Genomic DNA, 60,948 nt, shown 5'->3' with positions numbered 1-60,948 from the left:
ATCCAGATTTATTTTGCCCGTTCCCCAATGCTCCTATCAAAGCATTGGGCATGACTGAGTCATTAGTTCACACCCGTCCTCTTAGGTACGGGGTGAGGGTGCCAAACCTAGACAGCGCTACCAACTAATACTCCGTTACCTCTCAGGTAACAAACAAGATGGGACCTAAAGGTGATAGGATGAGTATATTATCCAACATTCCCGATTTTACCCACAAGACGTATTCCTCTCAGGAATACCCAATTGATTTACCCAAAAACCTATCCCTCTCAGGGATACCCAATGACTGTCCCACCCACCGGGACGCATGCTCAAGAAGAATGAACTCACCTTTGATTTGCTCGGTATGTTAAATTACCCGTCCAAGTTGGTCAACCCAAACCCTACCGTGGTTACCAAACAATATCAGTTTCACAATCAATCAAGTCACATATTTGCACACAGTAAGTCACGTATTGGTTCACAGATTGCTTTTATCATAAAAATCATTGTATGGCATGTATCACTACCCAATTCTCATGCAAGACCATATCCAATGTGATTATCACAACTCAACACATCATCAGATGAATGTTCTAACCATTCCAGGCAAGTCAGATTTGTCCATACTTGGTCAGTATTGTTTTCATACTACAATTAACATTTGTAAACACAAACATCCAACATTACACACATCATATCTTTCTACTGTTCCATCCATAACCCTTACAGCGGAATATACTAGCGACGAAGGATCAACCTTCGTCGATATGGGAGGTGACGAACTATGCATTCTTCGTCGGGACTAACAGTGATGAAACATATTTCGTCGTGACCAACAGTAACGAAACATACATTTTTCGTCGTGACTAATAGTGACAAAACATACATTTTTCGTCGTGACTACTAGTGACGAAACATACATTTTTCGCCGGGTTACTTATGACAAAACATCATCAATGTTTCATCGAAGTCAGTTAACAGATCCTTGGCCATATAACATCAGTTACACATATTCAACAAAATCAAAGGATCAAACAACGGTTACATTATGATGTTCATATCAATCTTAATCACTGTTCATCATTTTCATCGGTTTAATCATGTACACATTCAACATTCAATCAATAACAATTAATCTACTCGATCAACAACCCTAAACATCCTAATCAGATCATCAATATAATGATTTCAATCATTAGTATGCAACCCTAATCATCACTAAATTACCAATCATCACTTAACAGCATTTAATCGTAAATTCATGTTGTTCATTTATCGTTATCATCTAATCATCAGTACCCAAGATTCATACGATTCTAGTTATCAAAATCAACATTTTCTAACATACAAAATTTACAGAATTCTTTATGCCACTAAATCATAAACAATATCTCATGCTCTAATAATCAAACACAACCACATGAAATCAGAGGAAATCAAATCAACCCGAATCGAAACTATGGATAACATACTAACCAGTCGGTGTAAAGTGAGAGAGTTATGCTTGGACGATAGGGTAGAGCTTCGCATGAGAGGGGGAAGGAGGCTGCCGTCGGTTATGAGGGCTAGGGTTTGCAAATGATTCAGAAAAAGAATGTATACACATTCTTATAAGTGGCACATATAAAAGTATTAATGGGTTGGGCCAAGAAGGAGAACTGGGCCAAAGCCCTTTTCCGACGAAAAACCCTCTTCGACGAAGAATCCCGTTCTTCGTCGGGGTTGGTGATGGCGAAGGATCCCATTTTTCGTCGAGGCTACATGTGACGAAGAATTTTATATTAAATCTTAATTAAACTATGTTTAATTATATTAAACACCACACATATAACCACCAAACAAACACAAGAATCAAATTGTAAAACAGGGTTAAGAAATCAGTGATGTGTATGGAAAGGACCTTGAATTCTCGGATTGTCACACATAGCCAACGGTATCATATTACAATACTTTCTATTGTCATTCTTTTTCCTTAGTACCGAACAACTCGTTTAGAAACGGTTCGGCACAATACCATTCTTTGACATTCCCATTCCCTTCTAAGTAACCCATTCATAATGGGTTATCATGAAACCTTATCTTACACATTCTCAATCAAATCCCAATTGACCCGTTCGACAAGAATCAATACGGAACCTTACTTTCGCTTTCTCATTCAAAATACAAAATGTCTTCTATTAAATGACTAGTATACAAAGGAACATACTCTAACAATATTCATAGTTTTGATGATACTAATTTACAACTACCAATATTAAATAAACTTGTAAGTAATGAACTTACCTCGTTCTTGAGCCTTTTGTTGTATCCCAGAACTTGCTCCTTCTTCTTTCGATCCTACACATAATCCGTTCTTATTTAGATTATGTCATTTGTTCACATAACACTTACATTCACGTACCATTCGTATTTAATATCACGATTGACAATATATCAATTTCCGTAATTTCCTTATGCAAAACATTAGTTCATATTTCATTCAATACTACTTAGTTCGTCATTAAGGCATTTCATCAAACACATAGTGTGCGTACAACATTTTATGCATTATGTACATGTGTCCTATGCACAATTTCACTAGTAAACTTCACAATTCATTCAATCAATTATCTTTGCATAATTCATCCATCCTTCTACATAATAAACTATCAATATTCTAGTACACATACATTTGTTCATAAAAATTTCTCTAATTATTCATCTACATAATCATCATACTACTATGACAAATGGGTTTCTACTTAAACCTACAATCCAATCAATTTTAAGCATAAAACATCTTCTATTTGATGATTCTAACTCATAAACAAGTCAAATTTCATATAATTTCACGGATTGATTAAAACCCACTTTATCAAAATGCATCAAGATATAAAATTTAACTTACCTTATGTTCAAATCACTTAGTTTACGGAGTAACTAAGCTCATGCATTCAATTTTGTGTTTAAAACCATCACCAATTGCTGAATTCTTGAGTTCAATTGAAGGAGAAGAGTTTTCTCCTTTCTCTGCCCTCTGCTCGCGACGCACACACCCACCAAACACTACTGGGTTTTTATTTTTCTAATGCTTATTATCATATTTTACATGTTCAGCCCCTCAAGTTGCTTATGTTGTCATTTTTGTATATTTTTTAACTTTTTAAACTTTCTTTATTTATTTATAACTTAACTAATCATATAAAACATTTAAACATTCAAATAATCAATTATGAAATTTTGGGGTGTTACAGAAACGAAGACAAAAAAACACGTCGCATGTATTCGGAACTTTATAAAGCATTACAGTATATTATTAGAATAATGAAAATGGTAACATCAATTTATATATAAAAAACTTAATGTGAGTTAGCCTTGATAACATGTACGTTTGTACTTCGATTACTTATGTTTTGCCACTCACAACTCAATTTCGAAAAAAAAAATTGTATCGAGATAGAGATAAATATAGGCAAGTTATAACAAGATACTCAAAATTATATAAATTATCGTATCTTAATAGTTATAAAAGGAAAAAAAATGCAAAATCTCTATGAAAAACTAATGTGAGTTAGCTTTGATAACAGTTACGTTTGTATTTCGGATTACTTATGCTTTACCACTCACAACTCGATTTCAAAAAAAAAATGTATTGAAACAAAGATAAATATTGGCACATCACAACAACATACTCAAAATTATATAAAGATAAGTATCTTAATAGTTATAAAAGGGAAAAAACATACCAAATTAAAAAACAAATATGTTAATAAAATAGTGAAAGTTCAAAAAACAAACAATATTAAAAAAATATTAAAACTCTATTTATGGGGACTTTGTATTGATATTATAATAATAATAATAATAATAATAATAATAATAATAATAATAATAATAATAATAATAATAATAATATATAATAATAACTAGGTTATAACCCCGTGTATTACACAGGTCGAATAAATGAATTTTATATACTAAATAATAAAACAATGTATCTTTAAAAACCTCCTTTATTACACGGGTTGAATAAATATAATTTTATATATTAAATAATAAAAAGTTATATCTATAAGAACCATATTGTACGGGTTGAATAAATATAAATTTATATACCAAATAAAAAAGGTATATCTTTAAAACCATGTGTATTACACGAGTTGAATAAATGTAATATTGTTTACCAAATAATAAAATAATACATCTTTAAAAACCTCATTTATTACACGGGTTGAATAAATGTAATTTTATATACCAAATAACAAAAAAGCTACATCTTTAGAAATATGTGTATTACATGGTTGAATAAATGTAATTTTCTATACTAAATAATAAAAAATATATATCCTTAAAAAACCCCGTGTATTGTACGAATTGAATAAATCTAATTTTATATATCAAATAATAAAAAGTTATATCTTAAAAAGTCTCACGTATTACACGGGCCGAATAAATGTAATTTTGTATAGTAAATAATAAAAGAAGGTATATCTTTAAAAAACTATGTGTATTACACGGGTTTAATAAATCTAATTTTATATACCAATAATTGAAAAGTCATATCTTTCAATATACTAATGGATAATACTCGATACGATTTTTTAACATCTGAGCCTTCAACGTCTTTTTTCTAATCCTTTTGGCCCCAAACACTAACCTCATCCATTTACTTATAGGGGCTAAAAGGGTTAGAAAAAATAACATTGGGGTCCAAAAGGGTTAGAAAAAAAGACGTTGAGGGCTCAAATGTTAAAAAATTCCTTTTTGGGCTAAAAGGGTAAAAGTGATATAACCACAGGGACCAAAATCGTGATTTACTCTAATATCAAATTAGATAACTAAGTTTGAATTTGAAGTAAATAGATAAATATAAAACTAATAACTAAACTAAATAATATTTAGTAGGAAGATTATCTATAATTAATTAGAAGAGATTAAACTAAAATAATAATTATCCATAAGACATAACCTAATATGATGACAAGTGTCCAAAAAATGGTCTCTTTTATTATACTAGTGGGGAACCCGCGCGTTGCAGCGGTGTCGACAATACACGGCCGCAAATCCCATTCCAGTCATACATATAGTGCCCTCAGTTATTAAATCCAAGTTATTTAGTGCCCTAAGTTATTAAATCCAAGTTATTTAGTGCCCTTAGTTCCAAACGGGTCGCTTCTAGCCTATCAAGTTACTTAAGTAGAACTCCACAGCAAAAATGCACCGATAGCATCGATTGAACATTAACATGCACCAGCGTACATAAATTAACGTTGACAACAAACACATAAATAATAGCCGATAATGAAAATCATAATTTAACATAGCCCGAAAGCACCGATCATGATAAACAAGTGTAAGAGTGAAATATATAATGATGATAACCGAGTAGAGAACTCAAAAGTATTGATCACTTTGTCATGACTGAACTTGAAGTTAAAGGCTTAGATCTCAAGTCGAATTTCAAGTTTAACCTGAGTTTGGCAATGTTCAACCATGAATTCTAATTTATCATTTCCCTTAAAGAATAACCAATCTCAACAAAACACCATCTGTATATAACATCCATCACAAAACGCATAAGTAGTACATATTGTCCATTCTAGAAATAAAACTGCTGTACCAAATTTGTAGCACGACCAAAAAAAAAACATAATTTAGCAGTGTACCGAATAATCAATACTCTAAATGGCTCCATCTTTACCAAACCTTAAATCTATGAGCCTAACACACATGATACAACCACGGTATAGTCCGAGAGCGCGATCTAACTTCAAGAATTCCCGTAAAGTTTTGCATAGACTCTCTTAGTCCTATACACCACAATCATACTCAAGACAAATGCTATGAGACAAAGAACTGACAAGATTCCGCAAGTGATGGAGTAGCATATGGTTCCATAGCACGTCAATGCTTCGCCATCTGTGAGCGTGTTAAGGTTTGTAGCACTTTGAATCTTGGCTTCATAGTCATAAATGGCGTTAGCAATGACACCGGAGAAGATTAGTGAACCAGCCGGGCTAGCAAGTGTAAGAAAGTTATACAACGCACCAAAACTCTTTAGCCCGAATAGTTCTGACACAGCACAATGGCCAAATGGGCACCGTAACACGATCCCATCACAACTGAGACAATGTATATCACCCCTGGTGCATTAACGACATAGTAGAGAAGTGAACACAACATCACTACTTGAACCGCAGCCATTGCCACTTATTATGTTTAAGTGAACAGGTCAGGGCAGGTTCGGGTCAGCTGAGTTCAGAAAAGAATAGGCGATTTGAAAATTATTAGTTTGGTTTGGATCGGGCCAGGACGGGTTTGAGTCAGAATGGGGACTTTAAAAAATATTATTGTGGTTCGGGTAAGAACGGGCCGGCTTAAATAAAGATTATTTTGGTTCGGGTAAGGACGGGCCGATTAAAAAGTTATTATTTTGGGTACCAAACAGTCAAACGCGGTTCACAGTGGCAACAACCACACAGCGAACACAAATTAGATGAAGCCTAAACTAAATTAAGCACAACAGAAACGTAAACTTTAGCCATTAATTTTATGAATTCTGGACAGACGTGTGTGTGTGTGTGGGGGGGGGGGGTTCTATGTTGCATACCTTTAGTTCATTGCCATTTTGACTGAAGACAACCCCATCCAAGACCAATGGAGAAGCGGCACCTGTCAACACGACAAACAAATGAAATAATCAGTTGTTTTGAGTTTTTGATAAATAATAATTAAAAATATTCTCGGTTACTAAATTGTGTTTGTACCTACCCACGTTTGAAACTTTTACCAAGTTTGACCCACGAACCAAGTCAAATGGAACATTCTGCAAAAAAAGGTATGTCTTGAGGGTATTTTTGGGATTTTACCTGACCAAACTCGAGCAAGCTGTGACTGTAAAGATTGTAACTGACGTTTCCAAATTTAACCGCTTGTGAATAGTAAAGTGGTAGGTAGACTCATTTGAGAAAAAGGTTACTTGAGATTTTTGATGCAATGATTCTTAGCCACAAGTAATTCATACACTTACACCTTTTTTAATTACAATACATTCGTGGATGAAAAAGCTTAATAGCAGATGAATCAACAGTTATTCTATATGTTCTTTCACAATGTACTACAACATCCTTGGTTTTAAAATGCGCGATGTGCTCCGATGCATTTTGATCTCAAAAGCCGCGCATCACGTTTGTGAGGCGTTTGTTATTTAAAAAATTATTATTTATAGACATGATTTTAACTTGTTAACTTTAAACACTAAAGATTTTGAGATTAAAATAAATAAATACAAAAAATAGCCCTAATACCATCAAAGAAGTTCAATCTGTGTACAAGTAGTCTATGCAAAAGGTACAAGTAATCTAGATAGGAACTCACTTAACAACTTCATCAGCTCATTGTACAAGCTTATTAAGCACTTTAAACAAGCTCCTTGTACAATATTTTACTCTACAATGTACAGTGGTCGATTTCAGAAGCGCATTATGCGATTTAAAGCGCATCATCCTAGCATCATGTAATCGCAGAGCATCAGCGAACCATGCGCATCACACGTTATGCGCGCATTTTAAAACCAAGACAACATCATAAAAAAATCATGAACAAGAGTTACATAGTCACAACAAAAATAAAGTATGATTTCAAATATAAACATAACAGAAGAAGAAAAACCTGAGCAAAAGAACCACCAAGTTCAATTATCCAGGTTGTTTCATGAGGATCGCCTCCAAGAGTTCCGAGAGCATAATTAGCCACAATCCACGCGTATACACCCTCATCAGACCCTACAAAAAAGGAAAGAAAAATCAAACTCATTTGATATTACCTTGTTCGTCGGGATCTTGTCACCAAAAAATTGATCCGAACTCAGCGACCCTAGATCCGGCCAGAAACAGCACATGCAGCGCATATCTTAAGCCATGGCACTTGCTGGAGTTATCGAAACCCACCAGAACCTATATTCAGTTGCGAAATTACAATCATATAATTAGCCATCATTACTTTTACCGTGGAACCTAGCGCCTACGTATCAATCAATAAAACAAAAATGTGGAAGTCATAGTAACTTGTGTTGATTTCACATGATACAGAACCACATTGAAGATATGAAAGCAGCAAACATGTAAACCTAAAAAACTCAAGAGTAATTCAACCTAATTGAGTGCATGAAAGAATTAAAAAAAAAACAAACCCAGTTAGGTGTTAATATGCAAATGATGTTAAGAGAATCTGGCCTACTTGAACTCAAGATCATTGCAGTACCAAATTGGGTCTCCCGAATGAGCATTGGTGACATAAAAAAGAGGGGATTTGAAACTGAATTCAAGATCATCGTAGTACCAAATTGGGTCTCCCGAATGAGCATTGGTGACATAAAAAGGAGGGGATTTGAAACTGATCGGACATTCGATTGGAGATTTCAATGGCCGGTAACTACTGAGAATTACACCAGATGGTTTCATAAATCGAATGAACAAAACTCAATTGATCAAACTCGATTAAGTCTTCAAAAGCTTGAAGATTATGATGAGAAGCTTATATTGATCGTGAGAGAGATAGAGAGTTTTCGTGAGAGAGAGAGAGAGAAAGGAAAAAAGCTTATATTGATCGAATTACGAGAATACGAGAGGATTAACAGAGATGGTAGGCGAGACAGCTGAATGCAATCTGAAACTGGCATTTAATCTGGCCTACTTGAACTCAATAGACGTCTTCAATTTACACTTTCATCAATTCGTGTCTTCAATGTACACCGACTGTTGGATGGATGAATAGTTAATTGTCCAAGAATCATATAGGCTACATACATTGAATTGAGGGAAATTATAGAAAAATGCATGACTATTGGGCTGCCATCTTAAAATTTGGGGAGGAAATTACATCTTAGTCCTAGGGAAATGCTTTATATAGTTATATATATATAGATAGTACTAGCGGTAAGACCCGTGTGCAAACACGGGTCGTTTCTTAGAAAACCATGCATAACAAATATAAATGATGAGTATAGTTATATTTATATAGACTTATAAATAAAATAAATAAGTCAGTCGGTAAATACTTAAAGTTTAGAGTATAAAAACTTAAAGTTTAGATTGTGCTGAGTCTTGATTTTCTTCAATAAGTGTCTGAAGAACCATTTTGATTATGTATTCTTCTTGAGCCATGTCTTCTTTTGTTAATTCATCCATCTGCTTTTCTTTCCTTCTTTGATAAAGGATGGTAGCATGTGGAGCAGTGGGTCTCCTGATTGGCAACTTTTGTTGTTTGACTGGAACCACTGCTTCCAGATAATCAGGCTTTTTAGGAGCAGTGGGATCTCTCTTCCTTAACTCTTCCAACCTTTTGTAGGTAGCTAACACCTTTTCTTCTGTCCACCTTGTAACCTGGTTCCTTGACCCATAATCAGCAGTTATCAGCTCTTCTTTCATTCTTTTCAGTTTCAAGGTCCTTTCTAGTACATTTTTCTTGTAATTGGCCCAAACTGGAGGAGTTTGCTTTACCTTGTCTTGAATCATCTTTTGAATTCTGCCTGTCTCCTCTTGCAGTTCACTGATGGTCCATTCTTTGTATTGATACTTTTCTGCCATGTACTTCTTGTATGCCATGATGTATTCAAGATAGTCATTTCTCATGCTTTCATCATCTTTTTATGATAATTTCTGACAAAGGACTTTTGAGAACTGCTATAAAGTTCTAACTTTGGTGAGCAGGTATTGATAATTTCTTTGAATCTCTTTGTCAGACTTTTCCCCCTGTGTCTCTTTTAGATATATCCTCTGCTTGTTAGGCCATTTTTTGAGATATTCTTATATATTTCTTGGCAAAGGATAACCTTGAACAGATGGGAGTTTCCTCTTTTCAGGATCATCTTCAGAGTAGACGGATTTGATTTCCTCCCTGACTGCTGGAAGATCTAGAGGATATTGTACTCCTGCAGGGACAATGGCAGTGTTTTGATTGAAGGATTGAACTGAAGATAATGGAACAGGGTTTGGAATGGTGACAATGGACAGTGGTTGTGTAGATGTTAGAGTTGGGGAAGTGTCATCTTCCAGTACAATGTTTGTTATCCTTTTCCTTTTGTGCTTTGGAGAAGTTGGTGGTGTATTTATGGGTTGAGTGGCAGTGATTGAAGTAGTGGGTATCTGACTAACAGCTGTTGAAACAACTGGCGTTTCAACCAATGTTGTCACTACAGTTGATGTGTCAACTGTTTTTTTCTGCTTTTTGGCAGGTAGTTTTTGTGGTGGTGATATTGTTTTTGGTATGGCAGCGGATTGAGTGTGGGTTGATGTAGTAGTGATGCAGTTGTTGAGATAACATCGGTTGAAACAACTGAAGTACCAACAACTGTTGATACAACAGGTGTTTTAACATCTGTTGGTTTGGAGGTTTGATGAGAGGAACTTTTAGGGATTTGAGGAGTTTGTTTGGTGGTTTTGGAAGGTGTGGTTTTGGGTTGGCTTACTTTTCTGGTAGGCTATCTTCTTTTAGGTTTAGAAGTACCCTGGTCTTCTTTTTCCATCAAAACTTTCTTCTCCTCCTCAAACCTTTTAGACCCTTTTATTTCCATTGACTCTTTCATGTTTGCCTTTAATGCAACACATGTATTTTGAGTCTCATCAACCTTTTTGGAACCATCTGGCCTTGGGATTTCTACCACAAGTTTGGACATTCGTTCTGGTGGCATGTATAAACCATCTTCTTTTCCCTTCTTCCCATTAGTTTTCTCCCCCTTTTTGACATCATCAGGATTTTCAACATAGATGATTGAAGGAGGAGCAGTGCCAGTAGTTTGAACCAGATGAGCTTTAATGGCTTTGATATATGCTTCAGTATCTTTGTACCTAGCTTCCATGACATTTCTGACCATTTGAAGTTGAACTTCATGCTGTTGATTTGCATATTGTCTTTGTTCGTGAAGCAGAGGTTGAAACGGATGCCATAGCTCAGCAGCGAATGGAGCAGATGTTGCAGATGGTGTAGCAGTGGGTGTAGCATTTTGAGCTTGTAACAACTGTTGCAGCATAGTTTTGATTTCTGTAACAGATGTGTCAAGTTTATCAACCCTCTCCGTCAATTATTTGTATTTTAAACCATCACCCAAGTTAATGGGATCATCTGATTTCCCAACAGTGGTGGTTGTATGAGTGGTTGACTTAGGAAAAGTTTCCCAAAAATCATCCACTGATGCCCCTTGTTCTCGGTACTGGGGACTTCTTTCTTCAGCAGAGCTTACCATTTTAAGGTCACCAGTGTATAATGGAAACACACCAGTGGACACTATGGTTCCCAAAGAAGAAATTGCCCTCAAGGGAGTCTCACTAATGAAACTACTGTCCAGGTGTAAACCAGTGGGTTTAACACCTGTAGTAGCTGCTCCACTTGAACTACTGACAGGAATTACTTGTAATTCCTGCAGTGTTGCCTCCTCAACTGTTGGTGGGTTAGCAGAGATAGAGACACCAGACTCAGTCACTTGTTGTGGTATATTCTCATTGAGAGGTGATTGAGAAGAACTGATTTTTATCTAGGCTATATCAAGTGCATCCAACAGAGGTATTATTGATAGTGGGCGTTGTGCAGTGAAGATAGGGTAGAAAGAGAATTTGCTCCGAGAACTGGCCTGTCGAAGATAGATTCAAGTGAATCCATTCCTTCATATTGTGGTGTCCCTGTTGATACAACCTGATCCTTTTGAGAGGATGCAGGAGGAGTTTTAGGCTCAGGTTGAGATCTTTCTTCCATCTGCTGTGAGGAAGTAGCAGCAGTGGTTTCAGGTGACTTTTGTGTTGTCACAGGTGTTACCTCTGGGATCTCATCTTCCAGAGTCACCTTTTTGGTGGGTTTGGGGGGCTTTTGGATAGTTTTCTTTTGGTCTTTTTGGTGATTTTTGGTGTGGGTTTCACACCAGGGGTTGTGCTTCTGTGATCACCAGAAGCAGTTGTTGCTGCTAAATTCTGCTCAGGTACCTCTGTTTGTGTTTTTGAAGGTTTTGACAGCCTTGTGAATGTTTCAGAAGTTAGACTGTTTATTTGAAAAGGATTTCCTTGGATAAGCACATGTGCATTATCCTTTGAAAATTTCTTTTGAAGATTAAAAACCTTGGAAACAATGAAAATGATTTTTTATTAACATGGTTAACCATATCATTGAAAATCTCCTGAGAGTAGTTAAGATTTTCTTCAGCCATGATAGCATAGCCTAGGTGTTGGATTTTCAATGGTATTTCATTAAAACCTGTTGTTTTATTTGACACACACATGAGGAGGGTATGGAATAAAAACCGCGGAGCAGGTGGAAAACTGCCCTTTTGTAAAGTATCCTTTTTCATTTCTTCTTCATACCCTCTCTCAATGAAATCAGTTTGGTATTCTGTTTTTGGGAAAGAGCTTTTACCTGTAAGATCATTGATTTCAAAAACCTCTGAAATGGTTTGAGGTGTGATAACCACTGGAATTCCCCTTATTGATGATGTAATAGCTAAGGTCTTTTTGTCCTTAGTTTCAAGTTTTGCATTTTTCAAGAACTCTCGTTGGGTATCCAGGTAGATGGTTTCATTGCAGGTCAACAAATTTTTGTACTTTGAAGATGAAAGTGCATCAATCACGGAATGAAAACCTGTGTTTTGACTTGTTTTTGCAAGTGTACACACGTAGTTATGACGGGTTTTGAATGGAAGATCCATGATAAATCAAAGGTAGTTAAGAACAAAGGAAGAAGATGAGTGATTTGAGAGAATTTGGTGAAAACTGCTTTTGAAAGGAATTTTGAATTCAACTCGACAGTCAAAACCCTGTTTGGGGTTTTGATCAGGGTTTTATAGGTGGAAAAAGTGAATGCTGACGTGGCAGCGGTTACAAAAGATCTGACGGCTAAGTGCTGTCCACGTGACAACCTCTGATGAATAATGGATGACAGTTGTTAGGAAACCACTGATGAATCAATATCAGTAGTTTACAGTGCTGAAAATGAAAAAAGTAGCTGACTATAACTATCAGTGGATAGCCTATCAGTGGATTAAAACACTGAGCTTCAACAACAGTCATTATATAAACATTGGTTCAACCATGTTCCTTCTCCAAAAAAAACATTATTTTAACCCAACAGTCGTTTCAATCCCCTTCAACCTCCACAAAACACTAGTTTTACCCAACAGTGGTTTTAAACCACCATTTTAACCAAACAGTGGTTTCAACCACAGTTTTCTCAATAGAATACAGCATACTAATTCCAAATCAATGGACGAAACAACATACAAAGTTCATCCATCTGTTGACCCAAGTCAACAGATGTATCAACCACTGTTTTATTTTCAAATATATGTTTCCAATAACAGAGCTTTGATCATATAAACATACCTTTGCCAATATTACAAGATTTTACACTCTCAAACAAAAATATTCATTTACTTAGTTTAAACAACAAACATGGTTAATAATTTTAACACAACTAATTATATAAAAACTACAATTGTCAAAACAGCAAACAACATTCAATAAAATACAGTATACTAATTCCTAATCAATTGGTGAAATAGTAGTCCCGATAAGTAAAGCTCCTTTCGGACCATTGTAGTTGTCAACATGTTGGAGGTATTTCAGAAGTTCGTTGCTCAGATCAACTTCAATCATATCCCCCCAGATGCTTGTTATCAGCCACTTGTTTTCTTTAATTATATTAGTCCTTCGGCGCCTATCTACATAATCAACTACATGAGGATTATTGAAAACAAACACCTTCATCCAGCCTTCTTCTTCATATCTGAGCAAATCAGCAGTTAGCTCAGCAGACTTTCCAATAGCAATCAAATGCAGCCTCTTTGCGATGGTTAAAAAATGCCCTTGGCAAGGATTGACTCCAATACTCTCTGGAAAATGAAGCATTCTAAAAGTCTCACTTAGAACATCAAAAGCAACGATGTTCCTCTCACCTAGTGGATACCAATAATTTGAAACCATAAAATATATGGTTTTATCAGCATAAACTCCTGTAGACCATGAATAACCACTTGAACCATAATTGTTTACGCTACCGAAATTTATTGTTCTCCATGACTCATAACGTCATGAGTAAACACGAGCAACAGTTACATTACGGTAACATCTGATGTTCAGCACTTTCAGATCATTGAACTGATCAAAATAAATTCCACCATTATCAGAGTTTCGATCATGATTGTAATTGAAGTAGTCATCAGACAAAACCTTATAGCGCCTGGTATTTGTATTCCAAAGAATCAGCTCACAGCAAATCCCTTCATTGCAAACTAACAACAAACCATTAAATGACGATAGAATACGTAAGAAGCTAGGGTGGACATTGTTAGGAAAACTTAAGGTTTTGCTTCTAACAACATCCAAATTACCAGCAACTACGTTGTCAACGACAATTGACATGTCTTTAAAGGAGAGTAGTTTCTTTTGTACTGAATCTCCACTTCGGAGAACATGCATCATCTGAAATCCATGACTTGACAATTCCCTATAAAAATTCTTGGAAAGACATTTGAAACAGCCAATATCTTCTGCAAAGAGCCTTGTGAAAATCTTGTAAACAATCACTTGAAACCCAAATTTTTCCATTTTGCAGTGAACCAATGCGTCTTTGAAAGTAAAAGAAATTGTAATGATATTGATAAACAAAAAACTTTTGAAGTTGATTGAGTAGATGGATGAAAACGATAATGATCAAAACCTCTGCCCAATGTATTTTATATACCCAATGAAGGCGATTATGACTAAATACATCGTCAGACGAAAGAATATGATGCGACATTCGTTAGGCTTTTAATACATTTCCATGGGAAAAATATAAAATTAAACACGTTATTATAATTACAATTAACCTCTTCATTTACCTATAAGACGCCTTTACCATAAGACAGAACTGATTGAGTGACGTGCATTAATTGCAAAGTACATATCCCCAGGCATTTTGAATTTGAAATTACCGGCAATTTCAAAACCACTGCTATGGTATATGTTTGCCAAAGGAAACATCTGCTAAGTTATACTTTCTTCGCTATGGGCAGTAGTGTGCACTCTTGAATGTGGGCCAGACTTTTGACATTTAAATATAGAGCAGTAGTTTGAAATTAAATGTATTTTAACTCAGATAAAAAATCTCAGATAAAAAATTGACACATCAGCAATCATCATTTAGTCATAACTGAGATAAAAAAAATCTATTCATTTGGAATACAAAGATATTGCGAACATCTGTTAAAGCCTCACATGTTCGCAACAGTAGCAAGTCAAACAGATGTTGGCAACAACAGATGTTCGGCAATTGAGAGGAGGAAATTCTTCGAAAAGCTCTATTAGGCAACAACAGGTGTTGGCAACAGTAGCAAGTCAAACAGCCGTTAGTTGGGCAGATGATGATTTAGAGCAGATGTTCTCTTTTGATAAACTTTAACTTTGACAGATCTACACACTAACATAAATCGATACAACATCAACATAATCTAATTAAACTCAGAGACAATTTCACTTCTACATCAAAAGTACCGATCTGCAATAATCAGATGATGTTAAAAATTATATAATAATACTTATTCAGCTTAAAATTACAACGAAACTTTAAAATCTAACAACAACACCAAGAAATTTACGAACCTAACATCAAAAATTTAGTGCTCTTTTGGCAAACTTTAACTTTGACAGATCTATACACTAACAGAAATTGATACAACATCAACATAATCTAATTAAACTCAGAGACAATTTCACTTCTACATCAAAAGTACCGAACCTAACAGCAAAAATTTAGTGCTTTTAGCTTTAAACTCCATCAATATATATCTTCGACAATCGCCATGAACTCCATGTAAGTACTGAATGCATCAACATCAGGCTTCTAGAAACCTGATCTCTCATGAGCAGACCAAGATGCAGTACATGAAAACACTTCTTCAGCTGTTGAAGAGTAGCCCTGTCCTCATATACTTGATCCTTAACTTTCTTCATAAAGAGCTGTTTAAACCAAACTTTATGCTTCTTTTAATACCAAAAAGGCAGGAAAGACCATTACTCTAGTAAGATAAAATCTTATCTTACAGCAATAGCAGATCCTTTCTTGCGTTTAGTAGGAACTACTGCGGGTTCTACATCATCATCATCTGCCCAAAGTTATATATAATCATCATTTGGTCGTAAGCAAAAATTATTTTAAATGTACATTTAATAATCTTTCTTTGTGTTTAATTTAACTTTATGCTTCTTTTAATACAAACCTATAATAACTCACAGCAGATTGTATGAATTACAAACAACTGTGATTAGACTGAAATATAAAGCGAGAATTAGAGTATATCACTTCAAAATTAAAAATTCAAAATTTCAAAATTGGAGTAGCAAAAAAAAAAAAACATACTTTAAATGATGTTGCAACAATGATGTTGGAAACAACCGTAGAACAATCATCATCATCATCATCATTTGCAGCAGATCATTCACAATCATCATTTAGTCATAACTCAGATAACAAAACTTTAGTAAAAATCAAAAACAAAAACAAACATAATTATATATATCACATTACCATGATCAAGGCAAACCACATATCCCTAAAATTTGTTCTGAAAGTAGGTCAGAGAGAGTTTCAGTTTTCTCTTATCCTTTATGAACAAATGTCAAGTATTGAGAAGAAGGGATTTGAGGGAGAGACACATTAGAAATGTGGTTTAAAAATACAAAAGAATAGAACACGAGTATGTAAATATGAAGAGTGAAATGAGAATATAAATCATATTATATAAGAAGATGATTGACAGAAGTGAGTGAGTGAGTGACATGCATTAATTGAAAATTACATATCTCCATACATTTTGAATTTCAAATTACCCGCAATTTCAAAACCACTGCTAAGGTATACGTTTGCCAAAGGAACCATCTGCTACTTTCTTATAGATGGGCAGTGATTTGCCCTTTGGAATGTGTGCCAGACCTTTAACATTTGAAAACACAAGCCAGTGGTTTGAAATTAAATTAAATGTATTTTAAAGTGATTTATATATTAGACTTTATGATGTAATAATTAATGACATAAGAAAAGCTTTGTTGGACAGCCTCTCCTGCTGATACATCAGCTTTTCTTATGTTATTGGGATTTCTCCTTTTATAGAAAGTATAGATAGATAGAGATGGGATCAAATACAAACCTTAATATTAGTAAGAACTATAAGAACCAACCACTATTAGACATGTGTCATTCATTAAAAAAATTAGACAAGGGTATTTTAGACTTTACCCACAAGACTTTTTGTATTTAATTAATTCTAAATTTTAATTATCCCCTATATTCATGCAATATTTCAAATCAAAATTTGAAATTTTCCAGAGATCTTCATCTTCGCAGGCAACAATAATCAGCACACTTTCAACACACATCAACAAGAACAGTCAGCACAATGGCACGAACAAGCAACAATAATCAGCACACTTTCAACAAGAACAGTCAGCACAATGGCACGAACAAGCAACAATAATCAGCACACTTTCAACACACATCAACAAGAACAGTCAGCACAATCGATGTGACCAATATCAGCACCATATCCGTGAACAAGAACAGTCAGCACCACCTTTTTGAACAAGAACAACCAGCACCCGTGAACAATATCACACATCTCCGGCAAAAATATCATCAACATGAACAGTCAGCACCATCCCCGCCGGCCGTGAACATCTCCCTCAACAACTACCAGCACCCTTCAACTTCGCCCCCCAAAAAACCCTAAAAATTAGAAAAAAGAAGATGAACAGTTGGAGATAAATGCTTACCAGATTGAAGCTTTTCTCGATCTAATCGACCTCTTCTAGCCGATCAGCACACTCTTCGTATCCTTGTTCTTTCTCGGTCGATCAGATAACAACGATGGATGATTGAATAAATTGTGATTCATAGAAGTTTATTTCTTTTTATATTTAATTAGCACAGATAACGATGAATGAATTAGGAAGGAAGAGTTGTAGTTGGATACGGACGTAAAAAGGGGAACAATCTGATAGTTCGGAGATTTAGTGGGGTCCACAAATAGCACATATACTTTATTACCCCTGGTTGTATAATTATATCTTTTAATTCTAGGGTTTTTAATTGTAATCAACACAAACCGTTGATCTAGAATTTGGATGGTTCAGATCTGTTCTTATGGTTCTCACAGTATGTGCTGTTTGTACAGGATCTCAACCTTAGATAGATAACAATAATAATTCTTTCTATTTTATATCAATTAACGAGCATAATGTTTGAAGAGAAGAAAGCCTCTGTCAAGCAGGAAAACTTATTATAACGGCTTAACTTACATATAGGCAAAGAGGCCTAGAGGTATTATTGGTTATTCTAAATAACAAGTCGAGTGAATTTCAAGTTTTGTCCTTTATCTTTAGGCCACTTTGCAAGTTTTGTCATTTATGTTTAATTTTGACGAGTTTTGTCCTTTATGTTTAAAAATCAAGCACGTTTTGTCCTTTATGCTTGATTTTTAAGGACAAAACGTGCTTGATTTTTTAAACATAAAGGACAAAACGTGTTTGATTTTTAAACATAAAGGGTAAGACGTGCTTGATTTTTAAACATAAAGGACAAAACTCGTCAAATTTAAACATAAAGGACAAAACTTGCAAAGCGGCCTAAAGATAAAGGACAAAACTTGAAATTCACTCTAACAAGTCGAGATAAATCCTGGTCGAAATGGAAACGTATGTGATATTGTGCATGTATAAAGTCATAGTCAAACTCATATGTTTTACTAATGAACTTTACTTTTGACAAATTTTCTAAAAATCCTTATGAAATCCCCGTGCCACTTGCCATTATTAATTACATGCCTTTCATTTAGCTAAATTGAAGGCTATACAGATCCCCATTGGCCATTGATATAAGAAACGAGGGGTAATCTAACATACATATTCCATAATAAGATATTAATTAAGATGCCAAACCTCACGATCCACTAAAATTTATCTTCTATATAACTTTTTGCAAGTAGCTAAGCTTTTTGCAAAGATGACAGATTCTGATATTGGCATCACTATAATGGTATATATGATTCTATATGCGTAACTATATACATGATATCACAACTAGTCTCCTTATAATGTGTTGCATTTGCTAATAGGCCTTTGTCTCAACAAAATTGATGATTTTTCCTCAATTAAACAGGGAGAGTTTAAACCTCACTGTGAATAATTAGATGAATTCTAAGTGGTACAAAAATAGAAAATGTGTTCCGTCATTCTAAAAGAATTATGTTTCATAAAAAGGAAACCTAACACTACAAGAAGTTGTTCGTGAGTTACTCGAAATCGGCTTGATAAAAGATTGAATTGAGTTCAAATGATCGTGAACTTGAGTCTAAAAATAAATTCTTTTAATTAATGAGTGTGTGCTTCACTTAGCGAGGTAGAGCTTGTTCAGGATCTTAAACGATTCTACTATTTATATAACTTTTATTTATTTTACATAATATGTGTTTATATAATTGTTTTTATTATATATAAAAGAATAAATTATATTTTTCGTTCTTTATGTTTATATCAATTTTCAGTAGATGTCTTTTACCTTCAAAAATGTCTAAAAGTGTATTTCATGTTTAAAAAACCTTATAAATCACGTTCTTTCCATTAGCGGGCGTCAAACTTTTATGGTTAATTAAGTATGGTCACATAAGTGTAGTTTAATCTTTTTACCCATTTAAATAAAAACCTTTTAAATGCATAAAACAATAATATATATAATTTAAAAACTTGATATATATATATATATATATATATGTTCCTCTACAAAGGACATATTTTCTTGAAAGTATAGGAAGTTTATGTAGATATTATGTTTTAAATTTTATGCAAGGGAAATATGCACAAATACACACGTACTAATATAGCTAGTGGTGGATTATGGCATACAAGGGAACAACTTTTTAAGCATAAGATATTCATGTCTAGATAGGTTTACGACCATGTTTTTGTGTCAAAGATTACCCAAGCTACAACGTCTTTTCCTCGTAATTTTCCATTTAAGGGGTCAGCACCTTCTTTAACATTTACCAGACTTCCAATTTGCTCAATTTTAGAATTAAAACTAAAGGAATAACATAAGGTTCTTGATCATGTCCACTATGAAACTTTTTCTTAGAAGAACCTTAACACTATTAATCTCTCTCACTCCCTATAAATAGAGATGCCACTGGCTCTTGTGAAATCATCAGTTCCATTATATTTCCCTCTTCTTTTGTAAGACTTTTTTCTAGATTCAAGAAATGGCTTCAGATTCTACATTGAATCTTAGGCAACAAAAGCTGTTTGAAAATGCCCTGGCTGTCTATGACAAGGACACCCCTGATCGGTGGCAAAATATTGCAAAGGCCACGGGGATGACGGTGAATGAAGTTATAAGACAGTACCGGTTGTTGATTGAAGATGTAGCACAAATAGAGTCTGGCAAAGTTCCTCTTCCGAAATATAAAACCAGTGGTGCCAAATCATTCTACCAGCTTTAGCAAAGGTATAAAGACGTTAAACTGATTTCATGCAGAAGTTTGTTATATGCTACCTGAGAGGAATGTATATTATTTGTGTTTAACAACTCTGAATGCATTTTCCAGTGTAGCATATCTCTATGATAGCTGATATCTAACAATATATCTTATCTATGGGATTCTCTGAAATAGGATGAAGTACCTGAAGATTCAATAAAAGTAACAGCTACAAAGAATGCTGATAAATAAAGCTTCGTCCCCCTCCCTGTTACATATTGTTATCATTTTCCATCAAGCATGGAACCCTCTTGTTCAAATATATGAAATCAAGAAGTGTATGTTTGTATCCTATGTTGTTCTTTAGCATACTAGTTGCCTTCATATAACATCTAATACTATACGATGCAAAGATAGACATGCATGCAAACAACACTAGTATTTGGCATTGAGCTCCATTAAGATGAAAAGTGTAGGTTTTATAGTTTGAAATACCCTGGATAATCTCTTTAATTGAATCATCACTATCATATTGAAGTACTTTAATTGTACACTCTAAATCTTTAATAGGATAATTCAAGAAGAAGACAAGAACAAGTATGCCTTTCTGTATTTTGTATTTAAACGATATCCAATTTAGACCAAAGACCTTCCTTATAGGGGTAGGGAACTATCACAAAAGTTTTGTTAACATCTTACAACTTTTCATGGAAACGTATGTGAGTTAGCGTTTAAATTGTTGGTAATTATTCGATTACATTAGCAGGAAATCAAAAGCAGAAGTCCTTTCATAGTACTATAGTCACTACTATTAATTGACATGTCAACAATCACCCGGTTACTGCTATTGCTAACCACTAGCGGCGGACCTACCTTATAATAAGGGGTAGCCTCAGCTACCCCTTGACGATCCGACGGTAGTGTAAATTTTGAAAAAAAATTGGTGTTTTTTTTTTGACCTTTTTTCGATTTCGTTACCCTTTCTTTAAAACGTTATCCCTACAAGGATTTTCTAAATCCGCCACTGCTAACCACCCAAGTTGTTGCTAATTCACACTTATTGCTCTTACCAATGATATTAATTCTCATGTAACTTTCCGTCAGCGCATCCCCACCTAAGGCATCACTCTGGCTCTGCCATTTGGACCCACCGGGGTGATGCGCCCCATGAACCACCTAGTCACTAGGGGCTTCGCCATCTTGACCCCACCTCCCACCGGGTATGAATGCACTAGAATAGTCTTGTTAAGTGTTTACTCTACACCTCCTAACAAATAACAATGCTTTCTTGATTTTCCTATGGTCATTAAGTAAATCCAAATAAACTAAATGAGTTGATAACAATAAAATCCTACCAAAAAGTGAGTCTGGTCTGGGTTTAAATAATACTTTATACTAATTAATCAATACCAAAATTCTTTGATCCTATCACCATACTCGCTTGTATTATGTAGTAACTCACTAGATACGGGTAATTTGTGAATCGGAAACACATACTAAACTGATTGCTTGTAAGGGCAAAAGGGATAATGAATATGGAACCAAAATTGTGAAATCATTTTGAGGATAAGATACACAAATGAATTGCTAAACAGAAAGAAGTATCCCTTCTAAGACAATTATGCTAAGTGTTGTTTGGGGCTGATAACATATCTTTCTGTTGCATGAAGAATACGTCAGATCTGAGTAGACTCCAGTACCGAGTCCGACAGATTCCATGCAAAGAGCACATTAATCTTTAGCTCGCATCAAAATGAAACAATGGAGCTGTATACTACGTCATGAAAAGCTTTTCCTTCTTTAAACAAGATAAAGGTTCCAAATTCTCTTGGAAAATAACAAATGGAACAAGGACTTGGCATCAAAATAAAAGGACATAACTTCCACAAATTTTATACAGCTTCGTTCTCTTTTAGCTCAGCATAGCTTGCCCGTCATCTATACAGACAATATAAGACACCTGTTTATTTAACACTACACCAAACAACACATTAGAGAGACTATCTTGAATATAAGTTTCCAATCTATGTCAAATCCTTGGCACGTCTTGCTAACACTTAAAAACAGGACACGACATTAAGGGCTCACTTGTGAAACCCCCAAACATTAGGACCATGTGTAGTGGTCAAGCTCTATGGAGCCCCCATGGGGGGCAACTGGTGAGAAGGGTTATATAAGATGTGTGTGTAGTGGATGGAGCCTCGTAACCCCCTAGCAATCATTAGTCAATTATTATTTGTTTAATTTTTTTAAATCTCTAAATTTAAAAATATAAAAAGAAATAATATTTCATTAATAAAAAAACTTTGTAATAAAATATATATTAAATACTACTCGTCTTCATTGTCGGCGTCGCCTCCGTCTACATCACCTCCGTCATCCAAACCTCCGTCTTCATAGATTCCAACTTCAAAACATTCTTCCTCGTCGCCTTTGTTCTGGAAGTCCTCTTTGTCGTCGCCATCGTGTCGAATTGGGCGAATCGCCCAAGCATGCTCGACCAAATCCGCACTTAACATGTTGAATGCTTCACTATTGCGTTCCTATGTCAACTTCATCCGGAATATAGTTTTGACATATTCTTTTTCCTTCGTCTTCTAAAATCATGTTATACAATATAATACAAGCATACATAACCATTCTAATCTTTTCTTTATTCCATATACGACAAGGATTTCTCACAAAATGTTATCGTTGTTGAACAACCTCAAAACACCTTACGATGCCCTTTTCTTGAAGACTCTTGCAGTTTCTTAAAATCTTGTCTTTTAATATCGAGCGTTTTAGTAAACGTTTTCACAATATTTGAATACACCGGGTACCATCAGCCGAATAGTATCTATACGGGTAGTAAGTTCTATTTGCTTCAAACCCGGCTTTCGGTAGCGTCCCGAAATGTAACCCTCTAGCCGAGGGAGGACCCACATAGAGCGAGTCCGGGTCCCTGGACCCCAATGTTTTTTTAAAAAATTAGTAGATCCAGTATATTAAATTTTATAAGAACCCCATAAATACAATTTGGTAGACACTATAAAAAGAAAAGGAAAGTTGGTGTAGTGGTAAACCCCCTTTTACCAACAAGAGGTCATGGGTTCAATCCTCGTATGGCTAGTTTTTTTTTTTAATTTAATTCAAACCTCGCTCAGACCCCCACCCGAACGAGGACCGACCCGAAAATTTTAACATTTTTGTTATGAAAATTTTGAACTCCGAAAAAAATGGACCCCATTGAAAAAAAAACCTGGGTCCAGCACTGCCTCTAGCAATGGCGATAGCTCGAAAGTATTTATGGCGTTCAAACATCCGGCGACACCAAAGAAGGCCGGCCAAACCTGAAGGTCATATGAGGCAACCACTTTTAAACCAACATTGGTCCCTTTTCACTACTAGAAAATCAAGTCTTTTCTCACGGCGTATTTTGTGGCAAATTTGTGGGAAACAAGTAGTAGCAACAAATTTCCCACGAATTCTTTTGGTGTGAAAAAACTTCGTCGGAAATGGCATGAGCGACAATTTTCCTACAAAATTTCTGGCAATGTTCCCACAAACCGAACTTGTCGGAAGATTTGCGTCAACATTCCCACAAAGTTTGTTATAAACTTTTTCTTTCTATTTAACAACAAATTTGTCACAAAACATATATTTTTAATATATTTTAAATATTTTAATTTGGTGACAAAATTCCTACGGTTTTGAGATAAATGTTGTGACAAAGTTCCCACGCTTCTAACAATCATTATTTAAAGTTTGTGACAAAATTCTCACGGTTTTTAAATTTACTCGGTGACAAAATTCCCACGGTTTTAAAAAAATAAAATAAATTCCTTTAAACTTACCGACAAAATTCCCATTATTTTATAAATCAAATTAATATTATTAAAACAAAAAAATTGAAAACCAAATTCTTTTAAATAAATTGCAGAAAATCCTAAAGATTCCAACAAAAAAAAAACATGTTTACAGTCTTAGAATAAAAAACAAAATGCACGTTTTTGTAACAAAACTAACATGATCTTTAACATACATAAAAAAATTACTTTTTTCCGAATTTATTAAACTTTGCTTCCATGTATTTCTGCCATCGAGCATGTTCGGTCCGCTCTCGTTCACGTTCAACACGTTCTTGTTCCCGCTCTCGTTCACGTTCAACCCTTTCTTGTTCCCGCTCTTGTTCAAATTGTTCAAAACGGGCTTCAATGTTTTGTCGAGCCTCTCGTTCCTTTCCTAGTTCAGCTTGAACTTTTTGGAGCTAAAGTTTATTAAAACGAATATAATTAGCACACATTAACAAGTAACGGGTCAATCTAGGGGTGAGCAAAATCAACTACCCGACCCGACCCGAAGAAGAACCGACCCGATACCCGATAAGCCATTAAATCAATACCCGATATGATACCCTATAATATAAAATCGGTTCCGGTTCTATTGTGAGTCGGGTATATCGGTATTCGGGTAAAGAACCGACCCGACCATTATGTTATGTAATTATATATTTTAGCGGCTAAAATATGAAGTCTGACAACATGTGAACATGATTATTGAAGCAGTTGCAGCAATTCTGATAACATGTTATTGAATGTCACTTCAGTCTTACCCAAGCATATGAAGCGATCAAAGGTAATCAAAATATTCATCAATAGTTTGCTAAACTTTGGTAGGTGTGCATCACAACTTATGATATCATTACTCAGTAAATAATAAAAAAAATGGAAAACAAATTTACTTAGCTGATGTTCACATAATCACATTTATATGAGTTTCTAAGGTAATAGCACTAGTCATACCACAACCTCGTGAAGCAGCTGCAGCAATTATAGCAATTATGAACAATATTCAAGATTTATTGAAGTATGGATTTAGTTCTGATATATCTTATACTGTTTGATATATCACGAATTATGTTAACTCATTTTGATGGGCTTTGGCCCAGATTAGTTGTTTTGTACAGAATCCATATATTTATCTCGGTTCCACAGGTTTGGCTTCGGTTCTTTGTTGTTCCCTACCCGACCCGACCCGATACCCGACATACTTGATTTACAGGAACCAAACAAATACCCTATATCCTATATTAAGGTCGGTTTCGGGTATTTTTCAGTTCGGTTCTCGGTTCTAATCGGGTCGGACCTATTTATGCTCACCCCTAGGTCAATCCAAAAAAATGACCCAAACAAACATACATGTATATATTAGATAGCACACACTAGTCTGATACATTCATACATATATATACACACAATAATAGCAGTAACATTACCTCATGCGATTGTCGAGTATCTGACACACTAGCTGTGGAAGATGTTGTTCCAGTCAACACAAAATGTGGATCAGAAGATCCTACCCCAAACAACTGACGACCCTGACACTCGGGATGCAGACTCTCCCACAGTTCCATATCATCGCAATCCGTGTTCCCATATTTATTTTCAAGTTTTTTCATGTAGGAGACCTACAGTTTATCAAAACAAATGGCTTGATATTGTACTAAAAGATGATACAATAATTATAAATAAATGATAAAAGATAATTTACATATGAACGTTTTGAACGATCGGTAACAAACTTTAACTTATCATAGTCATTTGCACTGATCTCCCCATCATTTAATCTCTTTTTACACTCTTTGGTGGCGTGGGTATGAAGTAATACTTCCGCGAATCCAACCTTTTTACCCTTTATTTTTTCCTACATAAAAAGATGCAATTTAATTTATAAGTTCTAAGTGTTCATGTAGGTTTCTAAAAGTAATAATATGATTAGCTTACCAAGTTGCGACGGTGTTCGTCAAACCCTTTGGACCCGCCTGTATGACGACATAAGTCATTCTTCCGGTTTTCTCTCCCTGCTTTGGACTTCTTTTCCCAATCTTTAGTGTTCCAAGACTATAATGGTAAAATATATATATATATATATATATATATATATATATATATATATATATATATATATATATATATATATATATATATAATTAATACATAAAAATAATTAAGACAAAAAATGTAAATTATTAAAACCCTTACCATACACATACGTTCCCATTTCCTACGAGGCACTCCATTGGGCGGATATTTGCATTGTATCTTAAAATTGTATCTGACATCGGGGATATCTTCCCTCGCCTTTAAAGCTTTCTTTTTAGAACTTTTCCTCATATCGCTCATTATGCCTCTAAATCGATCCTTGAGCACACAAATAAACGAATGACGTATGCTCTGGTGTGCTTTTGGATCCCACCTATACATAGTCTACAAAAACAAAAATAAAAATGCAATAAATAATACATATAATCATAACATATACAAATAAATAATTGATAAATTACCCGGAAGCGGTCAAACATGCGCTTCTTTACGTTTTGGGGGATCGTTTTAAACGTGACCCAATCTCCATCAAGACATTGTTCAAGTATTTCCTTTACACGTCTATGTACCTTTGAGTCTACAAACCTAAAATATTGAAAAGAAATTTGAGAATCAGTATAGTATACATGCTAAAACATGCAAAACAGATCATAGTTTACCCGCATGAATCTAAGTAAATATAGTATACAATATGAGGCTCCCTAGTAGACCTTAAAATTAATGCACAATTTGTCCAAAGCTGGCTGTTTTGTTGCAAAATCTGTCCAAAGCTGACAACTTTGACATTCAGTTTTGCGAACAGTTTTTCAGGGCTCAAATGGTATTGAAAAGTTACGAAACTTTTTGGGTGAATAATCCGCTCAAAGTACTACATTTTAGGCTAAAACCCGCTCAAAAAGGTTTCGAAATGACCAAGATATGGCCTCTTAAAGTCGGTTTTAAATTCTGATCCACATTTGGTTCAAACACCAAAAATCAATCACATATTTAATATCCCATAAGCATCAATAGTCAAATAAAAACACATAGTGATGGCTGCAGAAACATAATATTTCTGTAAAGCACAACCAGCAACACATCTATCATCATTACTATGAAGGGTCACAAGTTCACAACTTTAGACTGATTATATGAAAGTCAGACCAAATTGGATCCCATAGAAAATCTTCCAAAAAACAACTTTTATGATGAAAGGAACGATCTTGGAAACAAAATCAAAAGGCATAATTGAAGTTTCTATGATTTATTCAAACCTTGTATAAATCACTTTGATATTTATAAAGTCAAAACCAAACTTTGCTGCTTATTTACTCTTTGGTGAAGTATTTAAATTAGGGTTCATTGAACAGCTACTTCCAAATCAAAAGAGCAAACACTTTCTAGAAATCTGTTGTATTTCAATTTAAGCAACAATATGGGCAAACAGATTCCAAAGTTTGATTAAATATCGATTTTTTCCATAAAATCAATCAAATAATAAAGTATGAATGATAAATATAATAAATGACAAATTCGGGTTTTAGTATAGATGAAATTACCTTGTGAATCAATAAGGATTCAACGAATTCGAGTCTATCCTCATACTGATTGTGAAGGAAATCTTTAATTGTTGATACAGAGAACAATACTATGACTGTATTGAACAGTGGGCGATGAGGGAAGCGGGAAAACTCATTCTTTTTCTAGACCCGCTTGTTATTCTATCATACCCATCCCGACCCATTAGTTTTTTATTATTTACCCATCCTGACCCACTTACTTTTTCTCTAACTTCTAAATTTACCCATCCTAACCCCCTTGTAAATTATATTAAGCCCAAAACAACCCATGAGTTCCTTTTTTAAACCCAAAATAGCCCAGACTTAACTCAATGGGCCAAGATTGCCAGGTCTAAATTACACCCGAACCGTTTAACCCGGTTCCGAACCGAACCGGTTTTTAAATGATCTGGTTCTTATATTTAGAGTGTAACGGTTCCCGGTTCGGTCCGGTTCGGAACCGTTGCACAACCCTACTACCAATACTAGTTTATAACATCAATAAACAATATAAATTAAAATATTAAACTAGAAACATACTTTTTCCCATTGCTTTGTATGAATTGCCTCCCATCACCGTCACCACCACCCTCGAAGTCGTCACCACTACCCTCAAAGTCGTCACCGTCACCCTCAAAGTTGTCATCGTCCTCACTGACACCATCACCATCGTCACCATTGTAACCATCATCACCAACGTCATCACCGTCGTCACCAGCATCATCATCATCTAAAAAGTTAAAAATAGTAATTAATAAAATGATAACTAATAAAAAATTAGTAATTTATATTGATTACCATTGTCGCCATCATCAAGGAGATCACGTGACAAATCTTGTAACGTTGTACCATCCCTATCATCAAGAATATCTGCTGACAAACTATTTAACGTCCCACCTAAATCAGCCATTGGATCACCCTCACCCATACGATGATAACTGCCCCTTACACCTCTGCGGTATGAAATTGAAGGACCTTTTGGAGGTCGTACCATCAAATACGGCCCTTTAGTCCATATAGTAGGTTTCTCAACAGTTGCCTTCCCATTGGGATGTTTTGGATCCAATTTTTGGGATCTTTGTCTCCCAGAAACAGCATCACCATCACCTCTACTAAGATCAGGCTCCCGAATAACAATGCCACAATCAATGCGTTTCCTTGAAACTTGTTTTGTCTTTCCTCCACGCAGACCACTACCAACACCACTACCACTACTACGACCACCACCACGACTTGTATTATCTTTACCAGCATTCATATTGTATATAGCCTGCATTTAATTGAACAGATTTGGTTAGATAATATATATAAGATTCACAAACTCTATGATAGGAAAAAAATATACAATGTACATACCATATGATAAATCTCAAATAATAAGTATACAACAACAAACAATTTATGTTCCTAACAATCATGTTCATCTTCATCTAAAGAGTGGTCAGAATAAACGTTTGCATCAACATCGTCACAACCATCATCATCATCATCATGAAATGTAACCCGGTCTAAGGGATCACTCTGAGTTACCGCATTCGGTAACTCGAACCGTTCATCAGTTTGAAGAAAATCGTGTGATGTCGTGTTACCATCATTGGTGACATCAGTTTCAGGTGTAGTGAGATCATAAATGTGACGGGATTTTGTCTTCACAACCGGCCATAGATCTTTTGTATCACGTGTCACGGCATGGTATGAAGTGTAAAAAACTTGTTCTGCCTGTGATGCCAAGATAAACTTGTCATCACCTGGAAGATGAAACTTGTGTTTAACATCAACAAGCTTATTTTTGTTAACTATTACACCCAGGTTGTTATCAAACCATGTACATTTAAAAACTACCACAATTTGAGGTTCCTTGCCATTATACTTAAGTTCTAATATCTCGTCCACTAAGCCGTAGTAGTCAGACTCTTCGGCGTTATACGTTTCCCCTCTCACACATACACCACAGTTTGAGGTCACAAGTCCCTTACCATGCTTTTGGGTGTGAAACTTATAACCATTTACAAAGTACCCATTGTGTGATTGAGCGTACATTGATGGTTGTCTTGCTAAAATTTCCAAATGTCGAGTGCTTCCATCAAGTAAGCCATTCATTACCTACAATGAAAAACACACATGGAACATGTTGCTAAACGATGCACTAACATCAATCATAAAGAGTTAATTGGATTTACTTACGTGATTTTCAAACCATTCAGCAAAATGGTTATCTCTAAGAAGGAATTCTGGTTCGTCCGGATACAGTTGTGGTGCCACTTCATCAAATTTGTCGATATAAGGGTAAACTTCTACACAATTTAGAAGAACATATGTGTGCACCTTTTTAAGTTCTTCATTACTCATATGCCTCCGTGTTCCACCCTTTTGATGTAATCGTCTCGATGGAACGACAAATACGCTTAGTTTAGAGCCTCCACTCGAAGAGCTGAGATGTTGCGGTGCGAAATTTCGTGGCTCTCGATTATGGCGTGTCTCAATCGTTGAGTCAAAGTATAGAGAACAATAGGTGGCGATTTCATTCACTAGATGTTCCTTCACCATTGAACCCTCAACCTTTGATTTGTTTCTGATTCTTCTTTTCATTAAGCCAAGCTTCCTACATTTAGAAATTATTGAGAAATGTGTTAAGAATTATGAACAAAATAAAAAAAAAATATATTTAATTCATAAGATGAAAAAATGTTATTACCTTTCGTATTGGTACATCCACCTGTATTGTACCGGACCACCAAGAAGAGCTTCATCAGCTAGATGTATGACTAGGTGCTCCATAGAATCAAAGAAACTGGGAGGGAAAATTTTCTCCAACTTGCATACTGTTATAACAATAGTGCGCTTCATGTTAATCAAGTCATCTACATGCAACGATTTTGAGCATAAGACTCGAAAGAACATGCACAACTCTGTTACAGCCTCATATGTCTCTTTTGAGACAAAACCTCTAATAGCGAGTGGAAGCAACCGTTGCATAAACACATGACAGTCATGGCTTCTAAAACCATGAAAAGTGTTGTCTTTCATGTTTACACAACTCCCTATATTTGATGCATACCCGTCTGGAAATTTTACCTTCTTCAACCAAGCACAAACTTTTTTAACGTCATCTTTTCGCAGAGTGTAATTTCCCCTATTTTTAGTCATCTTTCCGTTGTTATCACATGTGGGGTTTAAATGAAATCGGTCACAAATACGCTCCATGTCTTGCCTTGCCTTCATATTGTCTTTGTCTTTGGATGTGTTGGTGCCCATGATTGTGTGAAACAGATTGTCAAATACATTCTTTTCGATATGCATCACGTCGAGATTATGTCGGATTAACAACTTACTCCAATACGGAAGTTCCCAAAAGATGCTTCTTTTTACCCAATTATGTGTAATCCCAAAACCTGGCGGTTTTTCATATCTTTCAGTACCATAGGGTTTGCCATCATAAACAATGGGAAACTCTTTTATAACCTGCCATATTTCTTCTCCGGTTGGCTGTGGAATATCTCTTACACGCGAAACCATTTTGTTTTTTCGAAAGTTAGTCTTATCTTTTCGAAAACAATGTTTTGCGGGAAGATGTTGTCTATGGCAGTCAAACCAACATGGTTTCCCTCCAAACGGAAGTTGGAATGATCCCGATTCATTCGAGCAATATGGGCAGGCTAACTTACCATGTGTGCTCCATCCGGACAACATCGCATAAGCCGGAAAGTCACTAACGGTCCATAAAAGTACGGCCTTCATTTTGAAATTCTCACATCGATGGGCATCATAAGTTTCAATGCCATGTGTGAACAACTGTTTTAGCTCGTCTACCAAAGGTTGTAGAAAAACGTCAATATTTTGTCGGGGATTATTTGGACCGGGAATGATTAAAGGAATTTGTACATATTGCTCTTTCAAGGCCAACCAAGGAGGTAGGTTGTACACCGTGATAAACACTGGCCAACATGAATACTTTGCCCCGCTTGCATTATTTGGACTAAATCCATCTGTACACAATCCAAGACGAATATTGCGTGTCTCTTTTGCAAAATCAGAAAAAACCGAGTTAAAATGGTGCCAGGCTCGACCTTCACTAGGATGACTCATCTTTTCGGATGGACTACGATCTGCGTGCCAAGTCATATGTTGGGCTGTCTTTTTTGAATAAAACAATCTTTGAAGTCTTGGTCCGATAGGCATGTAAGTCATCACCAACTTAGGCACTTTTTTCCCTCTTTCCTTGTATCTATATTCATTACATACTATACAACGATCCAGATCAGAATGCGGGCCATTGAATAGCATGCAATGGTTTTGACACACATGAATCACTTGTGATGGCAACTCTAGTGGCTTCAACATCTTCTTGGTCTCATAAAAGTTTCTAGGTAGCTTGTTATCATCAGGTAGATTGTCTTTGATTATCGGAAGTAGTTTATCAAATGCCGAGTCCGAAATATTACAGTCTGATTTCCAATTCAATAACCTGGTGGTAATAGAGAGTGTGCTAGCATCTTTGCACCCCTCCCATAAAGGCTCATTAGCTTGCTCTAACATACGGTAGAATGCATGTGCTTCTTGATTTGGATCTTGGTGCATGCATTCCATGACCATTTGATCATATTCGGTATATTCACCAATATCTTCAACAACATCCTGACCCACATGCTGAGACGGTATGGGGTTTGAACATTGGTCCACGCCCATCGGCTCTTCAGATTCACCATGTGCGTACCATAGCTGATAATCTTTCATAAATCCTAGTGAAGTTAGATGACAATCAACAACGTTTCTCGTCTTGTAGTAACGGTTTTTTGCATTTACTACATGGGCATCTAATTAGTAACTTCTGGACCCCGCCTATAGTTTCCTCTTCAATGTTCGTTGCGTGTTCGTATGCAAAATCCAGAAAATAATCAACACGTTGTTGAAATTGCATATTTAAAGTACCATCTTTATTGAATCTCATCCCGTACATCCATTCTCTATCCGACGACATTTTTATAGATCTATAACTCAAACCCAACAAGTATTAGAGCTTAACACACAAAGAACACATAGACATGCACATATAAATGGGTTCGGGTCAGTTTCAGGTTGAACCCGCGAACCAGTTTAGGTTAACGGGTCGTATTGGCGGGTTAACCCGTTTAACACATTTATCTTATATTATATTTTTTTACAGTTTATTTTATGTTAGAGATTAAACGGGGTGTGTATTTTATGCCATAATTATAACTTAGAAAGAGAAATTAACATAAAATTTTATAATTTAAATATAATTGTGTTATATACATTTGTGTTTTTTAAGTAAATTTTAATTTTAGTATATTAATTTCAAAAAAAATTAAAAAATTCGGATTGAACGGGTCGTGTTTGGGTCAACCCACAAAACTTCTGGCTGTGTTCGGGTTCATATGTATGATATGATTTTCGGGTTCGGGTTGGGTTTAGGTTCGTGTGAAATTTTCGGGTTCTAGGTCGGGTTGGGCCCGCCACCCCATGAACATGACCCGTTTAGCACCCCTAGATTGAACCAAGGGTTTAGACGTTTAGTAGGGACTTTGTCGGATCAGAAGAATGGTGGAAAGGAAACACAAGGGCTGTGGGTTCAGTCATGAATCCATGTAACTCAGCAAGTTAAAGCAAGTTGGTAAGAAAGTAGCACTGGATCCCAAAGTAAGACAGCCTCAAAGAAGACACCAAGGAGAAATAGACGAGGCAGAGCAAAAGCCCACAGGAGAAGAGGGAATTGTGTGTCATCCCACAACAGAGGATAAGTATGGCGAAAGAACTACCCTCAATGCTGGTTCTGGTGGTAGAGGAGATAAGGAACCTGAAGTAAAAGGTCATCGTCTCATTTGTTGTGGGCAATGGAAGACGAAAAGATGATCGCCGCAAGCTGTGACAGGAACCAAGAGTCATCAGGTACCTTTGTTTCATACGGCTGCTCAAGGTTCAAGGACCCTATCACATAATTTTGAGTACCTCTTCAGCAAATACGGCATTTACAGGACGTTCTATTGATTATTCGGATCCTCATATATCAAGGCAAGATATATTGCTTGAGTGGTAAAGATATAACCTTCAGTCGTTTTCTTGTGAAATTTTTGAAGGGTACTTCACTTGGACATGGTGGTTATCGAGAATATGTATAAAGAGCATCAAAAGTTGTTCCAGCTTTTAATTTTAATGTGATAAAGAAGATGACGTACATTTATGTTTAAAATAGATCAGGTCGAAGAAGAAAGATTAGATAGGGTTGCTAGAATCATCTCTGGTGCTACATTGTCAATCACCAGTTGTTGCGCATCAGAATCTGTGGAATTATGTATTAATTCAGGGTGAGCGTCAATCACCAAAGATGACAGGTCCATCAACAGATGCAAAAACCGTACGACAAGAGTTGGTGGACGAAAAAGGACCAGAGACACGTTGTTGAAATTGCATATTTAAAGTACTATCTTTATTGAATCTCATCTCGTACATCCATTCTCTATCCGACGACACTTTTATACCTCTATAACTCAAATCCAACAAGTATTAGAGCTTAACACACAAAGAACACATAGACATGCACATATACATACTAACCTTATACATACAAATAAATATATACTAAAATTCCACAATTTCTAGGATTTTCCAATTTAATATATAGATTATTGGTATAAACATGAATAATATTATCCAATTTCAGGTTATTCAGGTCATGTTAACTCTCAAATCACTAAACGGGTCAAATAAATAAAAATCAACTAAACCGACATGTTAAACAGGTAGTTTCCGACTTAAAAACAACAATAGATCTTGATAAATAAATCGATTGATAAATGTGTTCCTAATCATATTCAAATTTATACAGCTTTGGTGTCTGATTTTTGTACGGAGGTCCAGATAATTCAACCCTAGAACTGTCAAATTATCCTCTAAGTATAAACACTTCTGGTTGTTTATGATTAGGGGGAGAATAATCGATTGGTTCTTGTGTTAAATGATTGAGAAAGCAAGTAGGAACCGAGACTGCATTGGTAGTTCGGTTATCGATCAAGAAAGATATCAAGATTTAACAACAGGCTACAAGGATTGAATTAGGGGTGTGAATTTCTGACACGATCCGAATACACGAAATTCGCGGGTTTAGGTTTAGTCTAAATGGGTTCGGGTCAGTTTCAGGTTGAACCCGCGAACCAGTTTAGGTTAACGGGTCGGGTTGGCGGGTTAACCCGTTTAACACATTTTTACGATCCTGTCTTTATCGTCGTCGTCAAGTAAAAATGGGTCGCAAATTTGATATATGTTCATAATTTGCAGGGAAAAAATATTTTATAACATTTGAAATATTCTGTTGAAAAAATGTATAACTCAGTGTTTTTTTTCTATCAGAAGCATCTTTTGGAACAATTTTTGCTCCACATATGCATGCATACCTTCATATTTGAGCTGTCAAAATTGTCTCATGTTTGAACTGCATGCTGGAACTTCCATATCCTTTCGTATGCTTTAACGCATAGTTGTTAATAGCAAATAGTGGACGGTAGTTATAAGCTACCCATACGCTACTTAGTAATAGCCATGAAATAGCGGGCGCTATTATATGTATATTTATATCCAAATATGCTATTTTATATGTATATTTAACCAGAAACCTAAAATCCCGCTATTCTATACCTATAAAATCCCGCTATTTATATTAAAACAGATAAAAAAACAGAAAAAAACTAGGCGCCAAAATCAGATAGCGACACACGAGCTCTTCACTATGATATCCGCTGTAGCGCCCGCTATGAACGCTATTAACAACTATGTTTTAACCGAAGAGTTTATGGTTACAATTCATAAAGATCATTCATAGATTGTTATCTAGACTAGGGCTGACGTTGTTTGACATAGCCTAGGAGTTTATAGGTTTTAAGTTGTCATTTCCAACACATTTAGTAAACACCAAAGATGACAGGTCCATCAACAGATGCAAGAACCGTACGACTAGAGTTGGTGGACGAAAAAGGACCAGAGACAAACGTTACTAAAGCTATAGTCAAGGTCACGTTACAACCATATACAGATAGCAAAAATATAGTTCTTTGCGTGTTTCGTAATTCATAACAACAAAATCCACAAAAATAAAGACAGATGTCACATTGAAATTAAGCCAATATGATCCTCAAAAGTGAAGATTTAATCAGAGATGGGTTCAATTCGTACCTGTTGTAAAGGAGCACCACCAAAAACCACCAACTCAGAGCCTACCGATGGTGGAAAACCACTAGTAGCAGTCGCACAGTCCTCAGCCCTAGTTAGTGAAGTCGAATCTTAGAGATGATTAATTAAAGTATGGAGATTTATATCTTGGCGAAGGGAATAAATGAGAACTTACCAGTTTTGATCGAACTTTGAATTGTAGCAGCAAGTTGTCGCTCTGAAACAAAGAGGGAAACCACCTAAAACCACCACTCCGTCCACCAAGTATAGAACAGCGAAAGAGATGGGAGGGTATAGCGCCAAAACACAATCAGCGGGAAAAAAATATTTAGGGCTTATATAGTTTGGGGATTTTAATTTCCATTTATAAACATAACATTAACTTATATATAGTAAATTGTATTTATATTTCATTATTAATTGTTATATCATATATTAACTTATATATAGTAAATTGTATTTATATTTCATTATTAATTGTTATATCATATTAATACATATACATATATATGATATAAAGAAGTTATCGTCAATATATATCAAATTGTTATTTAAATAGTATAGTATAACACCAAATAAGCTTATATTTGTTTTATTTTGGGTAAATTACACTTTTCGTCCTTTATGTTTGTAGCGGGTTGCAATAGATGACCTTTAACTTCAATAATTACAGGCACAGTCCTTTTTTATAATGGTGGAGACGATAAGTGGTGGAGAGGAGTTGTCAATAAGAGATCAGGCACAAACAACTTTTTCTGTCTTTTATGAACTTTAATATGCGACGGTGGTGGTTCCGATAACATGTCATGGCGGTCGAGGTCGAATAGGCCTATGGATCCAAATTGAATGCTCAATTCAATTTCGCCTCTATTACCGATTGAAATTCATCCTCTCAATCCCCCATCGGTGGTCAGAGAAAGAAACGGATAACCGTATTCACCCAAAAAAAACTTACCTCCGATGCCACGGTGGTCAAAGAAAGAAACGGAGACGAGGAAACGACATGGTCGCTGCTAGACTTCATCAGAAACAAATAGGATCGAATTGGGGTGGTTTGCTTCGGTCACCGTGAACCACCTCAAATTCAAGATGGAGGAATTCTTTGGTGGTTGTGTGGAAGAAATGTGGAAATTATAACTTTTCGAAAGCTTTTCAAAGCTTAGTGAAGAAGAATGTGCCAAGGAAATTGTGAAATTGCAGGTGTATTTTACATTTCAAAGCTTAGGGTTGACTGCAGAATAGTGAGGTTGGTTGGAGAGAGATGAAATGAGAGATTTTAGTGTTAGTGTTAGTGTTAGGGAAGATGGTGTTTATTAATTTATTAATAAATATTTTAAATAAAAACATGAAATGACCATAATACCTAATACCCTTAAGTGGATAGACATAACTGAAAATTCTAACATGGTTAGTGATAAAGGACGTAACGTGTAATGAGTTTTACAAAAAAAAAAGGACTGTGTCTCTAATTATTGAAGTTAAAGGTCATCTAGCGACCCGCTACAAACATAAAGGACGAAAAGTGTAATTTACCCTTTTATTTTATAGTTTCCTTACACGGTGAACATGTGTCAAGAACATATCACAACTTTATTTTTAAGGTTTTCTCCATCAATTGTTTTAAGAAGTACCAATATCATAACGAATCGAATCGACACTAAACAAGCTCCCGCCGCCTAGCGCAGATTGAACAGATTGAACCTTACTAGACGTAATGTATATTTTTTATGTGTGGATATTGTTTTTGTCATGGCAAGATCTTTTTTTGTTTTTTTTTCGGTTATACCGAGTTTCGGTACCGTATTAATCCCGTTACAAAACGAAACGAATCGATAACGTTCGAATTCCCCGCCGCGTAGCGTGGGGAATTTCACTAGTTAAAATACATTTATTAAATATATCTAATTATTTATTTCATTTTTATTATCATATATAATTCTTTGTAAGTTATATGAAAAAGTTATGGTAATAGTTTAGTGGGGACTTTTTTTACGTTTCTAGAATAGTAGTTAAACTTCAAATTTAATAATAATGATTATTTCAAATTCCTGATAAGATATGGAGTAGTTATACCTGAATTTTCATATAAAGATATATACACAATGGTGTATTAGTTTTATAAAAGTTAACTAACAAAATTTAACATAGTGAAATCAAATTAATAAAAATAAAGTAAATTACAAAAATCATCCTTTATATTGACACCAGGTTGTAAAGTGTGTCCTTTGTCTTCAAAAAGTATAAAAAACGTACTCGATGTTTGCAAACCCTTGCACGTTATGTTCTTTAGCCCTAACTCAATTGGCTTTCATGGTTAAATCTGACCAAATGAGTCCCACATGAGGGTATTTTGGTCATTTTACCCTAAACACTTAAATAAATAATAAAAAACACCTCTCTCCCCATCTCTCTCAAAACTCACTCTCCTTCCTCTACTCTCTCTCTCTAGAATTCCGCCATGGCACCACCATTGCCATCACATCACCGCCGCCCAAAGCTCCTTCGCCATCGCACCACCACTGGCGTCGCACCACCGCCATCACATCACCACCGCCCATAGCTCCTCCACCACAGCACCACCACTGCCATTGCACCACCACCGCCACAATACCACCACCATCACATCACCAACTCGTCGTCATTACATAGCTCTTTTGTCGTCGAAACCCTAAAAGTCGTCGTCGTTTAAACCCTTAAATCCGTCGTTCCACTGATCCGCCAGATCTAGATTTGTCGAAACTCCATTTTTTCATTGCTGCTCATTATGGTTGTCGTTCACTACTGTCATATAACCACCGACAAGTTTGTGAAGAAGATGAAGAGTGGGGTTGTTCCAGATCTGATTTCTTCATTTCTCGATTTCGTTTTATTTTGAAATTGTTAGGGTTTTTGAGTGTACGGATTCATCTACATGTTTTTCTTGATCTGAATTGTTTCGATTCAATTTGATGCTCTTGTTTGTGCTAATATGTTGTGTTTTTAGAGGATTTTATAAATTGAGTGGGGGTTGTGGTGGTCATGGTGGGTAGGTGGTGGCTGATGGTGGAGGTTGAAAGAGATGGTATGTATATGTGTAATAGAGAGAGATATTTATTAAGTTTTTTATATGTTTATTTATTTGAGTAAATAATGTAGAATGACTAAAATATCCTCATGTGGGTTTCAGTTGGTCAAATTTAACCATAAACCTAACTGAGTTCGGGCTAAAGCACATAACGTGCAAGGGATCGCAAACATCGAGTACGCTTTTGTACTTTTTGAAGACCAAGGACACACTTTGCAATCTGGTATCAACATAAAGGATGTTTTTTGTAATATTAAAAGTGTATATTATATATAGTATAAAAATCAAATTAAATTTTTAAATTATAGAAAGGAAATTGGTAGCACATAGGGTATTAATGTTTGTATAATATAACTTTCACCATCATCAACAACCACCCACCACCACCATCAGCCGTCACCATCACCATCAACAATCACCACCGTCAGCCGCCACCACCACCCCACCATCAACAACCACTACCACCAGCCGCCATGGTGGTGATTGTTGATGGTGGTGGTGGCGGGTGATGGTGGCGGTTGCTAAGGGTGGTGGTGGTGGGTGATAGTGGTGGAAGTGGTGGGCCAATGGTGGTGGTGGTGGTGATGAAAGTTAGGATTATTAAAATCCAAATAATGTTTTGTGGAAAAATTGTCGCAAGTTGCGACAACTTTGCCGCGATTTTAGATTTTTTAGTCTGTAAAATTGTTTCTTATATTGTATGAACAAATAACAAGAGTGATCAAATAAAAAGATAATGTTTTGTGGGGAAAATGTGGCAAGTTGCGACAACTTTGCCACATATTTTGATATTTTAGTTTTTAAAAATGATTACTTTTATCGTACTAATAATTAACATTCAAAGACCCTTTGGCCTAGCTGTATCAAAGTGCTGGACAAGACTTTGTCTTCTCATATATGAAAGAGGGTTCGAATCCCATTGACAAAAAATTATGCCGTTCAAAAAAAATAGTTAACAAAAATTGATAACTAATATAGAAAAAGTGTAACGTACAATAGGGCTTATCGTATGCTCGTACGCGATTGTGAAATCGCATGTTATAAAAAAGCATGTTGGAAATTGCATGTTGGTATTTTTATGAAATCGCATGTTGGTTTTTTTTACCAATTTCGCATGTTAGTAAATATGATGAAATCGATGTTGGTATATAAAGCAATTTCGCATGTTGGTTTTTTCAGCACAATTCGCATGTTCATGAGTGAATTCGCAACAGATCGTACGCCTAGGATGATCGCGTACATTTTGTACGATAAGATCCATTGTACGTTAACCTGCCTCAAATAATATAATTAAATTTCGTGGGAAAATCGTTGGAAGTTGCTACAAATTTGCCACTGTTTTGATTTTTTTTAGTTTTATAAATTGCACTAACTAATAATAAAAGTTAATAAATGGAAAAGAAATAAAGTTTTGTGGGAACCTTGTTGGAAACATAGTTAACTTTGCAACGAAATTGTCACAAATACAGGTTTGGTGACTATCTTATCGAAAAATTGTGGGAAAATTTATGGTTTTTAATATTTGTCTAAAATTTGTGGGAAATTTTTCAAAAAGTTGCCACAAGTTTGCCACTGTTTTGAATTTTAAACTAATAATAAAAGCTAATAAATAAAAAAACTAAGTTTTGTGGGAACATTGTTGGAAACATAGTTAACTTTGCAACGAAATTGCCACAAATATAGGTTTGGTGACTATCTTGTCGAAAAATTGTGAGAAAATTTATGGTTTTTAATATTTGTCGATAATTTGTGGGAAACTTGTCGCCAAAATTAAGTTGTGGGAAATTTGTCAAAAAATTTTGTAGCAAAAAAACCATTTTTCTAGTAGTGTTTCGTCACTGCATGTATGTTGACATCGCCATGCGGTTGGACAATTATACCACTGCTATTGAAGACAGTCTAAACTACCAATCATGCTTGGTAATCCATGTTTTTTTTTTCTAAATACACTTTGTAAATCTGTTGAAGGTCATTCCAAGTCGGCTTTCTTAAGTATCGTGTTCCGTATAATTAGCATATGCCTAAAAAATAAAATTTATATATATAATAAACGTATGTAATTTTTTTAAAAATACAGTACTAAAAATTAAAACTATATATATAAGCATATGTAAATGCGTATATATATCATAGCAGAAGTGTTCCAAGGTATCACGTATCGTTTTCTCTGTCATCTTCAAATACTCGCCGTTGATGTCATACGTGTTTTCGTAGGCGAGTACATGTAACACGGAAGTACACTTATAAATTGAGGTGAAACCTAGATATCCTCTTACGCCCGTTTTTTTTCGTTAAAGTAGTCATACTTATTCTCCAAATTTTTGTTAATGCGCAAAAATAACTTTTTTCTCATCCGAAATTGACGCCTAAAAATGTGGGGGTCGTGAATCGATGTAGGATCCAAATAATCTTTCATTAGTCGGTCGTTTGCGGCTTCACGGTCTCGCACAACATATTCCCTCCTCAAGATAAGGCGCGGGGAGAACGATTAACATGTTGCATGGCGTTAATCGCGAGAGCACACTTGTAACCGCTTCTTCCTCCTCTGTAGCTTCGTCATAAGTAAAAAATCTCAGGTATATTTATCGATGAATGAATCTTTCCGACGAAGGGGAAGACATTTTGGTAAGGAGTTTTTTTAATGTTTTTGTAGAAAGTATTTTTGGTTATATGTGTATGTATGTGTGTGTGTTTATGTATATATAATGAATAAATAAAACTTTTTTTTTTATATTTTTGACTGTTGGTAACGGTCGAAAACATCAAAAGCATGCCAATGTTGTTGTTATGCTCATCGCGGGGGACAAAAAAACCCAGCCCATAACGCCTAGGGGGTGGTGTGGCTCGGTGCTATAGGGCGCTATGCTCTGTCATAGAGCTTGGTCACGAGCCACTACGCATGAGCTAATTAGAATGGCGACTAATTATTGCGTTGTTGTCTAACTAGTTAAGTATGGAGAATAATTATTGTGAATTAGTGTTAATTATATCTACTTCCTGGTTGTTCTATTTGTCGGTCTAGGATATCCACGGTTATTTTTATTTTTATTTTTCAGTTTTGTTTTTAGTGCTACATGTTGATCCTTTAGTAATTACAGATATGTCGTCTTTTTGTAAATTGTCATCGCCGAAAGCTGCTTTTCTAGTTGTGCAAGGCACTATGTTGTGGAAGTCTAAGAGCTTCGATGCGGCATGTTGAGTTTTCCACGAGTAAGAAGGAGCCACCCCTTGCGGGTCACTTCAAAAAGTAGCGTCCCTTGACGCTTAAACAAAAAATACGACACATTTCACGTCAAGAGTTTTTATTCACATCTTGTTTACACTTGAACACAATAAACCCTAAAGTCTTGCATTTTAAAGGTTAGTTGTAACTAACTAGCATTTTAAAGGTTAGTTGTAACCAAAATATGTGTTGTGAAACCTCATCAAAAGTTTTTTTACACCATTTTTTTCATGTATTATCGATGTGAGAAAATGAGGAGCATGTTGCATATAATACTGTTTTTGGTTTTTTACACTATTTTATTACAGCATAAATATGGGATGGAATATTCTCTAAAAAAACCTTTAGAATTTTACAAATTTTTGTCTTATTAGAAAAAGCTATAATGAAAACTTTATTCAGAATATATTTTATCTAATCATTATATATGTGAGGACGTGGGTATCTCAAGTTTAATAAATTGGGTAATCAAAAAAATAGAAAAGAAAAAAAATTAAAAATCGTAATCAAATTTCTCATTCAAAACTTTACTGTCATTAGTCTTTTCTTCTTGAATTTTTTGTGCCTTGATCCTTTGAATACCTTAGATAGATGCCGATTTCCTACACAGCTGAAACGCCCGGCTCTAGACGAAGCTGATCATTCAGTAAAATATGGCGTTTTGGTTTTTGGTGTGATATATTGTTGTTCATTGTTGAAGTGGTTTTGTGGATTTTGGAGACATGGATCAATGCCGTATGTGTGGATGCTATTTTCTTTGTGTGATTTTGATTGGGTTTTTCGCTTGGTTGATCTTTGGCGTCATCTTCATATATATCCCATTCTTCATCATTTAATAAAGGAGTCGAAAATAGCATTTACACTGGCATCAGTATATTCTTCTCATTTAAACCTTCTTCGAACAAAGCACACAAAATGACATATCACTGTCATCAGTCTCTTTTTCTTGAAGATTTGTCCATCTCCTTCAGCAAAATCTAATTAAGTTACCCCCCTCACCTAAGAATCCATTTAGCGAAACTTCATGTAGAACAATACTAAATCTCCAAGAAACGACGTTTGTCATCTGTGGTTGTTTTAACTTTTTTGGCGTTTTAAAATGAGTGGTATTTAGGAAACATAGCGTTTGTTTTTTGGGTGTGATCAATGAAAGTTCCTGAGACGTTTTTTTATATAAGATGTTTTTGGCGCGTAGTTTAGGTGTGATTTTATTATAATATAAATGTTAGTAATAAAGTATCTGTCGTTTCAGTTACGTTTGTAGTTACTGTTTGTTTAGCTTTGTCAGTTAAGACTGTCACACGTCCTACCTTTCAAGTCTGGCGTTTTGTAGATAAAGATGAAAAAATACACTAATTAACTTTTGGTGTCTGTCGTTTGTGCCATTTTGGTGTTTCATAACAAATGAGAAAAATATAATATTTTATTATTTGAAAAGTACATAACAAACACAGAAAAAACTACAGAAAAGAAAAAAAATTAGAACTCCTCGTCAGAAGGGACTTTGTCTGAAAAGTATCCATCACTCCCCTCGTCTTCTTCTTCGGATTCTTCTTCCAGTTTCTCATCCAAGTCATCACTTTCACTTTCATTGTCCTCTTGTTCTTGAAGATTTTGAAGCCTCCATTTGAACATGTCCTACAACAACGCCAAATTTATGTTCATGTCTGTGTTCAAACATGTTGCGTTGTGTAACTCCACCAGGAACCTAAGACCCTGCTTGGTCATGATGTTTTCAAGCACGTAGTCTTCTTGCTCTCCATTGTTACATATGACGGTGACCATGTATGTGTCTTCATTAAAACGCCATGATCGTGATCCGATGACTTGGCCCATTTTTGCATTTGCCTTGTTTGGTACAAATTTTCTAGTTAATCTTCTTATAACCCTATGTGTTTTATCACAGTGTTTATTAAGAGGGACGGCAAGTGCTAGGATCCCCCTCTGTACTTCTTCTTCTTCCATTTTCAATATGGCTTTGATTGTTTTAACAAACACTCTTCTTCTATTGTCAAAATGGATCACGAATCTTCTGATTCTGAAGGTGTATCTCCATGAAATGATGGTTGCTATTTCTCTTCCTTTCAGAGTTTTTTTTTTTTTTTTTTAATTTGGCGTTTTGGTTAAAGATGACGTTTTTAGTATGATCAATGGAAGTGATAATGGAAGCGATGGTAACGTAGATTTTGAAGCATATACAATTGTTAAATTGAAACTACATGGGAAAGAAGTTGGACTGCTAAATAACCATGGTCCTTTCACTGTCCTCAAGGTTTGTGTGTACGTGTGTACGTGTGTTCGTGCGTGCATGTGTGCGTGTGTCAACAATATATGTGAATATTTACCTATGGTCGGTTACTTTGATACAATGGACATTTTTTGTCATTCAGGTGCATGATGTTGAACATATGGTTCTACTTGATCAACCAAAGGCTGCATTACCCAACAAGGCTACAAATAGTGCCTCCACGGGCTTAGGGTTTTTGCTTTAACACTTGTAAAAAATTAATATAATAAAAAATATTACACACATCATCCACATACATAATTCATTACAAATATTCCTTGATAAACAAATGTGATCTGCTTAACATCCTTTAAGAAATGGATTGAAAAATGAGACCGAAAGGTGTAGTGTTCCTAAGAGATGAGGTGAAAGTTGCAGTATTCCTAAGATATAAGGTAGACGTGTTGACTAAGGCGATGAAAAGTGTTGATGTAATGTTGTTTAAATTTATGTACATTTAATATAGCTTACCTTTGTTTGTTACGTTGTTCAACATAACCCGTCCACCGGACGGGTATTAAACTAGTTCTTATTGTGGAGAATAGCAGTGTTATTGATGTCTAATGTCACACCCCCAAAATACCACCTAAGGAATGTCCCTGTTAGGCGTGTGACGTACCAATAACGAGCCACTAATTACATTGAACGTATACAAGTTCCAAAATAAAAACCTTAATTATTAATGTAAAATACCACCAACGAGTTTAAATGAAAACCAACATGTTCAGCGGAAGCAAATAGTAAACCAATGTTAAACTGTTTCAAAAACCAATGTATGATATCAATAGTTCAATCACATGAATCACTCCAGTCGACCCATGACCACTCCAGTTACTCCAGACAGCAAATTCCCAAATTCAAGATATCTAACGACCTGCAAGCATGCAGACAAGTGTGTCAGACGACGCTGGTGAGTTCAAAGTTTTGTTAACGCGTTTAATTACCAGGTATGTGCATAAAACAGTTCAACAGTTCAATAGTTCAATAATTTGATTTGATGTTGTTATTAACTCGATTACCGTATGTGGCGACTAGATGTGAATGCCCAACCCCAATGCCTCCATTTAGGCATTGGTCATGAGGTCAAGGTATCAAACAACCTTGAATAGATGTAAGGGGTCTTATATATACACGATGAGAATGCCCAACCCCAATGCCTCTAACTAAGCATTGGTCATGAAGTCCAGGTAATTAGTTCACGCCCGTCCTTTCGGCCCGGTGTGAGGGTGCCAAATCTAATAGCGCTATCAACTAAATACCTCGTTGCTTCTTCAGCAACACGGTAGATGTATGGGGTCTTACATGATTTATACTGTGTTCAATAACCAACATCCCAAATAAACAGTTTACCCAGTATTCCCTTTAGAAACGTTTACCAGATGTCCCAAACCACCGGGACGCATGCTTAGAAAAGTGCAGTGAACTCACCTTTGATTTGCTCGGTATGTTATATTTCACTATCCATTCCAAATTGGTCAACCAGATCCTAGTGTGGTTACCATTAACGGTTAGTTCGTGTACACATGACTCATGAGTTCTTTGCATTTATCACATAGATTTCAATTAAACAAAACACATATCATATCGCAACTCATGGCAAGTGTTCGAATCCTACCATCAATCATAATACGAGTTCATGTTACTAGTTCACATTTTACAAAACTCCTGTTAACTAAATCAACAATCACACTATAGTGCGGCCCAACCGAATTAACAGCCCAAACAATCACTAGTTTCAATTAAGTGGCCCAATAACCACGCGAGGCCCGACACCGATACTGCCCGGTCCAGTGGAATAACGGCCCAATTTCCCTGTTAAAGCCCAGCCCGCATATCATGCACTTGGCCCAACACATCTCTCGGCCCATCCCAGATTCACATTCATGTGTTACACGGCCCATTCCACCATGCCTTACCAACAGTTAACACCCAAACCTCATGTCATGTTTAACAAAGTACCCTACCCGGCCCAATACATTAAATCTAAGCCCAAACCACCACCCCATTTACTCGTTTTACCCCTCTAATTGTTACCTTACTGTTACTTTGTGACCACACCTAAATATGATTTATTCTTGTATCAGTAAGTCAAGTTCGCACAACAACCGAATAAAAATCATTACAACATGCAGTCACATTCATCGGTTCACGTTATGCCGCCATTATCAAGTAATGTTTGGATAAATTATCACTCACAACCTCCCATGGACCCTACTCATTATCTAATAATTCACAACATCATTACCATTATCAAACAAATAACAATGGTCGACAACTTGTTAATGCATTCAAGTTATTATTGGACCAATTTATGTAGTGGGCTTCAAGTTTATCCACGTGATGCATTCATCTAACATGTCACACATTGATATCAAACAAGCACATATATCCATACTATCAATTCACTATTATTAACATACTAGCCAAATAAATTATCATTCATACACACATACACCATTCTTTCAGTAATCCTCTAATATAAATTTATAGTTGCCAGCCTAACTTCATTCGATTACAGCAGCCCCTATGATCTTACCACCATTGGCTCATTATCGATTTAAAGAGTTCATCAATCACTAACATACCCATGATTATTAACATAGTACACTTAGTTTATAAATAATCATTAGTTGATCTCATGTGCTACAGCGATCATAATCAAATAAATACACGTAACATCACCCCAAAACTCAAACCATAACCTATGCTATTAAATCAACAAGTAAACACAACATAACAACAAATCTGCTAACCAAAGACTTACTCGAATAAGATGATGTCTCGCTGATGAGGGGGGGGGGGAAGAAAGTCTACTGCCGTTCGCAAGTTTGAGAGAGGGGTAGGGTTTGTTTTTGTTTTGAGATATTGTTAAGTAATCACATATGAAAGCATATATTAATCCCTCATGTGTGCGTGAGTACCAACTAACCCAACTAATCGGCCCACCTCAAAACCATATATGTGTTTAACTGGTAGCAACAAGGCCGACCCAAACCTTTGGGCTTTACAGGAACAAGCTGCCCACTTGTGGAGTTGGGCTTTAAGTGTATGAGCCTAGAGAACAATGTATAGGTTGGGCTTTAAATGTGTGTGGCCCAACCACCAACATTCCAGATACAAGGGTAGCCCAATTCACACCCAAGCATAACCCAATACTTTTTCGTTTAACAATATGATCGTAACAAGAACGCGAAAGAGAAACAATGACACCAACCTTGAAAGTTCGGGTTGTCACATCATCCCCAACTTAAAAGAAATTTCGTCCCGAAATTTAATAAGCAATCCCAGAGGAGTGAAGTGATAAATCAAGATGACTACGGATTTTCCTCAGGTGCCTCATCATCCCCAACTTGAAAGGGAATTTCGTCCCGAAATTCACCAGTCTCATCAGAATTTGGTTTTGCCGTTTCAAACGGTTGCGGATACTTGAGCTTCATCTGATCTTTGTGTTCCCACGTGGACCCTGGTCCACGTCTTAAGGGAGCGTTTGTTTCATGGAATGGAATGGAATGGAATTAGAAAGTTTTTCTTTGTAAAATTGATCTTGGTTGGGGGAGGGAGGAATTTGAAATCCCATGAATTTCTTTAATCAATGAAATTTGTGACTATTTCAACATTCCATTCCATTCCTTCATTAGAGTGAAGGATTTCTAAGGAATGTTGAAATAGTCACAAATTTCATTGATTAGAGAAATTCATGGGATTTCAAATTCCTCCCTCCCCCAACCAAGATCAATTTTACAAAGAAAAACTTCCTAATTCCATTCCATTCCATTCCATGAAACAAACGCTACCTAAGTTCCAACGAACTCTCCCAATTGAAATTCGACTATGCTAACGAACAAACACTGCCTTAGATTCGAGACATAAATGATATCGTATACGTTACCCAATTCATCGGGTAACTCGAGTTTGTGAGCCATGTCACTGATTCGTTCCAGAAATCCGTATCGTCAGCTAAGCTTGCCACGTTTTTCCATAGCGTTCTGCACCCTCCCAGGGTGAGATTTTTTATTATAATACGTTCGCCTACAGCGAATTCCCAGTGTTTCCTAAGCTTATCAGCTTTTCTGACGGTCACGCGTTGCCGCCAAACGATTTCCGATCTAAACAATCTTCTCAGAGGTTTCAAGTACAAGTCCTGGACCCGTGATTAGGTTGTCCTCCACCTCAATCCAACAAGAAGGTTGGCATTGTTGTCAAGCAATGCCTTAAACAGAGCTGTATGCATACTAAAACGGTAACGGCTGCAGTAGAACGCACCCAAAAATAAGTGTCCTTCCAAAAATTTACTAAAGTCAATCACGCACATGCTCGCAGCATGTCTTCGTGTGTCAGAATGGTTCGCTACTCTGTCCGGTTGTCCTACAATGATAAGTAATGCTCATGTCTAGACGTGAGCCAAGGGTGTTGTGTATTGTCTGACATACATCAGGTATAGATCAAAATCAAATGTATCAGGAGTTGGCACCTTGTGCCTAAAAACCGCCTCTCTCAGAGGAATATTCACAAGCTGTAAAGACTCGTCAGTTTCCTTGGTTGCGAGAAAGTGTGCTGGTTACGTGAGACAGTCAACGATCACCTAGGTGATATTGTTCCCGTTTCGATGTTTCTGGTTGCTGATACTCCACCTTGACCTTCCCACAAGTCAAACATCATTCACATACATTACCAGGTGGGCCTTCATGCCCGACCACCAGTAAAAGATTTATAGATCCTAATATCTCTCATCAAAACCAAGACAACTAGAATATCGAGGCCTGTGTGCTTTGCTCAACACAAATCTCCCTACAGTTGTCGTATAATGAGATTCACATTCATTCCATGAGGTAGCGAATATCGTCCAACCTGCCAAAAGTTGCTCCTCCATGCCCCGCATGGACCCAACTTGAAAATTCTCTCCCTTCAGCACTTCGGTTTGAACAGGGCGAATCTGATCGGGTAGGCGAGAGGCTATGGTGAGTTGCATGCTCATACGTGTTTAGGTTCCATAGTCGTAATCGCTCGAGAGTTCCATCCAGTGATGTCATCACATGTTCAGCTCCTTCGAAACAAGGGTACACGGGAGGCCCTTGTGATCGGTCTAAGTAGTGCATTCGGTACCATCCAAGTGATGCCTCCAACTTAAATCCAAAGACCACGGTTTCCCACCGCAGATTGTGTGTCGTGCAGTACCTCTTCGTAACTCCATTACATAAGTCATCACTTTCTCGTGTTATATCGGTGTGTAACGGGGACTCTGATTCGGAGCATCATGGTATACCACTAGATCATCAATACGTTCGGATAGAAGCGATGCTCAGTGCATTGCCGAGTTGGGTTTCAAAGGCTGAAAAGACATCCTCCTGTTTTGTCAGCACCCTGCTATGCTAATGAGATCTAGGCTGCGCGATCTTCGAAAATCCTTTGATGAATCTGCGATAGCATCCTGTGAAACTAAGAAATTGTTATATTCTTGAAAGAATCCTTGGTGTTGATCAGTTTTTAACCAAATGGATCTTTGCAAGATCCATGTATGTCCCCACTTTGTTGGTTCCACGCTCAAAATGTGTTCTCTCAAATCCAGATGTTACATTTGACAAGACTTCGCACGGAATGGCTCCTCCCTCAGGAGCTCTAACATAATATACAGATGCCGCCTATGATGTTCCTTTCTCCTGGAAATGATTCAACACGTTGTCAATAAGCATAGTCGGGTCATGTGATCCATACAACTGCCGGTGGGATGGTTAGCCCCACGGTTTTGGAATACAACGTCGAAATGGCCACGCTACATTTGATATGCCGTTGTAGGAACATTCTCCCCTTAGACTTCCTTCTGACAATAGTTCATTCATTAGCCAACCCTCGTATGGGAGCTTGGCCCTCGCATCTGGTCGGCAGGTTGTCAACACATATTCGAGGCAAACAGTTCTTAATTGTCACTTTGTTGAGTTCTCGATAGTTAGTACACATACGAAAATTCATGGATATAACTGGGGCTCCCCAAAGCGAAAAACTAGGTTCAACAAAACTCCTATTCAACTATTCCTGCAATTGATTAGACAGCTCTTGCAACCCTCCTGGTGCAAGACGGTAAGAGTGCGTGTAGTCAGGGCTGCCTCTGACGTGAGATCAGACTGAGATTTCGCCTAACAGTCGCGGAAGTAAACCTGAAAGTTCCTTGGGTAGCACACGGAAAGGAATTACGAACGATTGGTGGGTCCTCGATCCTCTGATTCGTTAGCCCTAACACTAGTAACGGTTGCTAATATAGCAGAATAATCCCTTCGTAGACGCTCCTGGCTTTTATTGCTGAAATGACACTAACCTTTACACTACACTGGTGCCTTAGGGTAGTTGACAATTCGTCACTAGGAAGAAGGATACTCAAAATTTTCTCCTCACAAGTTATATCCACACGTTATCTGGATAACTAATTCACACTAACTACTATAACAAAACTTATAAAGGGTAGATGTCGAACACTTGTCGTGCAAGGTTAAGTTTGCATCCCAACTATCATATGAGATTTCATTTGACTTGCCATCAGCCGCTTCCACATCAGGTTCGGTTTCAAGAAGCATCAGGAGCAAACAGATCAGAGACGAAGCGAATAGCTACCCATCCAAGCTATCGTGTTGTTATTATGCCTGGCATCGCCTATGCCAATCCTATATGTCCTTCCATGAGCATCATTTCCAGTGTTTTTTTTTGTTACGAGAATTACCAGCACTGCCGTCGTTCCCTTGGTTCAATCCCATTCGAAGTCACCATCGTTTCCATACCGGAAGTCATGATTTGCGAGAACCTTGATGTCATCGTGATTATTGCTTCTAATGTCGTTTCTTGAAACGGAGCCTTACGACCTTTCACCGACAGGGTCCACCCTTTCACATTCTGTGCCACGTCCTAAAACGCTAAACACTGCGCCGGTAGCCACACATTCCATACCATAATCGGTTGGCACCACAAGAGTTGACTCCCATGAGTCGCTGACTAGGGTTAAAGATTTGATAGGAGTCAAATTGCTGATGTTTGTTGCTGGTAATTAGAGTCGTCCCAATACTGAAGTCGATAAAGTACTATGCTCATCCTCTTGTCCCTCGGTCTTGCGAGTTGATCGAGTAATACGCAGTATGTTGCTAGAGTGCTACAGAAGGGATCGCACTTGGGGATCTAAGGCGTCCATATGTTAAGTTCCAGCAAACGGAGAAAAGTGAGAAAGGTATAGACCAATCATCGACGCTGCAACATCCAACTCAGGGACGTTTGTACAAGAACCTAACATTCTACACAGTTCGCTAGGTGTTCAGATGGGTGTGCAGGTAATACTTGATAGCATCGAGATTCGAAAGGTTTCAGAGGAAAATGAAAGTATCACATTCGAGTGGGAGACATTCACTACTATGACCCCTAGGTTTGCTACGTTTCTCATTGATCATATAACAGAACAGAACCCCTTCTTCACTTGTTAAGCCTCACTGGGACTCGCATGCACCCCACATTATTATTATGTGTGCACCCACAATAATATTGTGATTTGCATGTTCATCTCAGTTCCCCCTAACTCATGTCAAATGGTTCTTCAAAACTCAAGTATCAAACGGAGGTTATCATATTGATAAGATCACAGAAATCCATGGACTATGACATACTATCAACACATCATAATGCAAGCAAACAATTCATGCCATCATGCTATAGTGATGAGTGTGTGTAAGTATGTACGTCATAAACAAATGTATACTAGTCATGTGATGTATGCAATAAGTGAAAAAGACGAACCTTGCAATCTGGAGCTGAGTGTCATGGTCGTATTCTCGTATTCAGAACTGTTCGGTTATAGTCTGGTTTTACAAAAACGTTTTCAAACCAAGTTCACTATAACCAGTGGCTCTGATACCAAACTGTCACACCCCCAAAATACCACCTAAGGAATGTCCCTGTTAGGCGTGTGACGTACCAATAACGAGCCACTAATTACATTGAACGTATACAAGTTCCAAAATAAAAACCTTAATTATTAATGTAAAATACCACCAACGAGTTTAAATGAAAACCAACATGTTCAGCGGAAGCAAATAGTAAACCAATGTTAAACTGTTTCAAAAACCAATGTATGATATCAATAGTTCAATCACATGAATCACTCCAGTCGACCCATGACCACTCCAGTTACTCCAAACAGCAAATTCCCAAATTCAAGATATCTAACGACCTGCAAGCATGCAGACAAGTGTGTCAGACGACGCTGGTGAGTTCAAAGTTTTGTTAACGCGTTTAATTACCAGGTATGTGCATAAAACAGTTCAACAGTTCAATAGTTCAATAATTTGATTTGATGTTGTTATTAACTCGATTACCGTATGTGGCGACTAGATGTGAATGCCCAACCCCAATGCCTCCATTTAGGCATTGGTCATGAGGTCAAGGTATCAAACAACCTTGAATAGATGTAAGGGGTCTTATATATACACGATGAGAATGCCCAACCCCAATGCCTCTAACTAGGCATTGGTCATGAAGTCCAGGTAATTAGTTCACGCCCGTCCTTTCGGCCCGGTGTGAGGGTGCCAAACCTAATAGCGCTATCAACTAAATACCTCGTTGCTTCTTCAGCAACACGGTAGATGTATGGGGTCTTACATGATTTATACTGTGTTCAATAACCAACATCCCAAATAAACAGTTTACCCAGTATTCCCTTTAGAAACGTTTACCAGATGTCCCAAACCACCGGGACGCATGCTTAGAAAAGTGCAGTGAACTCACCTTTGATTTGCTCGGTATGTTATATTTCACTATCCGTTCCAAATTGGTCAACCAGATCCTAGTGTGGTTACCATTAACGGTTAGTTCGTGTACACATGACTCATGAGTTCTTTGCATTTATCACATAGATTTCAATTAAACAAAACACATATCATATCGCAACTCATGGCACGTGTTCGAATCCTACCATCAATCATAATACGAGTTCATGTTACTAGTTCACATTTTACAAAACTCCTGTTAACTAAATCAACAATCACACTATAGTGCGGCCCAACCGAATTAACAGCCCAAACAGTCACTAGTTTCAATTAAGTGGCCCAATAACCACGCGAGGCCCGACACCGATACTGCCCGGTCCAGTGGAATAACGGCCCAATTTCCCTGTTAAAGCCCAGCCCGCATAGCATGCAGTTGGCCCAACACATCTCTCGGCCCATCCCAGATTCACATTCATGTGTTACACGGCCCATTCCACCATGCCTTACCAACAGTTAACACCCAAACCTCCTGTCATGTTTAACAAAGTACCCTACCCGGCCCAATACATTAAATCTAAGCCCAAACCACCACCCCATTTACTCGTTTTACCCCTTTAATTGTTACCTTACTGTTACTTTGTGACCACACCTAAATATGATTTATTCTTTTATCAGTAAGTCAAGTTCGCACAACAACCGAATAAAAATCATTACAACATGCAGTCACATTCATCGGTTCACGTTATGCCGCCATTATCAAGTAATGTTTGGATAAATTATCACTCACAACCTCCCATGGACCCTACTTATTATCTAATAATTCACAACATCATTACTGTGACACCCGAGCAAAATCCGCAATAATCCTAATTTCCTCACTTCACTCCTCAGTTCTTAGTTGTCAAATTTCGGGACGAAATTTCTTTCAAGTTGGGGATGATGTGACAACCCGAACTTTCAAGGTTAGTACCGGTTTGATTTAGTGATTCTAACTTCTCATAACTCTCTCCTTACACGCTCTTGTTATATTAAACTTGTAAAATGTGAATTTACTTGGTTAAAACTCAGTGTGGTTGGATCTGTTTAAGTGTTGGGTTTATTTGTAGAAGCTGCACATGTGTCGGGCCATACTCACACACACCTTAGTCCTCTATGTATCTCGGCCCATACTTGAAGTTATAAGACTGAACCTCCTAATACCCCGGCCCACCTAGAAGCCCAAGCAGTTAGTAAAAATAAAAGTGGGATTCGGGAGCCCACTTGATCCTCCGATTTAACATATGTGTTTAATTCCATGCACTCTACTTAGCACAAGAAAAAGGATCTAAACACAAGCATGCGCCACATCTATGATTGGGCCTGGTAAAGCCCAAGTAGGTAACATATTGGGGCCGATTATGGGATTAGATTATATACACACATAAGTCACGTAAACATGATAACACAAATATACTCAAACCCTAGCACATCCTCTATCTATCTGTTTTTCGGTAATCAACAGTGGACGCACCCCCCTCTTCGAAGCATCGTTCTACTGGATCGAGTTGTGGTTCGTGAATTCTTATTCGTGTTGAATCTTTAACCGGCGCCGTTCTGCTGTCGTTAGTCACCAGAATTCGAAACACAGCTCTAACAATGTTTCTGTTCAAGTTTTCGTGCTCCTGTAAGGTTCAGTCGAATTCGATCGGTAATTCTCATAAGTTGGCAGTCGCTTGGGGTTGAATCTGGTGGTCGTAGTCATTAGAAAAATAGGAGGCAGCTGGGATGTCGGGTGGCGGTGTCGACAGCCGGCGACAGGAGACAACGATGGCAGCGACTGGTCCGTTCAACCCACACAGTATTTGGTCAGTGGTGGTCAGCGAGGGCACCCGGTAACGACGACGTTACGACAGAAGTGTTCCAGCATCATTCTGGGCGAAGCCTCTCTACTTTCTGTTCTAGTACATCCCCAACAGTAATCGGTTAGTAATTACAATTATTCTGACTTCGTTGATTACTCTCAATTGTATACGGTCTATTATGGGTTAGAGTATTGACCTAGATGGCTACGTAATAATATGGATGTGGTGCACGATTAGGATGCATGGTAGTTAATGAAATCATTGTGATATTTATTTGAACGATGGTGATATAATCTGTGTAGGGACGATTTGTTCATGTTTTGTATTAGTGATATGAGCTATTAATGTTGGGTTGCATGTGGGTGGCTGATAACGACAAAGGGGGGTACGGGTATACGAGTTCGGGATGATGAAACTAGGAAACTGTTGAAGAGGAATGATGATAATAATTGGCATACTAGTGTGTTGCCATAAATCTTATGCACATGATGAAAATAATTGATGATGATAGAATAACATGTTTGTGTATGTTGGCTGTTACGTGATTAGCCGAACGAGAACTAGTAAACTCAGAATTATTTGATGATAGTAGGTGTAGATTATCAAAATAAAAGATTGATTGATAGTGATAAACGTTATTGGGCCGCGAGATGTCTTGGGCCAGCCGCACGTTATGCGGGTTGAGCTTTAAAAGGGATATTGGGCCGGTAGTCCACTGGACCGGACAGCGCTTGTGACGGGTCTCGTGTGGTTGTTGGGCCGCCCATCTCTTGATGACATTAGATCACTTAATTAAAAATGGTAACTGTTGGACAGTCAACTCAGTCGGGCCGCACTCTAGTGTGATCACTGATTTAGTTAATATAAGTTTTGTGAAATATAAACTAATAACATGGATTGCATATGAATCGAACATTTACTATATGATGATACGGTGTGTGGTGATACGAATATTGTGTTGCATGATGTTTGATGATAATGTTGACGAAGGTCACTACTTGTATGTCGTGTGCACTGATTGATGAATAAATGTGGAATGACACGTACCGAGCTCGTATGCATACTGACTGTTATATGTGCAATTATCATAGGACGTGGTTGATTGTTTGGTTAAACGAGTAATTAATCCTACCGAGCACTCTAAGGTGAGTTCATCTTTCTTGAGCATGCGTCCCGGTGGTTGGGACAGTCAGTGGGCATTCCTGGGAGGGATAAGTCTTTTGGGTAAAAACGGGAATGTTGGATAATATACTCTTCCTATCACCTTTAAAGTCCCTCCGTGTTGTTTGGTTACCTGGAAGGTAACATGGTATTAGTTAGTAGCGCTACTTAGGTTTGGCAACCTCACCCCGTATCTGGGAGGACGGGTGTTGAACTAATGACCTAGTCATGACCAATGCTTTGATAGGAGCATTGGAGAAAGGGCAAAATAATCAGAAGCCGTCTTGTATTGGGGTATTATCAACATTGTTTTCATCATTACTTTCGGAATTAACTTCAATGGATTAACTAAACACTTGGTAACCAACGTTTTCGTAAAACTATGAACTCACCAGCGTTGTCTGATACACTTGTTGCATGCTCGCAGGTCGTTAGGTATCTTGGATTTGGGAAACTTGCTGTTTGGAGTAGCTGGAGTGGTCATGGGTCGACAGGAAGGATTTATGTGACTGATTTCTTGATACTATACTTTGGTTTTGAAACAGTTTAATTTCGGTTACTAATTGCTTCCGCTGAACTTATTGGTTTTTGTTTAAAACTTATTGAAGATGTTTTTATTAATAGTGGGGATTTTAATTATAACTTGTATGGGTTCAATGTAATTGGTGGCTCGTTATTGGTACGTCACACGTCTATCGGGGACACTCCCTAAGTGGTATTTTGAGGGTGTGACAGTTTGGTATCAGAGCCATTGGTTATAGTGAACTTGGTTTTAAAACGTTTTCATAAAACCAGACTATAACCGAACAGTACCGAAATCGACCATGACACTCAGCTCCAGACTGCAAGGTTCGTTTCTCATTTACGATTGCATAGTATATCTAGTGTACACTTATGTATGACATTGCACTTGAATGCACACTTGGCACAACAGCATGAGCCCTTACACTACCAACCCCTGTTATTTGAACTGTTAGTGTGACACAACCCTTTGACTATTGTGATTCTTGATCCTGTAAAACCTTTGGTTGCTATTTGAATGTGGGGAACCTTTTAGCGCAAATTAAGAGGCACCGAGATAAGCATGCAAATCGCCTTAATATTATGGGTGCACACATAATAATAACGCGGGGTGCATGCAAATCCCAGTGAGGCTTAATGAGCGTGAGAAGGGTTCTGCCCTATTGTGTGTAAACTTGGTAGTTTGTAGATTTCAATATGATACTCGACTTTTACCTCATTTCGACCCTTAAGATTGTTCCCTTCTCTTATATAGAACCATGAGGGACAACGGAGGACGGAGGTATAAGTTAATCAACTCCCGGATAAACATGATGACATAAACAATAATCTTACTCCTTGTATTGCTAGAATTGCTATTACATAACAGTTTTCCTCTCTAAGCTAATCTATCCCCTAGCCCTTGCCTTGGCCGACGCTTACCGTTTAAGGTGACAGTTTAGTATAGATAAACCTATCATTAGTTACTGTTCTTGATATAGATAAACCTATCATTCCATTATCATGGTCACACTACATTCTCGATTGTCTACGCATAAACTCCCATAACATTGTGCTCTAGTTTAAAAATAACCTGGTAAACTCTTCTTTTGATACGTAGTGATCACTTCTTGTACTCTGAGGATGGTTGTGTATTATTTTATGACCATATCATTTCGAAAATATTTTCGTGTCCTTGTAATGAAACCTTTTGGTGACGTACTTGATGTTCCTAATACACACGCCTTAGTTCAACCCTTCAAAGTTGGCTTCATACGTGTTCGACTAATTACACGCTCAATTTCGTACATAGATTTTAGTGAACCATTCTTATTCGCATACGGCAGGCTTGACGACTGTGGAGAACGCTCCGATTAAACCGGATCACTATGAATTCGACCAACCGTTACTCTTCAACATAATTCTTATTGTGTCAACACCCTCAATGTAACGCTTCCCATGACCGGTAGTGTCACCTTATTTCTAATTATACCGCTTGTGTGTGCAACCAACTACACCATCATCATCGGATTTATTATTCTACTAGTGATTCTAAAACAATTATGTGGAACAGATTGATGATAGTCACGTCTTGGTATGTGTTTCGCGTCTTATCTGGTTGTGGTAAAATGGATATCATAGTCCTTGTCTAACCCTGTGGTACGCTAATTCTCGTTTGTCTAAATCTCTCTCTGCGAACATTAATCGAGAAACAACAGGCCATACTTAAGTTCATTAAGTGTAGGAGCATAAAATAAAATTTCTACTTCCGTGAGGTATGTCGAAGTCAACACCCTTTTCCGTGTGAAAGCACCATGCTTATGTATAGCTTCATCGACCTCTTTGTTCCATGCTTACCTCTCTTTGACCGAAGGCTGGTCATTTACTACGACCAACTGCGACCAAAACATCACGAACAATATCAACTGACAATCTCTTTTCCCTCTGAACGAACAAGTCAAGATGATACCAGTCGGAAATAGGGATTAATGCTTAACTTGAGTTTTCATTCAATCGATTGATTGAATTGCTTGAATCACCTGTTCCAAGAAATTATATTCTCTTTCTCGAATTCTTACATACGATGGCATCACCTTTGATCTTCAATAGGGGTGACTGCACCAGTTCTGATCGCCGGTAGCGATACTATATATAAACATATATTTCTTACACTCACTTTATCACATTCACATATTTTGTTTCTAGAAAATCTTGGTGGTGAACCCGACACACGTGATTTGAGGGTTGAGCATTTTAGCCTGTAACAAACTACCTTAACACATTTCCAGTTCGGTTTATCTCGTCGACCCTTCGTTTATGATGTACGACATTCGCCTCAATTCTGGTAAGCTCTAGATATACATTAGATACACTTGCTTCGTGAAGTGTTGGCTACTTAATATACAACATCCATGATAACTAAACACTGCCTTTTCGCAAGTCCCCAAATTCGAAGGCGTATAGCTCACCCAAGTTATATTTAGTGCAACAACCCCCCCCCCGGTCGCACATGTTAAATGCATCAGGCAATGCCATACAGATGTATGACACACTCGTATTTCAACATTTGTGAGCATCTCTTGAGCTTAGCATAACTTGTCACAACATTCTTCATTATCAAGCTCCTATTAACTCAACTTGTGTTTCTACTTAAGAGCAAGACATTTTTGGTTTAACACAATTAACACAAACTCTATTACCTCAAACACTCATTCATGCATAACACTCACATAACGGTAATTCGGGGAATTACGGAATTACGCATGGGTTGCACTCGAACGTTGATGAACAATTAGAACACTATTCCTGAACAAATAAAGAAATATAACTTATGTGAATTTATATGTTATCTGACTTTATATGCTATATGACTTATATATTATTTAGCAAACTTTCGTGAAACCGTATTTAACTACGTGTTTAGTGAATTATCGACAAACTCATAATTGGAGCCTAGAATATAATATAGCCTAAATTTCGAGGACGAAATTTCTGTAACATGGGGAGGATGTGACACCCGAGCAAAATCCGCAATAATCCTAATTTCCTCACTTCACTCCTCAGTTCTTACTTGTCAAATTTCGGGACGAAATTTCTTTCAAGTTGGGGATGATGTGACAACCCGAACTTTCAAGGTTAGTACCGGTTTGATTTAGTGATTCTAACTTCTCATAACTCTCTCCTTACACGCTCTTGTTATATTAAACTTGTAAAATGTGAATTTACTTGGTTAAAACTCAGTGTGGTTGGATCTGTTTAAGTGTTGGGTTTATTTGTAGAAGCTGCACATGTGTCGGGCCATACTCACACACACCTTAGTCCTCTATGTATCTCGGCCCATACTTGAAGTTATAAGACTGAACCTCCTAATACCCCGGCCCACCTAGAAGCCCAAGCAGTTAGTAAAAATAAAAGTGGGATTCGGGAGCCCACTTGATCCTCCGATTTAACATATGTGTTTAATTCCATGCACTCTACTTAGCACAAGAAAAAGGATCTAAACACAAGCATGCGCCACATCTATGATTGGGCCTGGTAAAGCCCAAGTAGGTAACATATTGGGGCCGATTATGGGATTAGATTATATACACACATAAGTCACGTAAACATGATAACACAAATATACTCAAACCCTAGCACATCCTCTATCTATCTGTTTTTCGGTAATCAACAGTGGACGCACCCCCTTCTTCGAAGCATCGTTCTACTGGATCGAGTTGTGGTTCGTGAATTCTTATTCGTGTTGAATCTTTAACCGGCGCCGTTCTGCTGTCGTTAGTCACCAGAATTCGAAACACAGCTCCAACAATGTTTCTGTTCAAGTTTTCGTGCTCCTGTAAGGTTCAGTCGAATTCGATCGGTAATTCTCATAAGTTGGCAGTCGCTTGGGGTTGAATCTGGTGGTCGTAGTCATTAGAAAAATAGGAGGCAGCTGGGATGTCGGGTGGCGGTGTCGACAGCCGGCGACAGGAGACAACGATGGCAGCGACTGGTCCGTTCAACCCACACAGTATTTGGTCAGTGGTGGTCAGCGAGGGCACCCGGTAACGACGACGTTACGACAGAAGTGTTCCAGCATCATTCTGGGCGAAGCCTCTCTACTTTCTGTTC

General features: G+C 36.9%; 1 protein-coding gene across 1 annotated transcript; it reads right to left on the bottom strand.

Annotated features, from left to right (window-relative positions):
* Positions 1-24,333: 24,333 nt before the first annotated feature.
* Positions 24,334-36,346, bottom strand: LOC110879574. The gene is made up of 10 exons (XM_022128050.2): positions 36,202-36,346; positions 36,030-36,117; positions 28,644-29,115; positions 28,386-28,575; positions 26,769-26,892; positions 26,467-26,691; positions 26,209-26,325; positions 25,976-26,128; positions 25,701-25,892; positions 24,334-24,692 (listed from the first exon to the last, which is right to left on the bottom strand). Exons 3-10 carry the CDS (start codon positions 29,101-29,103, stop codon positions 24,477-24,479), a joined length of 1,677 nt encoding a protein of 558 aa, XP_021983742.1. The 5' UTR covers positions 29,104-29,115; positions 36,030-36,117; positions 36,202-36,346; the 3' UTR covers positions 24,334-24,476.
* Positions 36,347-60,948: the final 24,602 nt, after the last annotated feature.

This window comes from Helianthus annuus, chromosome 9, assembly GCF_002127325.2.
Source record: "Helianthus annuus cultivar XRQ/B chromosome 9, HanXRQr2.0-SUNRISE, whole genome shotgun sequence".
NCBI lineage: Eukaryota > Viridiplantae > Streptophyta > Magnoliopsida > Asterales > Asteraceae > Helianthus > Helianthus annuus.
The sequence above is the reverse complement of the archived record's forward strand: the minus strand, read 5'-3'. Positions and strand labels throughout refer to the sequence as shown.

Excerpts from the sequence above, each read along its gene's own strand:
- LOC110879574 (XM_022128050.2), bottom strand. The coding sequence starts at position 29,103 with ATGAATGCTGGTAAAGATAATACAAGTCGTGGTGGTGGTCGTAGTAGT. Across the intron at positions 28,576-28,643 it reads CCTTGATGATGGCGACAATG|ATGATGATGATGCTGGTGAC; the intron begins GTAATCAATATA and ends TTAACTTTTTAG. Across the intron at positions 26,893-28,385 it reads ATACAAAGCAATGGGAAAAA|GTTTGTAGACTCAAAGGTAC; the intron begins GTATGTTTCTAG and ends TCAATATTTTAG.